Below are 72,089 nucleotides of genomic sequence, written 5' to 3'. Positions count from 1 at the left end.
CTAGCTTGAACGACATGCTAGAAACGAACAAACAGATCCATGGTCACTTCTGGTGATGCCCTCCTTAAGAAAGTTCATTAGCATGTGTACTAATTTCAAAATCCTGCTTTGTCTAGCTGGCAAAGCCTATGCCTTCCACATCTGCAAAACCCAAACTTACTTAACTGGGGTGAAAAACAAAGGGAATGCGATGCTTGGAGTGTACTACCAATCACACAGTCAGGGACACGATGTGGATAAAAACATGGTTGTATGTTCAGGCCTTCCCTCCTGTCAATATTTAATTCTTTCTTTATTTTTTTCTTTCATTTATTTGTTTTATTATTGTATGTGTTATGGACTGTTTGTAAAATTCTTATGTTTTATCGTATACACCTTATTGGAAGCCGCCCAGAGTGGTCGACAAGACCATATGGGTGGGATATAAATAAATAAATAAATAAATAAATAAATAAATAAATAAAAACTTTGCTGATCCAGTGGATAGGGGGTCCTGCCATACTTGAAAGATAGTAATATAGAGGGAGGGCAGGATCTGTTCCCAATCATCTTAATTATCGGTTCAAGTTACAGTAAGCCAGATTTCGGTTGAATATCTGCAAAAACGTCCTAACAGAGCAGTGTAACAATGGAAGCAATGATCTCAGGAAGTAAAGAGTGTTCCAATGCTGGAAGCATTCAAGAGAAAATTGGACAACCATCTCTCAGGTTTACTTTGATTAGATTCTTGTACTGAGCAGGAGGTTGGACTTGATGGCCTTAAGATCCTTACCAACTTGATTATTGTATGATTCACAGACACATAACTTAATTTAATGTACAGTATATATTCAGAATGGTCAAAATCTGGCATCTGTAAACAGACGAGCAGTTGATGCCAAAACCCAGTTATTTATATTTGTAGTGCAAGCAGCTTTGTAAAACATTCTCAAACTCATCTGCTTCATGTAAACACTGTCATTAATTAGCAATTAGAACACAGATGAGAGCACAACTTAGATACTTCCTAGAACAAGCCATTATTCCATCCATTATTACAGTGACGTGACCGAAATCCCCAACAAATCTAAAATAATTGAAAACTATAGTGTTGCGTGCCATCAAATCAGAATAGACTTATAGCAACCCTAATGGGGCTTTCAGGATAAGTGAGATATTTAAGAAGTGAGTTTACCACTTCTACCTCCTCAGTAAGTTTTCAAAGCTGAGTGAGGATTTGAACTCAAGTCTCTTGAGTCCTAGTCCATGCTATATCCACTACATCACACTGGGTATCCCAAAACTATGACAGGAATATTTTCATAATTACATGTGCACCTGAAAGTGTCACTAACAGATCAAAATTAATAGAGGGAGATTCAGAAATTTTAGTGAATGAACAGGGGATTCCTGTTGAATTACCCTCATTACTAACAGAAAATAGAGGGCTATCATATGGGATATCATTCATAAGGGATATCAGGAATTCTCCAATAAAACCATGAACTCAAACAAGATTGCATATGCTGTATTAGACCATGAGCTTTGAGGCTACAGATGGGCACAAATTAAAAAATTAATCACCAAATTCATTCAAAAATCACCATATTGATACCGAGGAAAGCTGAAACTATATTTTAAGGTTGATCAATGAATTGGTAACTGACAGTACATTTGGAGGAAACCAGGCTTCGGGAGAATTCGACCCTGAAATATCCACACATAGCTCAAATTAACCAGAGAAACATTCACAGATAACACTTAGCAGAGAAACTAGGCCCAGGAAGACAGCACATAGACATATCAATAGATAAGGGGAAATAGATACTCTATGCCCCAGACTTTTAGGCACATCCCTGGCGCATCATGGGCATGGGTCAGGTAAAGATGGGGCATAATATATTTTCTTACATTTAACCATTAGATTAGTAGTTGACATCATTACCGAATGAGGAACTGGATCCAAAGTTGGAGTACAAATGACCAATAGAATTGTAAGACTTTTATGACTCTTTGTCTGATATAAAACATATGTACACTGTATTCTCGGGATCTTCTTTGCTTTTAAGGGAAGTCCCAGTTGACCTTTCTCACTCTTTACTCAATAAAATAAATCAGACCTTGGATACAGCTGTCACATCTCTGCCTGATTCCTTGTCAGAAAAACCAAAACCCAAAATTGGCTGGTAACACCATGAGTCACTGCCCCCAGTGAATATGAATCGATTAATTTTTGTGATTTTGGATTTGTTGATTCATTTGGCTATAAAATGGTTCCCCAGACACCCAGACATACCTGAATTGCAGGGAATCCTCCTCTGATTCTTCTCTTCAATTTCTCCATGTTTGGTGAAGATTGGGGCTTGGATGTCTGAGTTATACACCCACAAAGAGTGCCCCCCACAAAAGTTTTTTCCAGACACCAAAATCACAGATAAGCTTCTACTGACTCTCCTCTACAATCTTTCCAAGCTTGGTGAAGATTGGGTTTCCCCAAGCCAACTGCTAAAGGACATTTTCCTGGGGAAAATCATTAAATAAACATGTATGTCTGAAACCCAGTCTTCTCCAAACTTGGAGGGGCTGTAGAGGAGAGTCAGTAGAAGCTTATCTGTACTTTTGGTGTCTCTAGGTGCCTGGGGGGGGGGACATTTCTGAGGGGACCTCCTTGTGGGTATATAAACCAGATATCCAAAATCTAAACTTCACCAATCTTGCAGGGCTTGTAGAGAAGAGTCAAGGGAAGCTGTTTTGTGATTTTCGTGTCTCTAGTTGTTTTTTTGGGGGGGGTTATTATAGAGTTTTAAAATAAAAAATGAATTGACAAATTGATTCATTGATTTGTCAGAAAAACTGCAAATTTGTGATTCATGCTTCTTTGACCTTGATGAATCATGAATCAAAATGAATCACCATTTTTCTGATTTATGCCCATCTCTGTTTGAGACCCTCAGTGCTGCTATATTGATATGTAATCATTAAATAAAATTAATTCTTTTACATTCATTTAAGGTTAGTGTTCTAGAAGCTGGTTGGCTTAGAGTTCAATTCCCCACTGTGCCTCCTATGAATAGAGCCAGTCTAAGTGTCCTTGGGCAAGCTCCTTAATCCCAGGGCATCCACAGAAGAAGAAATGGTAAACCACTTCTGAGCATTCTTTATCTGGAAAACCCTGAAAAGGGTAATTAGAAATCAGAATTGACTTGAGGGCACATTGTTATAATTGCTGCTGTCAGTATTAGTAGTATTAGTAGTATCAACATTATTAGTATTAGTATCATCATCCTGTGCAACGGCATAAGGTTTCCCCAGAGAATGGGAGATGCATTTTTCAGATTTTCTGCTCAGATGCCAAAATAACTTTGCTGGACTTGGGTATGATACATCTTGACATGGGGTGAGCATAGTTGTTACAGTACTTCAGGCAGCAACATGTCAAGGGCTAGGAAATTGTGTCTGGACACCAAAGTTGGTTAGATCTGGACAGACAGCTTACTGAAGCCCAAAGCTAGGCACATTGCCAAAAAGGAATGTAGAGGTTCAGAAGCCTGTCCAGAAAAGCCAGGGGGCAAAAGACATTAGGTGTGGGGGAGTCCTTCTAATCTACCAATAGATAACATTAGGAAATGTCACCATAAGTCAGAATTGACTTGATGGCACGCAATTATTATTGTTATTATTAAAAGAAAATAGCAGGCACAGTCAATCAAAATTACAAAGACAGTGACTGGTATTATATAACAGATACAAGTTTTAACCAAAAACCTAAGTATCTGTTAAATATTGGCGCAGTATGTATGCTGTTCCTAATATTGCTTTTTTTTTTTTTGTAGCTCTCATTGTGTGATTTCTTGGACCTGTAACTACTTATAGTACTGTGTGAAGTTTCTTGATATTGTTCCCAAAGCCCCAATGACTAGGGGGACCACTGAAGTGTGTTTCTTCCAGAGATGAGATGTTTCAATTGTTAGGTTTGTGTACTTCGTTAGTTTTTGCAATTCTTTATTTTCAACCCTGGCATCCCCTGGAATTGCAATGTCAATGATTCAGACATTTCTTCATTCTATTACTACTATGTCTGGTGTGCTATGTTCAAGGTGTCTATCCGTTTGGATCCAGAAATCCCACAAGATATTGACTTACTCTGTCTGACACCCTGGAGAGGTGCAGGTGGTCCTGAACCAACCTAGACAATTATTTGTTCAGCAAAGGGATTGGCTGGCCGAAGGTGTTCCTATACCTTGGAAATGTTAGCTGACCCTGGTGGCTGGAGAACTGAAGGCAAGTAATCACAAATTCACAATCATAATCACAATATTTCCAAGCAGCACTCACACTAACCTTATGATGAGTAGATAATGGGGGAATGGCTAGTACCATGTGCAAAGAAAGAATCAATTAGGAGTCTGCTGCTGACATCCAGTGATATCACATGTGAATTGAGCCCTCAGGAAAGCAATCAAATGTTCTCGGCATAGTGCTCAATTTGCACCTGATTAACTTTTCTGAAGTACACGCTGTGTCTAATCCTAAGTAAAATCTGTGGGTCCCAAATTTGTCTTCCCTAATCCAAATGAATGGACCATTATAGCATTAAATATGGGGGGGGGATGAGTCTGTAATCTTAGCAATAAAACAGAAGAATTTGAGAACTCCTGAGTGTGAGAAATATACTTAGTATATACAGTATACTTACTTAAAACCAGCAAAAGGCTTAAATTCCAGAATAAATTGTTTCCCACTAAAAATGCCAGATACCATCAAACTATTCGTCAAGCTGGTATAGGAACCTGCCTCCAGCCATGGCCACTACTACATATTTCAGAGCTAAGAAATCTAATCCTTATCTGTCTCTTCATACCACGTAGCAAAATATCTTAACTAATTTTAAGATACCTAAGAGTGAGACAAGATCATTTGATTATTTTGGCAGACAATGTTGACTTGAAGTTTGGAAAAAACTGATTTCAGACTTCTTAAACTAGGATTTTTTTTTTTAATGAAAATGGTTGGTGCTGCTATGAAAACTTCCAGTCTTCATGTCAAAGTTTATACGCTTTATGTTTGCTAATGCTTACAGATCTTCATTACCTTATCAACAGCAATATGTGTGTGGGGAAAATCATTATTTAGTTAGTTAGTTAGTTAATGGACTGATATACTACTGCCCAAACACTTTCCTCTGAGGTAGTTTACTCAGTGTCGTTGAAACAATTTTGAAAATACATTTAAGTGATTGAAATTTATTTTCATTAACTTTCAAGGACAATGCAAAAAATGGGTGACTGAAAAAATAGCCCACCTAAGGTGGTGCTTTTGAATTGTGGTGCTGGAGGAGACTCTTGAGGGTCCCCTGGACAGCAAAGAGAACAAACGTATCCATTCTAAAGGAAATCAACTCTGAGTGCTCACTGGAAGGACAGATCCTGAAGCTGAGGCTCCAATACTTTGGCCATCTCATGAAAAGAGAAGACTCCCTGGAAAAGACCCTGATGTTGGGAAAGTGTGAGGGCAATAGGAGAAGGGGACGACAGAGGATGAGATGGTTGGACAGTGTCATCGAAGCTACCAACATGAATTTGACCCAACTCCGGGAGGCAGTAGAAGACAGGAGGGCCTGGCGTGCTCTGGTCCATGGGGTCACGAAGCGTCAGACATGACTTAACGACTAAACAGTGAAAAAGGTGGTGTATGGGCTCCTATTTTGTTCAACATTTACACTAACAACCAGCCACTTTCTCAATGCATCAAATGTTTTATGTATGCTGATGAACATGTATTTGCTACTCGGTCAGGTGGTGGAGCATTAGAAGAACTTGCCCCATATTATGATAAACTTAATTGACTTAAGCCCAACCCTACAAAGACTCAAATATGTGCCTTCCTTCTGAGAAACAAGCAAGTATTTGAGAAACGTCCAGGATGTACACCCTTTGGGGAAGGCTTATAGAGATAACCAAAAGAAGTCAAACTCTGCAGTTCATCTCTACCCGTGCCTGTTGTCACTTGCTTCTCCAGGGCTGTAGCCTCGTCCAAGCAGGAGTCCCTGTTGTCTGACTCCTGTCGCAAGCAAGCAAACCTAAGCTAGACAACTTCTAGCATTGTCTGCACTGGTAAACTCTAAGGCAGCTCAAGATCTGAGGAGTGAAGAATTTCAAGGAGGGCACGTTCTTGTTCCAGGAACAAGCGATCTATGCTATATGCTAATACTGAGCCTGGCGAAGATCCATTCCCTAAGCATGATACTTGAACTGTGAAACCCAGGGCTGGTCCCATCAATGGTTTTTGGATTCTGCCTGATGCGCTACTGCATCCAGTAGCAGACAAAGAGAGGCAGCACTGACAGTCTTCCAGCTGTTCCCTCAGCCATTCTAATCTTGGAGAGCTGAGTTCTATACGTTAGTTTCAGCACTCTTTAAATTAACCTGCTATTCTTTGGCCTGGTGGAAGATCCTGTCATTCTAATGCTGAGGTAAGGGTGCAGTCGGACAGTAAAATAGGTCATGACATGGCATCGTCCAGTTCGATCTTTCTTGCCATGACCAGACAATGTATAGGAAATTGTGAACCAGCCCAACCCTGTTCCATGCCCAGTCCAAACCTTGATCAATGGGTCTATTTTTTGGGCTGGAACAACTGGGACTGGATTGTGTGTGTATGGAAATACCACATTAAAGGAGAATGCACTCTGCAAAGCAACCCTTTTGGAAGTACTATGGTTTCCACGTCCAGGTATGCCCTTCATTTCAACAGTTAGGCCAGTTGGCTTTGGCGTATACAACAGAGGGCGGTGAAGGGGTGAGGTGGCATTTGCTCACAAGGTCCTTGGGCTGGGCCTAGTGACCCTTTTTATGTTTCTGGCAACCTCCATGCCCCGGTGGTACCAGGCAGAATCTTCCAAAGCTGACAAAGCCCTTTCCTGATTTTGTCCCACCAATCCAGATATGGGAAGAGTTGCCTTCTGGAACTACCAGAATTCCCTAGCCAGCATTCATAAAATTTCAAGAATTCAGTGCATCATCATCATCACTATCACCACCACCACCATCATCATTTGTCACATCTCTAAAACTAGTGTGACTCTCTCCCTCTCTCTCTCCCTCTCTCTCTCTCTCTCTCTCTCTCTCTCTCATATATATATATATATATATATACTCACAGAGTGCTTTATTGCTGTCGCATATAAGACATGCATGTTACTTCTTTACTAAAGCCTGCCTGTGCCATTAAGCTCACATTAAGCGCAGTGATTCACACTGGGGTTTTGCCGTGAGGAGCTTAGGACGGCAGGTCCAAATGGCCCCATTTTTTTTTTTTTTTTGGTAAACTTAGAATTATCATTTGCCTCCTGGCTTTAATGGGAGACACTTCTCATAAATGATTGCTTTAATTTCTTTCACAAACATGTCAGTTATCAATTTCCACTAAACTCAGAATGGAAATGATACTCTGTGCAGGTTTTGATAAGTGAATTTAGGGCTTTTGAGGACCATGAGGCATTACCCTGCCAAACAAATGGCATTAGTATAAGCTTTTCTCTGTAAAATATACTCTCTTGTATCCCGGGCAGCCTAACCCTTTGGCTAAGTTTGACTTGCAATGACAATAGGAAGAATAACTGAAGAGAAATCCTGCTGGTGTGTTCTGAGTACAGGGCTGCACAGAAATGATGCCTTGGAATTTTCTGCTCTATTTCTGAGCAGAGTAATTAGGAGGAACATTTTTCCAATAGGTTTTTGGGTGTGGGGCTCATGCTCAGCAATGACCATGGCACAGCTTCTTGCTTTCGTCCTTCTTGTGTCATAATATTTGGCACTGCTTTTCCAAATGGATGCAACCAATATGTTGCCAACCTGCCTTCATTTTTCATTGTCCTCAATGCTCTGAGCTTGCTATTATTCCTAGTCATTGTGAGAACAATATACAGTGGTGCCTCGCTTAACGAGCGCACCGTTTAAAGACGAATCCGCATAGCAATGCATTTTTTGCTATTGCTAATGCGATCGCATTGCGATGTTTAGATAGGCTAAACATCGCATTTCGATGATCGGTAAGCGTTTCACTTACCAATCTTCGCATTGCGATCTTTAGAAAACAGCTGATCAGCAGTTCCAAAATGGCCGCCAGGTGTAAAAAATGGCCGCTTGCAGCATTTTTGTGCCCTGCCCTCGCTTACCGGGCAGCGAAAATGGCAGCCAGATGGGGGAATCTTTGCTTATTGGTGAGTTTTTCCCCAATATGAACTCCGTTTAATGCGTTACTATGGGTTTTCCCCCCGCATAGCGACGAATCCGGATAGCGACGTTAATCCTGGAATGGATTAACGTCGCTGTGCGGGGCACCACTGTATAGACCATCCCCTGCCCTCAGAAGAATATATCAAGACATATTTTATTTATCTCTTTATTTAAATTAGGGGACCCAAGGCAGCTTCCAACAGATAAAGCAAGATTTAAAAATACTATATAAATATATTTTACAAAAACAAATTAAATTTATTTAAAATTAAAAATCAAGTTTAAAAACAATTCAGAAACCTGTAAGTTAAAAACCAGCATTCCTGAGATAACTTACTTATTAGAAGCCTGCCTGAAAAGAAAGGTCTTTGCCTGATGTTGGAGGGACGAGAGGGAAGGGGCTAATATGTCTTCCCAAAGCCTGGGAGCAGCCACTAAGAAGGCTCTCTCTCATGCCGTCACCAAACAAGTTTGGAAAGGTGGTGGGACAGGGAGAAGGGGCTCTCCAGAAGATCTTAAAAGCTGAGAAAGGTTTTTTCCTTTTCTTTTTTGGGAAGTGTGTGTGTGAGAGAACTATCTCACAATGTTTTTTTCTCAGAAAAACTTGTTTTCTGAGAGATTTTGACTCAGATCTAATGATATCCCTATTCCTCCCATAAGTAGATAGTATGTAGTTGCTATTAATCTCTGAAGTTCATACAGACCACATTCTTTCATATAATTGATAATAATTATATAAGGCAGTGGTTGCCAGCCTTGGATCCTTGGGTGTTCTTAGACTTCAACTCCCAGAAATCTTGGCCAGCACAGCTAACGGTGAAGTCTTCTGGGAGTTTTAGTCCAAAGAACACCTGGGGACCCAAGGCTGGGAACCACTGATGAAATTCAAGGGATCTTGGGGTAATTACACAAAAATATGGAGGCTATTGCCTGAGCAGGGAGCAGCTTTGGACATCAGAGTTCACTTGTTAAAATATCTGACTAAAAAATAAAATATAAATTCAACTTTCTTGTTTACAAAGCACACTATAGGTCATTTACATTCATGTAAGAGAAATGACATAAATCTTGGTGGCAAATTGACAGTTATTAACAAGGTGCTGTTTCCTTTTCTGGCTATGTGCCTGATCCCACAGCTGGGTATGCAACCAGGAACACGGCTAATACCTTATTTGTTTTATTTGTAAGCTGCTTTTCTCCCAAGTAGCAAATTGCTAACAAGTAACAAATTGCTATCCTGACTGGTGTGATTTTCCTTATGCAAATGTAAATTGTCAATAGGGTTCTGGCCAGTGAGCAAACCAGTGAAATAAAGAAGGCAAGACATGGGGCTCATGATGTTAAATGTAGTCTTTCTGTGTGTCCCAATCCAGAGCTTTATCGATCACAGAAAGAAGGTGACGATCTCATGGGGATGAGGCTGAATAAAGAGGCTGTGTTCAAGAGTGAGATCAGGACACTGGAAAGATCTGATGGTACTGAATCTAGACTCAGAGCTTCAGGACCACAGAGAGCAAATCTACGGACAACAGATTGCCTTTGTACTGGCTTGCTACTACTGCTAAAGCTTTGGAGTCCAGCAGATAAAAGGTCCTTCTAACAAAATGTCCTCCTATGAGACTCTTTGCTCCTTCTAGGAAGTGGGCCTGGAGCTATGCCAAGTTAGACCATGGACCATTAGCCAGACTTTCTTGCTTCTCAGGAGAGTCAGCAGTCAAATTCTCCATAGCGAAGATGTATCCTCAGGTTTTAGGGGTCTAGGTGTGGTACTTGGTACCATTGAGTCTATCAGACTGGACTTAGGACTGGGTCTATATCCTTCTCATGGCTGTTGCTAATTATGTGCTCATGGCACCATGCTTTCTCTCCTCCTCTGCATTTAAAATGTGTGGGGAAGCAATGAAAACAGTGGTGCACAATTAGATCTTTGATTTAAAGCTGTTTATGTGAGATATATATGTACAAACAACAAGCTTCCAAAAGCTTCTTTAGATTTCTGTTTCATGTTTGGCCACACATGCCTCACCTCCAGGTCTTGTAATGAATATGACTATAATTACTCATCTTCTGGTTGAGGATAGAAAAAGAAATTTGCACTAACCATTTTTTTTCCTGCAAGTATATCATATGAACAGTCTGCAAGACTTTCGATGAAAGCACACACATATCTTTTGACTTCCTATCATTAGGAGAAAGCTGAAAGTACCAGAGGTTTTTTTTTTCTTATTGAACTATATGCAAGAAAAAAAACATGTATAGGGCAAATAAACTTGCCAGATTCTGAGAAATGTGGCAAAGCTGCAATGGAAAAACAGGCAGTAAGTTGCACAACTTGCTGTGGAGCAAGAGGTTGTGATCTCTCCTGGGAGAATAGACAGCTTGTGTAGCCTTGGGCAAGCTGGACAATCCCAAAACCCATGCCCGCTATCACCCAAGAAGAAGAAAAAATGGTAAACCAGTTCTGAGTACTCTAAACCAGTGGTCCCCAACCTGGGGCCTCCAGATGTTCTTGGACAACTCCCAGAAGCCTTTACCATCACCTCTGCTGCCCAGAATCTCTGGGAGTTGAAGTCCAGGAACATCTGGAGGCCCAAGGTTGGGGACCAACCTAGAAACATCTTCAAAGGATTGCCATAAGTTGGAACTGACCTGACAGCACATAATTATTGCTTCTAATGCAGCAAGTGGATTAAAAATCAACAGCAAACATTAGGTGACTGTCATATAAGTGACAACAAAGCCCATGCTTTGATATTACTCTCTCCTCAAACAAAACCAATATGACACATTTTAAAGAGCCCAATAAAGACAGTGCATTGTATTCGATTTTGTAGTTTTGAGTTTTATTATCACTAAACCTATGATCCGTATGAAGAAGTTTGCAGTATCATTCTCCATACATATCTAAAATCTCTCATTTAAAGTTCTCCCAAACAACACATAAACCAGACTTTTATCTTGAATATTTAATCCCCTAATCCATTTTTGTTTTGTGCCCCTCTTCATATTGGTATTGGGACTAGAACAATTCAACCCAAAACAAAAGCATTTCATCAGCACTATTAATAGGATCAACATCCCAAATTCTAAGGATATTTGGAGGTGAGTTAACTGAACATGAAGGGAGTTATTGGAAGCATCTAGGATAGTAGACAAATTGTATGAATTATTTTGTTACAGAATCAGTTACAGAAAAATATATCCAGGTATCTGGCATTTGGTGACATCGGTGAACTACAATGGCTGAAATCCTGTTGCTCAACTATGCAAAGAGTGTAACCTTTGAAAGTGAATTCCCATAAATTATGAAATCTCCATAGACATTATCTGTCACATTCTGAGCTGTGTGGCTTGGCATGGAATAATTAATGTCTACAGAGATGTCTTGAGATGTCCTTCAAATGTTACACCTGTGCAACAGGACTTCAGCCAACATGCAAAATGTACATATATGCATGTTATGTTCATCCTTGGTTAATCATTCAAGTTCTTCACACAGAACAGGTTTACGCAACAACAAGGCTACATTTAACTCCATGCCAGGGCTCCTAGTGCATGCCTGCAGCAAATTTTCTCCCCATTATGAGGGATGAAGTGGGGTGTTGGGGCTAGACAGTGGAATGAACCATGTACATTTCATTTCCAGTCATCTCTTCAGACACAGTGAATGAACATACTTCTTCTGTAACAGTGGGTGAAATATGTTGCCTTTTTCAGAGCTAGGGAGGCCCTGGTGAAAGTCAAAACAGTGCCCAAACTTACTGAGCTGATGCAACAGAGGTTATGCATGCACAAAACATCATTAAGTTGACTTCTGCTGTGGCTGAGGTCTGATGGGGAGGCAGGTCTCCATATTACACTGGTAATATGTTGGACAAGAGACAAAAGGAGGACTGGAGCTGACCTATCTCTTTTCCAAAGGAGATGGTACATTCTGTGCACAGCAAGGAAATGCTTCAATTTAGAGCTATGCGCAAGCAGCTTTCGATAATCCTTCACCCAGTGTGTGAGAAAAGAAATGGGAAGGGGTATATCACAATTTATTTTCCATGAGAAGGAAAATTTGGGGTGAGTGGTGCTCACAACTACGGAGTCAGCACAAACTGTTATCATGGGAAGCAGACTTGGACTTGCATTTTATTGCACATTCTGGCAAATGGATGGCAATATTCCACTGAAAGTGGAGGTCACAGGCTAGCCAAGAGGATGCAGGACATGCGACATATTATTTATTTTATTTAAAATATTTTTACCCTGCCTTTATCCTAAAGAAGGACCCAAGGTGGCTTAAATCATTAAAAACACAATATTAAAGGTAAGAACCGTAAATTATTCAAATATTTAAAAAGTATTAATAACATTATATTTAAAATCTGAGGTAAAAACAAATTTAGAAGCAATAAAACATAAACTACCCTGTTTATTGCCTCCTGGACTGTCACTAAGGAAAAGCCTGCCTGAAGAGAAATATCTTTGTCTGCTTGCAGAAGGATAGCAAAGATGGGGCCAGCCTGGCTTCCAGTGGGAGGGGGTTCCAGAGTCTGGGAGAAGACAGAGAAGGCCTTCTCCCATGTCCCCATCAAGTGCACCTGTGATGGTGGTGGAACCAAGGGAAATACTGTACCTCCCCCTGATTGTCTTAATAGCCAGGCTGGCTCATAAAGGAAACTCACAGTTTTATCCTTCCAAACGTTTCCCTGCTGTTCTGTGTTCCTTGGTACCTGCTGCCTGAGGTAGCCATTTCCTTCTATTTGGGGTGGGGGATTCAACCAAATGGCCTTCTTTTTCTATGGGAATGAGAAAAAGACATCTAAGAATTTTCCGTTCAGCTCTACTTCAATCAATCTTAATAAGCGCATCAATTTCAAACAGCAACAAATCCAGAGGCAATTGAATTTCTACTGTCTGATTCAATGGGGATTACTGTATGTTTTCTACTGTCTGATTCAACGGGGATTATTGTATGTTTTGAGGGACGTGGTGGCGCTGCGGGCTAAACCACAGAAGCCTGTGCTGCAGGGTCAGAAGATCCGGCAGTCGTAAGATCGAATCCACACAACGGAATGAGCACCCGTCGCTTGTCCCAGCTCCCGCCAACCTAGCGGTTCGAAAGCATGCAAATGCGAGTAGATAAATAGGGACCACCTCGGTGGGAAGGTAAACAGCGTTCCGTGTCTAAATCACACTGGCCATGTGACCACGGATTGTCTTCGGACAAAACGCTGGCTCTATGGCTTGAAAAGCGGGATGAGCGCTGCCCCCTAGAGTCGGACACGAGTGGACAAAAATTGTCAAGGGGAACCTTTACCTTTTTATTTTATGTTTTAGTCATAGAACAAGGTATACTTTGACCAAATTCCTTTGTTGTCTATATTAGCAATGTTGGAGGCCAACTTTGAAACATACTCCTCTTCCCCCTTAATCCACACATTTTGTTTCTTTATTTTGGTTTCTCTAGGTGTTTTTGAGATAGTTCGCTTCCCTATACATGTTTTCCCCAGTATCTTACATTAGCTCTCACTTTAGACAAAATCTGATAGTATCTCATACCCGCATAGTAATGAAATAATTAGGGATGTGCATTCAAATTTGGAAACATTCTAAATCCAGAAAATAATGTCTTATTTGGATAGTACAGAATATATCTGAATCTGGATTTGATAGATGATATCTTTTATCTGTAATAATAATTCCTATAATTCAGAGCCCCATGTACTCCTACGGAATAGAGAGCAAAAGGCTAGATTTTCACTTGCTAGAGGAAGAAATGAAAGTGAAACCTCAGGCTTCCTAGCTTGACTTTTTGAGAAATGAAACTTAAAGACACTCTGGCACCAAGGGCAGAGGTAGAGGAACTCAGTGAATGTGCTCACTTAACTCAACTGGGCTGAGCGCTATGCTGTTGGCACAGTTCCCACCCACCACAGTTTCTCTGCCACTACAATCTGTCTGCCAGTGCTGCACAGCTCCCCACTGCAACCTATCCTCTGTTTCCCAAGTGCTGCTGACATTTCCTGCAGGCATTCCTACTGCTCAGGGTTCAATGAGTATCCCCATTTCTCTGATATGAATAAAGAAACAAGTCAAGTCGTAATACCTGGGCCCTGATGGCTGTTGGTGTGCACTCTTTTTGTTTGGCAGAGTCACTGGGGAGGTGTTAGAGGACACCAGGAAATCCTTTAAATATGTTTTTCTTGTCCATGTGTTTTTTTAAGGGGGAACATAATGACTATATGGTATTCCTATTGACTGCAATGGAATCCTAGATATCCAGAAATTCTGAATGTTCTAAATTCTGAATCTGAATGGCTGTAAATTTGCATTCTGAATAGAAATCCTGAATATAAATTTTGGTGTAAGTGCACATTCCTAGAAATAATCCAGATCTAACTTTATAGTGTTACTTAATATTTGGAAAGTTTAGTATCAAAAGTATCTTCAGAGCACATGACAACACAGTTGCCAATTGATTTCCACTGGTAGAGTGAGGTATAATAATAAGAACTGCAGAGGTGAAAGGGACCTCATAGATCATCAAGTTCAGCTCCTGTCAAGAAGGCACAGCGGCCCAACCTCTTGCTCCGCAGACATATTCAGCAGTATTGGGACCTCCCTGTGCACTGAAGCTTCCTGTACAGAAGATGAATTCTTGAGCTGAGAAAATATCCTCCTAAATATGGAAACTTTAGTTTATAGATGGATATCCAGATAGCCTATACTACTAGATTAAAAAGAAAATACATTATTCTGGCTATGAAGAATTTATCTCAATGGTGGGAATTCCAGCCATGGAATACTTCTCTCTCAAATAACAACATGTTGCAGAATTGTCAATGCTTCATCTCAAAAATGATGGCCTCTAATTGCCACACTTAATGTTTATAATTGCATCCCAATGTTCTACTGAGTAGCAGACATGGCTGTTTGCAATTTATCCTTGAGCATTTGGTTGTGCATTGTATGCCTTCTGCAGTAACATATTGCCATTTAGCGTGATGGAATCTAACCTCTTAGAGAGCAGATGTCTGTCTGGTAAAACGGCGACGTGAAAAGATTATGGATATGGTTGTTGTAGGTTTTTCAAGCTGTTTGGCTGTGTTCTTAAGATTTTTCTTCCTAACGTTTTGCCAGTCTCTGTGGTCGGCATCTTCAGAGGACAGGAGTCAGTATTCTGTCCGTGCTGTGGTGCAGTTTGTGGGATAGCTGAGTATTTATAGCTGTGGGATCACAGCTCAGATGCTCAACTATCCCACAAACTGCACCAGAGCACAGACAGAGTTCTGACTCCCGTCCTCTGAAGAAAAACCTTAAGAACACGGCCAAACAGCCCGGAAAACCCACATCCACCATCAGATCCCAGCCGTGAAAGCCGTCAAGAATACATTATGGATATGGTTGAACTAAACTAAACTAATTATACATATTATCAGAAGCAATTTAGTATTCTGTCTATCAGTCCATCCACCATTTGTCTCCACCTTACTGGGCTGCCAATTAATTGGGAAATCTGCACAATTCCCTCTATTCAGCTGACAGGATGATTTTGTACTTCTGGGTGGATTTAGATTTGTGCCAAAGTGATCCCAACACCATCCGATTCAACTTGTGAAACAAAACCCACATATAAATTCAGATTGCCAGCTTCTTTGCATTAGAAAACCAAAAGAACTACGTATAACTTTGCTTCTGATGTAAATGAACAATAAGGTCTAAAGAAGGAAATAAATCCTCCAAGTCTCAAACAAGTAACCTAAGGGATTTTAGTAGCTATAAAGTATGAATGTTTCAACAAAACACATTTCTTAGGATGGATGTACAGTAGTCAGTTGAGTCCTCAGTGTTGCCCATAGCCCAGCGACATTTTAAAGGAGAAGAGGGCAGGAAAAAGGAGGAGGGATAATTTATACACTTTAATTGAAGTCTATGATTGCATGTAAATCATTGATTTACATTTTTGAATCCCATAGCCTGATTTGGAAGAGGAAATCCACCCTGGAGAGGTTGCTTCCCTCAGAATCTGGACTTTTTACCCCAAATTTACTTGGAGTAACAATATGGTCACTCTAGTGACCATATTGTGACCACCCCACAACTCCGGGAAACAGTGGAAGATAGGAGGGCCTGGCGTGCTCTGGTTCATAGGGTCACGAAGAGTCAGACATGACTAAATGACTAAACGACAACGATTGGTCCATAAATGAATTAAATTAATTAATGTACTTTATTTTGGTCTTAAAACTATGAAAGAATGGACACGGAGCACATCAATAGTCAACAGGGACCTCACAAGCAGGAAATAAGGAAAACAGCACACACCTATGGAATGATTATGACATTTGGTACTAGAATTTCAACTCACTTCTGGGTAACATGTACAATGGTTGTTGTGGGTTTTTCGGGCTTCTTGGCCATGTTCTGAAGGTGGTTCTTCCTAACGTTTCACCAGTCTCTGTGGCCGGCATCTTCAGAGGACAGCAAACTGTGCTGTCCTCAGAGCACAGTTTGCTGTCCTCTGAAGATGCCAGCCACAGAGACTGGCGAAACGTTAGGAAGAACCACCTTCAGAACACGGCCAAGAAGCCCGAAAAACCCACAACAACCATTAGATCCCGGCCGTGAAAGCCTTCGCAAATACAACATGTACAATGTTTTGCCAGGGTGTTGGACTCAGTGATTCTTGTAGTTTCTTCCAGTTCCATGTTCCTATAATTCTATGTTCTGTTAGCTGGGTTGTCACTCCCCCTCCCCTTTTGCCTTTGCTTTTATACCTTCTCTAATATCTGACAATCATACAAATCCAGTCAGACTCTTTAATGTGAGGAAGCTGCAGTCCTTTAGATGTGAGGGAGATGGAGGTCTCTGTTTCTCTAGCAACTGTGCCTGAAGTGATTTTCCCTGTGTGCCTCTCCTGCTTTTAGAGATCAAGTTGTCCTCTGTTTTTTAGGATGCAGAAATATAGTATTTGACACAGCAGAACTTTTGAGAAGGAGAAGCGCATAACCCTCATTATGCTGGGAGACTGGAGAGCGGATATTAAGGCATTTCCTTTTCCCCCAATTCCATCTCTAGGGAAAGTGAGAGGGTGTGTGTGTGGAGAACAGAAGGCAGAAAATGTAGAGAGAGAGAGAGAGATTGAGAGAGAGAGAGAGAGAGTATTAGGGCATGTCAGGCATCTCTTCTGATACATTGATTATGTCTCATGTTCTGAGAGAAAAATTGGGGAAATAGGCTTGGGGAACAAATAGGAGGGGAGAAGTGCAACAGGACTGGGAAGAAGGGTGTGGCAGGAGATTGAAGTTTCTTTGTTTGGTCAAGGAGGGAGAGGGCCAATCCTCATCTTTGGCTGAATTATTTTGGGCCCCAAAGAAATACCCAAGATAGTGTTTCAATTAGTAGCTTGGAATTTGGTCTGTGCCCATCTGACTTTTTTGACAAAGGATGAAACCAGACTAGGTTGTTAGGGATTAGCAATGTACATCCTCTCTTGTCTCACCCTTAGAGGCCAAGATTTTGTTTGGTCACAATGTCCCATCACAAGATGGATTTTTGCACAGTTGACTACAATTTAAAACAGTGTCTACAGTTGCCCTTGTTATGCTACAATTTAAAACAGTGTCTACAGTTGCCCTTGTTATGTGCAATTTCAAAAAGTGGAAAATTTAGATGAGTTGTTTGCATCCTTGTGAACAATTATCCTACTCTTTTACGCTTCCTATTCACACGTGTGTGGGACACACAGAGAGAGATAGAGACTAAGAAATGGAAAAGAGACATTTCGTTCAGATTCTGCAAACTACAATGGCGGGGGGGAGTGCAGGCAGGGAAGCACTTGGTGGCTCAATCTTGCGCCAGAGGCAATAACTCTGGTAATGACTGGGAATCCTCAACAGGCTGCCCTGCTCCGAAAAGACAACTTGTTTCAATCATAAATGAGATCTCAATGGAATTTCTCCACATCCCTGAATGCTACTTACTTCACTGAAGACCTGAAAAGAATCCTCCATTTGAAGTATCCCCAGGACAAAGTAGCTACAACATGGGTTGCAGCTCCAGAAATATCTCCATGACTATGCACACGTGCAGCGTTGTACACTGACTCAGCAACTTCCAGCATCCTTGCCACCCTAGTCAATGCCAGGGAATGATGGGAACTGTATTCTGACAACACCAGGAGAACACATTCCCCATTTCTGTTTTAGACACTTATCAAAAGGTAAGCCCCACTCAGGGGTAAGTTCAACTTGACCTAACGTAATTTACTTCTGAGTAGATGTACAGACCATAGCACGATATATCATAGCATAGTTACAGAACGTAGTTTTAGCATTTAGACTGAATGAATAAGGCAAATGAAAGAGATAGGGAGGAATATGTTAGGGTTTCTCCACTGGATAGCTCAGTGGTTTAGGTATCAGGCTGGAAGTTCGATTCCCCACTGCACCTCCCTGACAAGAGCTGGACTTAATGATTCATAAGGTCTCTTCTAGCTCTGCAGTTCTAGATGATGATGATGATGCTTCCTCCTTGATATTAGGTAAGTGGCTATGATTCATTAAGACACCATGTCAAGAAATTGCTGATGAAATTCCTTTCAGCAAAAAATGAAAAAGTAGCTCTTTCTTTTTTCTTTCTTTTGGAAATAAAATGTGTCTTCAAAAAATTAGCATCTTTTCCTTTTCTGAAGTGAAGCACACAGCGCAAGCTTGGCTGAATTATCCAAAAGATGCAAAGAACCCATCTGATGCTTGTAATTAGAGATGGGCATGAACTGCACTGCCACGAAGTGGCTGTCCGTTGGAGGGGGTGGAGTGCTGAACCATGGAATAACTGTGTGGCTGGCAAGCTGCTCAGTCCCAGAAGAAGGAAATAGTAAACCACTTCTGAGTAATCTCTACCTGGAAATCCCTGAAAAAGGTCACCATAAGTCAGAATTGACTTGAGAGCACAGTGATGATGATGATGACGATAATGAACAAGATGATGATGAACATGATGAGCATGTACTATATCTTTGTCAGTATTGTATCTCTGTCAGTCTGGTGTATGTTTAATCTTGGCAAGCATTTTCTTGCTCCAGCATGTGAGCAAATGAAGCCGAAGCTAATTTACATTACTTCTTGGTTTTACAGGTGTTGAGCAGATTTAATATATCTGTAAGCTGTCCAAATGCCCTCCACTATAAGCAAGCAGCTGCAACTACTTCAAGCTATTTTATCTCTGCACCATCTGATTCCATCCTACATCACTGAAGAAAACAAACATTAGTTTTGTATAGTTTTCCCTCCCTACGATTATCGAGGACAATCGTATTCTAACATCTTTGTCTGTCAGTCTATCTTTCTTGCATCTGTTCTCTTCCCACACCTTAAAAAAAAGTATACCACTGTTAACAGAAAACATATTGTTGACAGATGGGGAAATGGTATAACAAAAAAGGCAAGAGCAATTAATGCCTCCATTAAGCAAAGCGCAGCTTTCCAAGGGTTACAAAGCACCAGTTTCTCTCGCTTTGTAGTGACGACCTTCAAGATAACGAACCAAGGTTTTATGAACATTTTGGCACAGCGTATAAGAAAGACTAGAATGTTTTTTCTCCTTGTTATGCTCTGTCTTGGATATTCTATACCGTTTTCACCAAAGAAGAATTTCATCATTGTTACTGATTTTAGAAAAGATAATGTGTTTGCTTTGCCGGATTTCAAGGTCTCAACAATTATTATTTCTTTCTTTTGTTGTTTAATGTAACAGAACTCTCAGTAAAAAAATTGCAGCTGTTGTTTGGATTTTTTTAAACTTAGGTTTTAGAAAAATACTTGTTGATTTCTTTCTATTAAGGCCATATAGGTTTCTTTCTCTTTGTGTCTATATCTCTCTCAATCCTCCCCTCAGTGTAGACCTACAGATATGTGGGCCATAGATCCTACTTTAGAGAACCCTATTACCTGAAGAGCTAGTTGTCTGCTTAAAGTCCAGTTTAAAAAGAAATAAGTACAAGATCTGACAGCAGGGACCTTGATGCTTCACATCAAGCGTTAGTTAGCTCACAAAGGGCTAACTAGCACCTAGCAGCAGACTGAGGTAGGGTTGCCAGACGTCCAGCAAAAGGAGGACATGTCCTCCTTTTTAGCCTAATGCCCTTTGTCCGGCAGGCAAAGCTAAAAACCTTTAAAATGTCCAGCTTTTGTAATATTTTATGTTATAATTTTGGATAGGAGGGAGAGAGGTGAGAAATGGAAAGCATCCTCTGATGGAGCCACAATCTGACACCACTTCGGGCTGTAAATCAGCCATGCCCACGTGGAGCCTTTGCTTCTGGAGGTGACTTCCTGCTTCATTTTGAGCAAGCTGTGCATAAAGATTAGCAAGGAAAGGAGAGCAAGATATAGATACAGTCGTGCCCTGCTTAACGATTACCCCGTATAATGACAAATCCGCTTCATGACAATGTTTTTGCGATAGCAATTGTGATCGCAAAACAATGTTTTAATGGGGCTTTTTCACTTTGCGACGATCTGTTCCCTGCTTCGGGAACCGATTCTTCGCATTACGACGATCAAAACAGTTGATTGTCGGGTTTTCAAAATGGCTGCTGGCTGCTCAAAATGGCTCCCCACTGTTTTTAGGAGGCATTTTTCACAAGACAGGCACCCGAAAATGGCCGCCGTATGGAGGATCTTCGCTGGACGAGCAGGTATTCAGCCCATTGGAATGCATTGAACGGTTTTCAATGCATTTCAATGGGCTTTTTTTTATTTCGCTTGACGTTTTTGCTCTACAGTGATATCGCTGGAACGAATTAATGTCGTCAAGCGAGGCACCACTGTATAGATATAGATATAGATACACAGAGAGAGAGAGAGAGAGAGAGAGAGAGAGACAAAACGAGTGAGAGGGAACAGGCAAAACAAAAGGAGAGAGTCAAGAGAGAGCGGCAGCAGGAGAAGGGCAGGATCTCTTTTTTTAAGGGGAAAAAGTGTGTGGGTTTGCCCTGAGGTATTTGAGCGAGCAGCAGGAGTAGAGATGGCAGCAGCTAGAAAAGATTGAGGAAGGCTGGCGGAGAAGAAGTGAAGCTGCAGGGTATGGGAGCCAGAGCAAGAGCGGGGCTCCGTGCCATGTGCCTACCAGAGAAACAGGGAGAGGAATAAGAGGTGGCCACCGCTGCAGCAGCAGCAAAAGGAGGCGGGAAAGAAAGGGGAACCTTCTCACTGAGCTCGCCTTGGTGCAAGTGAAGGAGCAACAGCAGCAGGCTCCGGGATATGTCGTGTACTTAATAAAGATTATAAGGTAATAATTATACAATTGGCTGTTTAAATTATGTTTTTTGGTATTTTGGGGGGGGGGGAAGCCTCCATTGAATTTATTTTTATTTTTTAACATGACAGTTTCTTGGTTGATTCACTAAGAGGCATTTATTGGCAGCTATTGTAATAAATTTGTATTAATTGTGGGTTTAATCTGGAATGATTCATTTAATACATCCTCCTCTGTCCTTTTTTTTGTCCTTTCTATGTCCTCCTTTTGGTACCCATGTATCTGGCAACCCTAGACTGAGGGCACATCTACATTGATCATTTGCATCACTGTCTTCAGCGAATCACAAATGAGAGTGATTCAAAACCACGTCACAGCCATGTGATTTTGAATCACTGAATGAGTTCCCATCTGCCGGACCAACCATCAGCTGTTTGGCGCTGCCTGGGAAGCCCTGAGAAGCAGCAGAACTTAATCCCGTACAGCTTCTCACTGATTCCCAGGCAGCACTGAACAGTTGATGGCTGGCCCTGGGGCTGCTTGAGGCTGCTTGGAAGAAGCGGCGGCAGGGAATCCCCCAGCTGGCAGGAGGCCCCTCCGCCACTACCACCACCTGCCAAAACAAGGTTAGTTACAGGTAGTGGGCGATCAGGAGGGAGGGGGCAGGGAGAATGGAGGGGGAAGAGGGAAAGGGAAATAGGCAGCATGGGGCAGGGGTGGGAGGGCATGGGGACAGGTGACTGGGAGACTGGGAGGTTAGACAAGTCAGCAATCAAGTAAGCAGTGAGGGAGTGGTGCTTTTTATTTTATTTTTCAATTCTTGGAATAGAGGTGTATCAGGTAGCAGAATTTTTTAAATAAAAAAAACAGCAGGGGCATTTACATATGAATTGATTCTTTGGCATTCCAAATGATTGATTCCGCATCTACCACAATAATAAACAGATCTCTGCCAGAGGAACGAAAAAAACTTGGTCCCCTGGCATAGTAGTCCACACATGCACATGCCTTGTGTGTACACTTAAATTTGTGTTGTGTATTTTTAAGGAGAACTACATGTGATTCACCTGGAGAAAAGGCCTAGCTATGAAAGTTTGGAGGCCTAATATAGGCCCAGCTCCTAGCTTCCTTGTACAGAAAGGGAATTTCTCCACTGCTAGCTTATCTAAGTAAGTTTACTAAATAGTTTCCTATATGAGTGCATGTCTGTCTGTGACACTCAGGTGCAATTTCTCTAGACTTTGCATCACCTGATAGGACTGGTGTGAAATGAGATGGATTGGGTCAATGTCCATGTTTGGAGGAAGGCTACAGAGATTCACAACTCAGACACTGTGATTGTTCAGCTGGGTGAGAATGATTTGTTGGCGCAAAAAGACTGTGACAACCTGTGCATGACCAAGAAGGACCTGCCAGAGTTGAAGATATTTTCCCCTAAGACTATTACCTCTTTCGGTCTGACTGGCTCAAGAGGGGGTAGTGGCAGGGTCCTTTAGAATCAGCTAGGATTGATGTCACAATGAAAAAAATAACCCATAAGTTGGGGCAATTTGTATTGGTACTCGGGGTGCGTGGGGTGTGTGTGGGTGTTGCATCTTGTGTTATGCTCTTGAGTAGTTTTGTTGGGATGGAATATGTCTTTGATTGGGAGCAGGACATTAGGTTGCATGACATTCAGGGTGAACAGTGTAACTGGTTGCAGCTGAGATAGCTCTGATGAGAGGCGTAGGTTGGAACCAGGTGGAAATCCGCACAGTGGGGGACTCAGATGCCCCCCTCCCATTCAAGGATGGTGATGGAGAGACCATGTGCATGATCTCCACAGGGGCTGCTGTGCACTGTTATATGCTTTACACTTCCTTATGACAGACAGAGCTTATATCCAACTCTGTCCGATGGTTACTATAAGCCAGTAATCAGGGTGGCTGATGTGAGATCCCTCCTCTATACATATAACAATTAAGCTCAACCAACAATATGTGAAGATGTCTTCCTTTCTAGAGCTTTTCCTTCTCATGTTTTCCCCAAACCTATATTATCCTATAATGCTTCTTTCTCTGTCTTCCATTGCCTTGGCGCTCCTGTCTTTTTTTCACCTGGAATTCTCACAGAAACAGGTAGACCTTCCCTACCTGCTCCTTTCCTAAAGCTTCCTGCCCTTCTTCCCTAAACACTTCTCTATGCTCTAATATATTTAGAAAAAAGATTAACCCAGTAAGTGGAGACCATCTGACTGTCTTGTCCCATGATGTTAGGAGAGCTCCAAACCTTTCAAGAGGCTCCAGAACAACATCCACGAAAGTCATTGTAGCATGATACTGATGATGGACATGAGGAGAATGGGAGGGATGATGATTTATTTCTCTGTCTGTCTTATCCCTCCTAAGCTTCTTAGGTAATATTGGTGACAGAATGCAAACTGGAACAAAACAAAAACAAAAAACCCAACAACTCTCTAGTTAGATGTTTGACTGATTAATTCAAATCACTACATTAAATTCACCTTTCCTCTCTCATTAGTGGTTTACATTTCTGTTTCTTGCTACCTCTGACTTCTTGCTCTGCTTTGTCTCCTTTTTACTTGGCTTTCTGTTTCCTAGTCTTGTTCCTTTCTCTGCACCTTCCTTCATCCAATTAGTCTCTGGGTTCCCTGCCCTTTAGCCTGCCCGTCTCTTCGCATCTCTTTCTAACACCCTTAGTCTGCCCCCACAAAGTTCTCTTGTTAGTTTCTGCATGAGGTTTCAATTCTAGCCACACTGACACCTTCCTTAACCTTCACAAAAACTTGACAGCAAATGCTGGTTCTTCCATTTTTCCCTCACTGCTCACAATGTTCATGATAATCAGCTAATCATGGTCAAAACCTTCAATGACATATTTTCACCTTGACATAAAAAGAGCTCATCATTTGCTATTAGAGATCTTCATGAACCTCACTGTGCTTACATCCAAAAATGAACCTTGGGAGTCTATCTCAAATGAAAAGCAGCTGTGGGAGGGACTTTAGGCAGACGTCTCCAAACTCTCCCCCGACTCAGCCAAGATCTGAACAAGTGAATTATTCCAGGCTCCCATCATTGCTTTTGCCATTTCCTCCAGTCATTCCTGCTACCCCTTAACACATTGCCGTGAGGCCCCTTATCGGGAGGAATATGACCTATAAATAAGACTAATTAATTAATTAACACACACACTTTTCCTTTTCCTTCTATACCAAGTGTCAGTCAAAAGGTGCAGCAGAGCACAGGGGGTTTTTCTATGCAACATGCCGTTCAGATCATGTTGCGGTGCATAGCAGCTCTAATGGGCTCAAACCACAGGAAGCCAGATTTAGGCTGAATATCAGGGGAAAAATGTCTTTACTGTTAGAGCAGTACAACAATAGAACCAATTACTTCGGGAGTTGGTGAGTGCTCTCAAGAGAATATTGGACACTCATCTGTCAGATCTACTTTGGGTTGGATTCCTGAAGGGGGTTGGACTCAATGGTCTTATAGGTCCCTTCCAACTCAGTTATTTTATGATTGTGTGACAGTCTGGTGACTAATGTAACATGGAATTTTCTTTAAAGCTCCTGCAGTGGCATCTCAATACAGGGGAGTCATCTGTCATTAGCTATTGTGCTTGTATGCAAAGGAAAGGGTGAAAATAGATCTAAATTCTATACCTGATTGTATTTCAGTCTGCCACTGAAGGTCAAATCAGACAATAATGGGATGTGTATTCCTTGCACTAAACATGGTTGCTTGCCAGCAATGATATTTCCTGAAAGATGCATCAGACTTTCAAAGCAAGCTTGTGTTTATGATGCAGTGGCTCTTAACAAAGCAAAGCACAGGTAAAGAAATGAGAACAATAACATGACAGAGACAACTTTCACCACTTGAAGGAGCAGTGATTCTTAATACACCAAAAGAATCTAACCTAATTGGCCCCTTAGAAGGCAGTAGAACGGGAGTAGGTTTGACATAGGCAGAGAAGACTGGCAGAGATTAAGATGGTTGTTTTTTCTGAAGACTTAGAGCTGGAGAAATTAACTTGAACTTTCCCAGCTTTGGAAAGGTGGGGGACACAGCTTGTATCAGGTGAGCATCAGGGATCTCACCTATCGCTATCTGTTTCCTCATCTTGTCATGCTATCATATGACAGCAGACAAAATCAAGCATTAAGCCAAGTACTCAAGCTTGACTGGTTTGTAGATCACACTTAATGCTGCATTGGGTGTCAGTTCGGGTTTGGCGTTTGTTTTGTGATAGATCTGCATACATACAGAGAACTGCCACATAGAATGTCAGATCTACTCGAGTGTGTGAACTCATGTTCTCCTCCACTGGCTTCTGCCTACAGGGGACATAATCAGTAATGCAGCTCGACAAGTATGGACTTTAGCACTATTTAGCTCAAACAGCTGTTTTGCATCATTGGAACAGAAAGAAATAAGACCTGAGACTGAACACCTGCATTCTGAGTTCTTTGGGGGAAAAAAGGAGGTAGCAAGGAAGCTTATGTCACAGACATCCTCTGATAAAATCCAGAGAAGGCAATTGTAACAGGCAGCCTTGACCTCACCTGTCCGTCACAACTGGGCAGTGAGTCATCAGCCAATGGTGTGATGGAGGGTGGAACTGAAGGGGAGGAGCTGGTATAAAAAGGGGGGTGAAGAGTGTGTGAGGCAGATTGAGAGGGGGATTGAGTTCTAGAAGGAGATCTAGAGAGATCTGGTGTGAGAGTTGTCAGTGAGGGAAAGTCTATGTGTTATTGGTTAAATAAGAAAGTGATTTACACCTTGATTATCTTTCTGTGATTTATCCATTTTATTTTGTAATCAATAAACCAGTTTTATTTTTGAAAGAAACCCTTGTCCTTTTTATTTAAAGGAAAGGTTGGTGGCAGCAAGAGTGTATAGTGGCGTGGTGACCATTCTGAGAGGCCTTGAGTAGGCAGAGATGTCAGAGTGGCCCGCAGCCACGTTACAGCAATGATGAGGGAAATCATAATAGAATTTACACAAATCTTAATGAGCATTTGTGTAAGATATTTTAACCCAAAATTAGTTTTAAAACAATTTAAAAGATCAGAGTCTAAGGGAGATGTCTTTTTTTTCTGAATAGGAAGAAATCAAAAATTAAATCAATGAACCAAATGGAAGTTTCCAGGAATGGCTGCATTATATCACATAGGTAGGCAGAGACTGCACCATATCAGAAAATCTCCATGCAAAGTAATACAATGTTTTATCCTTTTATATGAAACAAAGTGACTTCAGCACCTTGTTTGAGGGGGGGAATAAGGAGCTTTCTACTGCCCAAATCTCTCATCCTGCAGTCCACAAAATGTCATGGGTAATGGGCAAATCATAAAATAATTGCAAAGCCATGTTGTAGTTTTACTTGTCATGGATGGAAACCACTGGGATCTAATAAGGTTACTCATTAATCCTGTCTTTCTAAAGTGGCAATATTTTGGAAAGCACGGCAAGGAGAAAAGAGGGGGCAAACAGGGGTATGTGGGGATTAAGCAAGCTTGGTATCATTCTAAGAACAGTACATTGTTAAATCTTAGTGGGGCAGTTTGAGAACAGAAACATCAAGGAAAGCAGAGGTTTCACAAGAAGGAAAGTCTTGAGGTAATCTTCCTTTATGTATAAGGCAGGTATGGTGAACATTATGCATGAAGCTGAGAGGAGCAAAGGCTCTTGGCATAGACATTATAAGTATTCCATTCAGGTAGTGATGTTTCTTATTCAGTTGGCCTTGAGCCAGAGCTTGCATAACCTTTGTATAATTTCTTCCTCTCTTTTACAAGGAATTACTTTAAGGGCGAAGCGCATGGGAGAGGGCATGTGGAAGGAACTACCCTTTGTTCTGTTCAGATCATGAAATAAATACCAAGTGAATCTATTTGTAAAACAGTTTGACATATTAGCCGGGGGGGGGGGAATGTAAAATATCCAAACTAGTTGAACAAGAGGCGGATTTTTCTGGAATTGATAAACATTTGTTTCCATCACTAAGTTAATTTGGGGGCACATTTGCTAAAAAGAATATGCAATTAAAATTCATGTCTTGTATGGATGAATAATCTCTACATGGACATATGAAATGATTCTATCCTGAACTAGATCATTGGACTCACCTACTCCTAGTCTATGTAAGATAGTGATGGGCAATATGTGACCCATTTCTTACTTTGTGTAGACTGACACAAAGTCCATTGGCACTAACTACTGCAGCCAATGGAAGCTGCAGGCTTCAGTTTACAAGAGCTAATCGGGCCAGTTGAGGACAGGGCATTTTGGAGAGCTCATTCATGGGATCATCATGAGTTGGATGGAACGTAACAACAACAAACCACAGCCAATGGTGAGGTGGCATGGAAGATGCAATGTAGCAATGAGTATTGATCTGAGTATTGAGTACTGAGGACCGCCCTCAGAGAGTACAGCTTGGGGAGAGTGTATTGGCCTTGTGGAGCCTCAATTGTGGGGTCCCGCAGGGCTCGATTATCTCCCCAACACTGTTTAACATCTATATGAGGCCGCTGGGTGGGGTCATCAGGGGGTGTGAGGCCTTGTGCCATCAGTATGCTGATGACACACATCTCCTTTTCACCTATTTCAGTGGATGCTGTTCTGTCCCTTCAGCGTTGCCTGGAGGCCATACTGCAGTGGATGCAGGGGAATGGGTTGAGGCTGAACCTGGACAAGATGGAGGTCCTGAGGGTGGGCGGCCGCTCCATTGGCGGCTTGGGAAGCTCCCTCTCCTTCGGGGGGGGGGGGACTCTCGCCACAGTGAGGTTCGCAGCTTGGGAGTATAACTGGATCCGGCGCTAACCATGGAAACCCAGGTGGCATCAGTGGTCCGCTCTGCCGATTACCATCTGTGGTGGATTGCCCACGTGCTTGTAATCTCAAGATTAGACCATTATAATGCACTCTATCTTTGAGATTGATGCGGAAGCTTCAAATGTGCAGAATGCAGTAGCCAGACTACTTAGTGGAACAAGAAAACTCCAGCATATCTCTCCCACTCTGGCTGCCTTGCATCGGCTGCCCATTTGTTTCCACATTGATTTTAAAGCGTTAATGATGACACATAAAGCCCTAAATGGTTTAGGACCTTGATAACTAGCATAACGCCTTCTCCCTCCTAGATCTGCTCAAGTCACTCACTATAGCCAGGAAAGACGGCTGAGGGGCCTAACGCCGAGAGAGGCCTGGAAAGAAAGAACAAGAAACCGGGCCTTCTCGGCAGTGGCCCCTCGGCTCTGGAATAACCTCCCATAAGTGATCTGCCTGGTTCCCATGCTGAGTGTTTTTAAGAGACAATTAAAAACTTGGCTCTTTAGGCAGGCCTTCCCTCCTGTCAATACTTGACTTTTACAGTGGTGCCCTGCTTGACGATGACCCTGCTTGACGACGAAATCACTTTACGATGACTTTTTTGCAATCGCTATAGCGATCACGAAACAACGTTTCTATGGGGTTTTTTCACTTTACGATGCTTCGGGAACCGTTTTTTTGCTAGACGCCGATTAGAAACAGCTGATCGGCAGTTCGCAAAATGGCTCCCTGCTGTTTTCTGGACCAATTGTTCGCAAGACAGGGATCCCAAAATGGCCGCCCTATGGAAGATCTTCGCTGGACGGTGAGGTATTTCCCCCACTGGACTGCATTGACCGGTTTTCAATGCATTCCAAAGGGTTTTTTTTTCGCTTGATGACGATTTCGTTTAACAGCGATTTTCCTGGAACGCCTTATCGTCGTCAAGCAGAGAACCAATGTACTTTTACTTATTTTTTTGTTTATTTTCCCATCTTGATCAACACTAATATGTCAATTTAATTTATTCTTTTAACTGTTTTTATGAATGATTTTATTGTGACCCGCCCTGAGTAGACATCGTCTAGAAGGGCGGGATAAAAGTCTAATAAGTAAGTAAGTAAGTAAGTAAGTAAGTAAGTAAGTAAGTAAGTAAGTAAGTAAGTAAGTAAGTAAGTAAGTAAGTAAGTAAGTAAGTAAGTTCAGGAGGTTTCCTACTTCTTCCTCAGCAATTTTTGGATAGCCTATCTTTGTTATGGGTTCATGGAAAGCATTCCACCTACTCATGGTCCAGCTGGGCCTTTACACTCAAATATTTGAGGAATGACTGAGCACATGATCAGCAATGAATGACAGAGGCTTTTGATTGCTTGACTATGGCAAGTCTCAAGCAGAATTTAAATCTGGATCACCATGAATGGGGATATCTAAGTAATCTTAGATTTATCTCAATACCATCATCATTTTTCTGCTTCAGGAAATGGAAATACATTTCTAGGAATAATTACCCACAGAATTGGCTCTTATTCCTTACCAAATTGTGAGGATTTTCTGCTCTCTATTTATTTATTTGATTCATCTCCCACATTTCTCCAAAGCTGGGACTCAAACCACCTCTTTAAAAAAGACCATGTAATGCCAACCTGAAAGATCCTTTTTTTATATACAGACTACTAAATGAAATATATTTATAACTCACCCTTAACATTAATACATGAGCTACTTTAGAGTCAGTGGACGGAGTTAACAACTTGTTGTTGCTTAATTCATTGTGGAGAAGAATCAAAGAATTCCAATAGGGAGAACAGATTCCATGATATGGTATTTGACAACAAAGAGTTGTAATTCACAGAAGAATTTAACAGAGAAGCTTGAAAACACAACAAATGCATGCAGTTTGCCAACAACAGGAAAAGGATGCTTTTGTCTACTGGTCCCCCAAGAGCAAAAGCTGCAGTCCTTGAACTGCGAAGCATTCTACTGGAGGTAACAGCGGACTGTTAGGTATTTAACAGAGATTTTCACAAATCCACTCTGGAGTTGTTAATATTAGCAGTATGAAATATTTATGATGTCAGGATATTTGGCTCCCACGTCAGGCATTTTTCTAGTTATTGCCTGGCCCAATGATTCTAGGGAGGAGCTGTAAGCACACTTTAAATGGGTAAAGACGACTCAAGAATGCTTTTATGACTCCCTTTTCGCTAACTCTTTAAAAAACAGGAAACATTAATTGATCACTTAACTGTATTTAGCACAGAATGCACTTCAAGTTGTTCTCTCCCCCCACTCACCCACCCACCCGGTGTATTTTATGCTTTCAAAAGGTTAAGAATAAAAATGCTGGGGAGGGGAAACAGCCCTAACATGTATTTTCACATTGTCGCAAGACAATCTGCAGCTAGATTCAAACCCTACTAGTCATTTTATTATCTATTGATAGGATGAATGGTGGTTCAGATTACGAATGGACCACAGTGATCTTTATACAGTATCTCTTTTCAAAATGCACAGCTTTTTTTTTCTGTATTTCAGTGAGTTTTAATCAGCCAGTTACTTATCTATGTGAGACCATCACTGTCCATGGTACTAGGGAAGAAGAGAATACTTGCTAAAATTCTTGTTCTCATACATTGAGATCATTGGTTTTCAATCTTGGATCTCCAGATGTGATTGATGTTTTATGGCTATCTTGATACAATGAAACAATCTGTTGAGGTTTCCCTGGTGCCCATGAGAAGTCTCACCTTCAGTGCAGGAATAAAACATCAAACTTTTTTTTTGATGGTTGTTGTGGTTTTTTCGGGCTCTTTGGCCGTGTTCTGAAGGTTGTTCTTTCTGATGTTTCGCCAGTCTCTGTGGCCAGCATCTTCAGAGGACTGAGCATGCACAGAGTTCCTACTCCAGTCCTCTGAAGATGCCGGCCACAGAGACTGGCGAAACGTTAGGAAGAACAACCTTCAGAACACGGCCAAAGAGCCCGAAAAACCCACAACAGTCATCAGATCCCGGCTGTGAAAGCCTTCGAGAGAAACTTTTTTTCTTTTTTCTTTGTACAACTTACACAAAATTAATTTCATTTCATTTCAGTCCTATTTAGGCCAGTCCCCCCCCCCCCAATTTCCATGTGTGCATGTTGACAACCATCCCAAGTCCTTTTAAATATCTGCCAAATGCAGAGTTTGAGGCGCATCAGATACATACATTGGCAGCGAACAGGGTTTTCAGTACATCAGAGAGCTCCTATGGAGGCACCTTCAAGCATGGCAGTGGGGAATGGACAGGAAATAAAGCGCCATTTGCGGCTCACGTTTCTCCTGAGAAGCTCAAAGGATCCTTTTAGCATTAGAGCTGGTTAGATTAAGACAGTGGTTCTTAACCTTTGTTACTCAGATGTTTTTGAACTGCAACTCCCAGAAACCTCAGCCAGCAGAGATGATGGTGAAGGCTTCTGGGAGTTGCAGTCCAAAAAAAATCTGAGTAACAAAGGTTAAGAACCAGTGGATTAAGACATAGTGGCAAATTCAAGGCCATTTCTTGAGGTTCCCAACTGAAAAGTATCAGACCCTGAATTTTCTATAGGTGAAGTCCAATTATTGAGACACTGAACGAGCCTGTCTACCAATGTCCTGAGGCATCAAGGTCGTACATAACTCAGAGAGCTCCTAATTCCCTGGCAGCAAGCAAAATAGATTCACTGATGCCTGCAAAGAGGTACATTTTGGTACCAGAGAGAGGAATTCAAAATGATATCCCCAAGATTGATGGAGACATCATCAAAATGTCTGAGAGTTGTCTGCCTATGATACCACCTGAGACAGACTACCTCAGCCTACGTAATCACAAAGCTAGCTCTCAACACATAGCCATCTTATTTGCTTTTTCATCATAATTCATATTAGGGATGTGAAGCCTCCCCAAGACATCTCAAAGGTCTTCCACTTTTCCCAAATTTTCTCAGCAGTGGGGACAATCCACTGTGGGACTTCTAGCAGATGTTATCTCTCCTTTGTCAACTCTCTCCCAAAGAAACCAACTACAACATTGCCCTTGAAAAGAGAAGGGATAGCCAACAATAAAACTAAGTAATGCCATTGAGGTTTTCAGTTTGGAGAAGCAGCTAGTAATGAATGAATGAGAAACAGGCAAGCATCTCCCCCAACAAACATCCCAAAGCAGGATGTTTTCTTGTGAATGAGGTACAAACATCTGGGAGTCAGGGCAGCCATCTAGATCCCATTCACAAAACAAATCCAAATTTGGAAGTCTGACTCCAGGTCAGGTCTAGCCTGAACATTTTGCTGCCTGTGGCTAAAGATAAGACAGCATCCACCTCCACTTCAGGTACAGTCACTGGATGGACCAGCTTCCATGAGACATATGGGATAAGGTCTACCGTCTACCACCACACCTGAAGGCAGCAGGCTAGATTAGGGACTGCAGGCTTTTCCATGTGACACATACTGTCTTTCAAGAGAGGGTAATGTCTGGGGAACTTCTTAGTGAAATAATTGCATTGGTGGGGGAGGGGAGCTACCAATGCTACTACAGTGGACATTCGACTTACAGAATTAATCTGTATTGGAATGGTGGCTGCAGATTGAAAAGTCTGTAGATCGAGTCTCCATTGACCTACAATGCATTGAAAACAGATTAATCCGTAAACGGCTGTTTTTGTTCCATTTGGAGTTTTTTTCCGGTCTGTAGGTCGATTCTCCGGCTGCACGTCGAACCTAAATTTTGCGGCCAACGAAGTCTGTAACTCGAAAAGTCTGTAAGCAGCTGGCTTGACGTAGCGACAAGTCAGCAGCAGGAGGACAGAGCTCTGTCCCCTGGGCTGAATTCTGACCCGTTTTGGGACACAGTAGGGTGTCGGAACCACCCTGGAGGGGTGGTGAACTGGGGGAGAAAGCCTGTTGATCACGGGGGGGGGCGGCCACCCTGGTTTGATCCAGGAAACTCCCTAATCAGCCAATGGGCAGAAATAAGCAGCTTCGGCTAGCTTCCAAGTCGCTGGCAGCCATCTGAGAGAAGCAAGGAACAGCACCTGGCATCGCTGTTTTTCCATCGGGTGAGAATTCTTTTGCAACTAATTGCCTACGTACCCCTACATATGGAAAAAAAAGAATTGCTATCTTATCTCAGTAACTTTTTAAAGCGGCAGAAAATCTGGTGAGAGGGATAACTGAAGAAAGTAACTTTTTTAAACTATACTTTAAGAATATTTACAACCTGGCGTTATAAGCTTAAGAGACCTTCCTGTAAATTAAGTGTGGACATTGTTTTGTCTATCTAAAGTGTTTGGAATGATTCCCAGAAGAGGCAGCCTTGGACATTCTGTTGTTGCTTAAGGCTGAAAAACTGTTTATCTCCTTGTGAGCTTCTCTTTGCATTTGGCCGGAATTAACCCTAAAGTGGACTTTTCAAAAACTGTTCCTTAGGTCGAATTTGGTTCAACTCTACATAGCCAAAGCGGAACTCCTGAAATGACTCTGGAAATTTGGAATATCTGTTTATAAGCATCTAGGCAGCAGAAACAGAATGGCACAACAAGGACAATTTTGGAATGAAGTAAAATTTATGCTTCAACAAATATTAACGACCGTGACATCTCATTATGAAGAGGCAAAATAATCCAATCAACATCAGAAGGACTATAGTCCACAAGCAACTGAAAAGAACAAGGAAGGAAATGGGAGTATCACAGATGATGTATGCCAAACCAAGCAGCAGCTTGAGAAAGTTAATCTAAGAGAAACATCAGTCTTGGACCAGAGGAGAGTACCAAGGGAAGACAAAGGGAAAAAAACCAGCAAAATTAACCAAAAAAAAGCCTGGAAGACTCATTGAAGATAGACCAAGTACAAAAAATGGACATAAATCAGATCTACAAAATGGTTTTAGAGGACATGAAAGATGACAGCATGTTTAGAGATATAGCAGGGAATGAAAAAAGAGGAACCAGAGAGGGAATTACCTAGAAAGATGAAAAAAGGGAAAACAAGGAAGGGCCCCTTAATATTGGAAACATGTTTATATTTATCATTTGGATCTGTAAAAGGGTATATTCTATATATTAAAAGGAGAACTAAATTGAAATAAGGGAGCCCGAATCAGGGTAAAGATGTAATATGGTGACTTTTTATTTTAGGCAGACTAAACTAGATATAAAGCTGGGTCATGGATCTGGAACCACTTTCAATAAGAATGTTATTAGAAGATCTTGAGAACTTTATATAATATGAGAGTAATATTATGATAGTAGCTATACTATATACTAAAATTTGTATATGAATGGCTTGAAAGAAGGTCGGAATTTGGGGGGGGGGATAATGGAGAAGACACTGAGATGTAAAAAACAAATAATTGTAAGCAAGTATGTAACACGATGTCTGATAAGCACAAACAATGTAGATAGATTGGAAAATTAATAAAAAAATGTTTAAAAAAGAAAAGTCTGTAAGCAGAGCCGTCTGTAAGTCGAGGGTCCACTGTACTCAGCAACTGCCAGTTGACTTGAAGTAACTGACTCCTTATGTCTAATTGTAGGATAGCTCTAGTATGTTTCTTAATATCATGAGGCTTTTGTTATTACAAATGTGGAATCATCACCCTCATGTGCCATCAAACTGATTCTGATTTATGATCACCCTTTCCAGGGTTTTCTCAGTATATACTGAAGTGGTTTACATCTTCTAGATGTGTTCTGGAACTGTGCAGCTTGCCCAGGTTTACAAAGGCTGGCTTTTCTCCTACAAGGTACTGTATAGTGGGGAATTGAACTTACAAACTTCAGCCAGGTGTTCCATGTCACTGAGTTATCCAGCCACTATACTGGATGGAAATGGTCCAATGGAAAGGCAAGAGCCAATACAACTGGTTCCAGCAACGTTGCAGGAGTTGGCAGAATGACAAGAACTGCCTTCGGGACTCCAGCTCCGGATTTTGCCTCTAGGTTAACTCCTGAAGCCTTTTCCATGAATGGATATAGCCACAAGGCAGTGGAGGTTTGAAATCAGAGTTTTCCTTCTCCTAGATGGGCTGCCTTCCATGGCTGACGAGCCCCACCTACCCGGCCTGCTCTTTAATAGTGCAGAAGTATGATCCAACCTGTACAACTTTCCTGCCTCCCAGGTGTATGCAACTCTAATTGGATTTCCTATTTACCATATTAGGGCCTGAGATGCAGAAAGTCCCACCCCCTAGGCCCCACCCCCAGGCCATGCGGTGGGGGAGACAAAAAGAAAACCCAGGGAAAAAACTCAGCAAATTCTCCATGCAAACATACCTGGCCTTCAGCCTCAGCCCAGCAACGTGGAGAGGGGGGATCTGCTGCTTGGGTAACAGCCTATCCTCCATATTACTTTACCCAGGCTTCATGCTCTGGAGGGGACACTCCTCAATTCAGAGCATGTTACCATAGACTTTCAAGACTGAAGGATGCCTATGAAGATACTGGATGGACAAATAGAGAAATGAGACAGTTGAAACCAGAGTATTAGTTAATACCAAAGGTAGTAACAGGCAAGCTTCTCTATTGAGGACATTCTAAGACTTTTACTGCCTGACACCACATGGCACATCCCAATATGCCGGTGAGAGCATCTGATCAAATAAGTTCAAAGACAATCTCAGTGGCCAGGTGGATTGGTACATGAGAAGACTGTCCAGGAGATACCTAGATTTCAAGAGTTGAAGAAATGTCTAATGCTTAGAAGATGTATATAAAGAGTAATATTTTCAGGCTAAGCGGGTCCGTGCCTTCTGGTCTGTGCTAGATTAAAAGCATTGTATCAAAAGTTGAGGGACATCAACTTAGAGAACGTTGGTCTTTCTAACTTCTATCAAAGATACTTGAGGTATCCAAAGTACCCCACAGAGAGATAATTCCCATGAAGTTCATGCCAAAAATTAGGTTTCATTCTCTTTGTTCTCTGCAATATAAACATACCCCTTAAATCGCCCTCCACAGAAGCAAAGGTTTAAAACTCTTACAGTGTGCCATCAGAGGTAATTACTGAATGCTTGCTGACACCTGCAGTCTTCACCAATTGGGCAGAAGCCAAGTAGCTGCATAGTTAATTACCATAGCAGTTTATCCTCATTACCATGTCCATGACACAGTAAATAATTAAAACCTTCCCCTGCAACAAATACACAGCTTTTTTTTTTGTTTCTGCTCTTGAGAAAGATGTCAAAGATATTGCTTCCTAGAAGTGACAATGGTAAAGAACCCGGTGGGGTAGTGGGATTGAAGTCAACGTCTGCCGCCTTTTTTTCAGGAGCATTAAGAGTCAACATGCGAAAGAAAAATCAAACAGCAAAATTGAAAGCAGGAATACTTTTACTGAATCCACACGACCAAAGGTTCTGTAAAGGTTCTAGTAAAAACAAAATATGTCTTCAGGATTAGAGGTGGGCACAAACTGAAACAACAAACTGAAAAAAAAAATGAACTGGGCAAGTTCATGGTTAGTAGGTTCATGCAAGCCATTTTGCCAAAATAAAACAAATCACTGAACTTTTTTCCACTTGGTACCTTGTTTTCTTTTGGCAAAATGGACGCCTCCTTCCTGTTGCTCTCGCCTCTTTCCTGCTGCCCCCATTGCCTCCTTACCTGGTCCTGCCACCACTGCCTCTTCCTCCTCTGCCACTGCCATCTTCCAGGAGCAGGGCTGCTGTCTCTGAAGATGGCAGCAGTGGAGGGGAAAAAAAGAGGAAGAGGCAGTAGAGGAGGTGGCAGGACCAGGTCGGTGTTGGAGTACGCAGATCAATTGTGTCCCAATATGCAGTGGGTGATTCTGTCAATCATTCAGTTCTACCCTGCTATTAGAGCGCTATTGTGCATTGGTCACTTCCTGCCCCGCCTCTCTGTGTGTGCCTTCTTCCTTGAAGAAGGGCCTTTTCCAAGATGGAGATTGCCTGAGGGCACGCTATCTGATGGCTCTCTCTCCATCCACACTTGCATCCATGCCATCCAGCTTTAGGGGGTGGTTAGCCGGTTTAGAAACATTCTTTAAAGCTAGCTTACCTGGAATATCTAAGACAAATACTTTCTTTATTTTTCACTCAAATGCTATCTTTTGACCTTTCCTACTGAAACTAAAGTCTGTCGTTAATAAAGCTTTTTCTAAAGTTATTACAAGTTAACTCCATGTTTTTGACTCTGTACTTAATTTAGCTCATTGAAGATAATTGGTCAGAAAACACGATGATCTCTAACAGTAGGGAGGGACGGAGGAAGTGGGAAGAGGGTGGGTGAGCAGCAGAGGGGAAGGGGGCGTTAGGTTTTTCCCACCCCTGCCCAGGTTTGGGGGTGGTGTATGGGTAGCCAAGGATCACAACCACCCCGATTCATCATTTTCCCAGTTTATGCCCATCTCTATTCAGGATCCTTGGAGTAGTGGCACCTACTGCTTATGTGCTGGATCCTCCTGGCTGATAAGATCAGGAGTGTGAGGCCATTCAGTCCTTGAATCGTGCCCCCCCCCCCCCCAGATTACCAGCCAGTCTCTAGTATTCTGTTGTGGGATAAGATGTTGTAGCATGTGGTGAATTATCAATACCAGGGCTTCCCAGATGAAACAGATCCTCTAGATCCATTTCAATCTGGTTCCTAGCCTAAAGATGGAAGTTTTTCCCCCCCTTCAACTCCTGAGGTCAGGTCCCAAGCCAATTCCTCAAACCACAGTGAAAGAGAATTCAACTAAACATTAGGCAGAACCTTCTGATGGTAGGATCTGTTCAGCAATGGAAAGCACAAATTCAGATGGTGCTTCCATTGAAGATTTTCAAAGATAAGTGGATGACCATCTGTGAGGAATGCTTTATCTGAGGATTTCTTCCTTTGACAGGGTGTTATATTCAATGACCCTTGGAGGACCTTCCAACTAGGAACAATTCTTGATTTTATGGTTCTTCTTGGCTTTGCAACTCTGCCTCTGCTACCCCCCTGGTGAAACAGCATGATCTCTGCTAGCATTTCTAACAGCCAATACAGACAATTTAGGTATTCAAAGCTAGGGGTAGGTATTTGGATTAAAAGGCCTCCTTTGTTCCCCCTTTATCTAGTCCCACCGTTTATTCATCTCTCTGTTCAAAAGTGTAGTCATTAGAGATGAAAACAGAGTTGGGAAATATGCTTTTTGATAAATGTAATTTTAAAAAAACCAACAAAAAGCACCTAGCGACTTAAGCCACGCCAAACTTTCAAAAGAGGGCCATTCAAGATCATTATGGCTATTACGAAATGGCAATGTGCTCAGGGGATTTTTTGCATATGGAAGAATGAGATCAAGGCTGCTTTGACATTTCATCTGCACTTATTGTCAATACCAATTATTCTCATCTTCAATTCATGTTGGAAGGGATTTAAAGAAAATGACAACAATACTTCTAAATCTTTTTGCTTATGCTGGAGTGATAAATTAAGTGGAGGTATTAGAAGGATATTAAATGATGATCCCTTTTGAATTTCAGGCTGTAATCCATGAAAAGGTATAATTCCACACATTCTTTTTTGGTTGCAGTGCATCTGATAATACTTCTGTCCATTTATTTGAATGCAGTACTAGAGGAAGCTGGAATGCAGCTAAAACTAGCGTTCTAATGTCTCCTCATTGAGTGTTCATCTTTAGGTAGGTGGGAGTTTGATGCCCCACTGTACTTCCTTGACAGGAGCTGGTCTCAGTGATGATGACGATCTTTGCATCCCTCAGCCCACTGCAGTTCAGTGGTGAAGCGTATGCAGTTCATTCTTTCATTCTCCTTTACCTTGTTTGTTTCCCAGTTCTCTAAGATTTGATCACAATTGCAATGACTGGAACTATTTTATGGCCTGTTATAGGCCAAGTATAGAGTCAGATGAAGATTCACTAGAACAATAAGATTTTGTCTCCTCTTTCTAGGTGGCTGGATAGCTCAGAGAGTTAGTTTTTCAGGCTGAAGAGCCAGAGGCTATGAATTTGGTTCTCCACTGTACCTCTTAGGGAAAAAGCCAGTTTGTGTAACTGGCTTGAGCAAGCTGCATAATCTCAGGGCACCCCCAGAAGAAGAGAATGGTAATCCACCTCTGAGTCCTCTGTAGTATTGTTTTGATGGTGCACTATCCTAATCACCATCATTCCCTTTCTAGAACATAGATGGAGGGATGTAACCTGGTTATCTAGACATCATGGATGTACAATAAATTTTACAATAAATTGTTATTCAAAGATTATGTAATATTTTCGTGTTATTTTATTAGTTGTCTATGCTATATTGGAAGCCACCTAGAGTGATCATATAGACCAGATGGGCGGGATACAAATCAAATCAAATCAAATCAAATCAAATCAAATGAATGAATGAATGAATAAAAGTACATTTCAGTCTTTCTGACCTGTGTAAAAGAGTACAGGGGCCAGGATTTCTATATTTTCTAGTTCTATTCTTACCTGTACTTCACCAGCAGAGTGAAATGGCTTGATCGAAGACCAGAGGGTGCTAATGTGGACAATTAGTGCCAATGTGGACAATTCCAGAATATGTTTGAGAACTTCCCAACACATCCAGCAGGCCAGTCGGTGGTCATCTTCTCTCAAATTCGGTAGAGGGAGAAGGTATCCATCATAACTTCATATCCTAATGTCAAAATGGTTATTTTTTTAATTGTGTCCCTTCATTTTATTCATCTCTCTTTACCCTGGCCCAGGTCAGCTCTGGAAAGTTTCAAGTGTGTGAGTGAATGTGACATGGAAATCAAGAGATAGGGAAATAAAATTTCTGATAAGGATCCTTTTTTCCCTGCAAGACAGTATACCAAACGTTTCTTAGCTTCATGTCCCATTGTATCCTGAAACATTCTGTTTTTCATTTCCACAAAAACATAGACTTCTAATTCATTTGAAACGTTGTGTGTTCTTTTTAAAGATCAGTTCAAAATAACAAGAAAATTATTATTGAAATAATAATTGAAATTTAAAATAAATACTAACAAATTACAAATTTGGAAGCGACATATTTAAGTAACATTACCTTTTGCACATTAGTTTTTTGAGTGAAACGGATAGAAGCAGATTTATTTTTCAAAATTACTCTGCTTATATCCGTTTCACTCAAAAAACCTAATGTGCAAAAGATAATGTTGTTACTTAAATATGTCGCTTCCAAATTGTAATTTGTTAGTATTTATTTTAAATTGCTTTTCCCCATGTAACTCAGAGATGGACAAAGTATGTTGATGGATTACACTTCCCATTGTTCCTACCCATTGGTTATGCTAGTCTCAGAGGTACAACACTGGGGGGAGTGGCAGCACTGTCACCCACTGACAGTGGGAGCTACCCTTACAACCAGCCTCTTTCTTAGCCAGTCTTTACCCAGCTGTAGTAATAATGTCTTAAGCTCTAGAAGTCTTGGGGCAATGCTTTATGGGAAGAGGTGGTCAAAAATTCATCTGTATAAGGGTTTGTTTGTTTGTTTGTCCACCCGTCATCATAATGCCTCACCCAGAAGACCTTGCAGCTTAGGCATTGTTGCTAGGATTGGCTGAGGAGTGGCCCCATTATAAAAGTAAGCAAAGGTAAGTCACCCCTGCCACTTCATCCTCCAGTTAGCGTTGTAGGACTGGGATCGGTGCACATAGTGCTGGCAGGTGACACTTACCTTCCTGCCTAAGATCGTGGAAAAATTTGCATCAACATTGTGTTAAATAATTCATACTCAATTTTCTACTTAGCTGCCAGTTTGGTTACTGCAGCCCCTTGGAAGGGCATGACGGACATTACCATTTCCCATTGGTATCGCAAAATCTGGTACGTAGAGCTTACAGAAAAGCTAACTGCTCAAGTGTGTAGTGACGGCACAAAATTTTACAAAACTTGGTGACCATTTTTACATTTTATAAGCTCACTTCCTCTCCTGTATCACATGCTGATTTATAGATAAACACAATAGATCACAGTGAATTAATGCTGTTTTCAGTCATTTATTCCCATTCTGGTTTTATTTGATAATAATAAAAAGTGTAAAAAAAATTGCCATCAAAAGCTCACTTTCTGGACAGGTTTCTGGACCACCTCATCAGACTATCTAGTCCAGTATCTTGGTTCCCATAAAAACCCTGTTGCTAGAAGCCGCAAAAACCTTTTTATGGGCAGAACACACTTCACAGCTTTAAAACAAGTCCGGAGAGTTCTTCTCTGATACACAATGTATAATACCTCCCTCTGGTTGAAGTAAATTGTTCTGATTGGTTGGTCCGGCTGTAACCTCTAGGAGTGGCAGCAGGGGCTTGCTGGTTTCCACAACTACTCAGAGCCCAGAGAAGATGGTGGCTACTTTTTCATCCAGCAATTCCTGCTGTGAACAAACTGGGTCTGTGGTGACATGGCCAGTGACCATGCAGGTTTGAGTATTCTAGAGTTTACAGTTAAACTAACTAACAAACAAACTTTCATATCTTTGATTCTTCAGTAGGCCTCAGTCCATATTGATTACAAGTTCACAAAAGCTAGATTAGAGATGCTCATAATGAAAGAACAGGACTTTGGGGTCATTTTTTATTTTGGCATTTTTTTCTTCTTGAATCAAAGAAGAGTGTGAAAAACCAGGAGCCATGAAAAACCATCAACCAACACTTTTCATGCCTCTCCCATATTATCCTATTAATTGTTCCAGATAAATTGTTATGAAGATGCTTTGTCAAGGACATACTGCTGCAACACAACAAAAGGTACTAAAATGCACCATACTCAGAATTTGATCTTTAAGATAAAGATGTCCTTATTATAATAGGTACTTTAGATAGTATACAATGCTAACAAGTTATAAAACAGGTTATATTTATTACAACCTTAGTTGGGTCCACATAACATGACTGTCTTGAAACCTGGGTTACTGTAAAAGAGGCAAAAAATGATTGTGTAGAAATAATTATGTAGCATTATGACTATAAAACTGGCAATCTGTTTATATTCCAAAGTTTATATTTTCATTTGACATTGAAAATGAACATAAAGTATTTACATATTTATGGTTGTAAGTTTTCCAGGCTGTTTGGCTGTGTTATGGAGGTTTTTCTTCCTAACGTTTCACCAGTCTCTGTGGCCGGCATCTTCAGAGAAAAGGAGTTAGAACTCTGTCTGTGTTCTGGTGTAGTGTGTGGGATAGTTGAGTATTTGTAGCTGTGGGATCAGCTTTTTGTTCTTTTCAGGAGATTGGGTGATTATGGGGATCAGGGTATTTTTTTTTGTTATGGGTGTACTTGTGATAAGGGGGAGATGATCTATCACTGTGATAGATAGGTGTTGTTAGCTAGTCTTTTGTGTGCAGTGATCAACAGTCCTTGTGGCTGGGTAGAGCTTGTTGACTTTTTTGCAGACTATATTTTTCAGTGCTGGGAGCCAGGCTTTGTTGAGTTTACATAATGATTGCTGGTATTGTCCAGTACTTCTGTGTTTTGAAATAGGATTTCATGACCAGCTTGTTTCAAGGCATGTTCAGCTACTGCCGATTTTTCCACAGCCACAGAGATTGGTGAAATGCTAGGAAGAAAAACATGCCCAAAAAGCCCGAAAAACCTACAACAGCCATAGGATCCCAGCTGTGAAAGCCTTCAAGAATACATATTTACATTTATGTTTATGCTATTGACCTCAGAGTTTATCTCAGCATTCCCTGGAATGTGAAAGAGAAATGTTTGATGCACCTTTTTTCCAAGCAGATTCCCTTATGATTCCAGGGTTAACTTTTGAAACTTTCAATGCTCAGTCCACACACCCATCTCAGCCTGGGACATGGAAGTAAGTATAACGTTCACCTATCCAAAGCTACACAGGAAAACATTAAAGGAGTAGTTCAGGTTCAAAATATTTGGAAAGCATTACCATAGATTTTACAGCTTTCTTTTTTCCTCTTTTAAACTCCTGGTTCTCCAGGATGAGATGGTCTTTTGATAGATAGATAGATAGATAGATAGATAGATAGATAGATAGATAGATAGATAGATAGATAGATAGATAGATAGATAGATAGATAGATAGATAGATAGATAGATAGATAGATAGATAGATAGAGGGATAGAGGGATAGACAGACAGACAGACAGACAGACAGACAGACAGATAGACAGATAGATAGATAGATAGATAGATAGATAGATAGATAGATAGATAGATAGATAGATAGATAGATAGATAGATAGATAGATAGATAGATAGATAGATAGATAGATAGATAGATAGATAGATGCCAGAACAAGCTGTTTTTTTTCCTTTATTCAGTATGTGGCTTTATTCTGTCAGTAGACATAACTCATTCAGTGGTGGTTCATTAGGATGGATATAACAAATACCAAAAGTCTACTTTCACATGTAACATCAGCAGATTGCTAACGTGCCTTATAAATGGATTGTCACTTGACTCTGGACTCTTCCTAGATTTGTTTGTATGAGGAACTTGGAAGAATTTACAGAGTTCTTCATAAATGAGAAGGACTGTTTTTTTTTTTTCCTTTTTTAACCAAGCATGGAAGAAACTGATGCATTATATGCACCTAAGGCTTGGAGTGCTGAACTCATAAAAGTCTGGGTTTGAATCTTGAGCATTCAACCGTGTAGTGCTGAATTAGAGTTGCTGTTTTAAAAAGATAGCTACAAGCTGGGAATGACTGTACCTATTAACCTTCATCCAGGTAGATGAAACCTTTTAGTTTCTCTGTGTCATATTTTGCTGTAGGATTCAAACAAAACTAGACCTACAAAACTAGCCTTTTGCAGCCTTATTACTTGAAGAAGTGTCCCCAAATTTCAGCCATTTGCTGTATATGGTTTCGCTTTATCTAGGAAGAAAACAAATGGGACAACAGCATGCTTGGCATCTCAGTGGCTGGGTTTTTTTTAAAGGAGATCTTGGGTTTTATTGGTGGGGTTCAGCTGTCCCTTGGCTTCTCCTATGGCACAAGCAGCTCAGCCTATTGTATTACTTTTGATTTTGCCTTTCCTGAGTTCAAATCACTGATCATCTTTTTAATACTATGAATCATCAACTGGGATACAAAATATCTGTTATGGTGTCACTCCATCCCAGGAGTGAGCAGCTGCTCCTTGCTTAATTTTGTAGTTATTTCAGAATATCAGAAATACTGGATTCAGTCCATTTCTACACATTTGTCTTTAAATGCAGTGTGCATACCTAATATATGTAGACTGAAATCCTGTTGCTTAGTGTACCAAATTGCACTATAGTAGGCCTAATAAACCAGTGTAGATTTGGTGTGTAAACTCCTTTAAAAGTTCCATTGATTCAAGTGGGCCTACTCTAGTTGTGAATTGGTGTGTTAAAAATTACAACTAGAGTCGGCAAATTTGAGTCAATGGAACTTATGGAGGAACTGACTCACCAAAATCCATCAATTCTTTTGATGGGCCTACTATAGTGCAACTTACTAAACCAAACAACATGATTTCACCCATAATGTCTGTATGCATATACAGTGGTGCCTTGCTTGATGACGTTGATTCGTTCCAGTGAAATCACTGTAGAAAACGTCGTCAAACAAAATAAAAAAACCCATTGAAACGCACTGAAAACCGTTCAATGCGTTCCAATGGGCTGAATACTTGCTCGTCCAGCGAAGATCCTCCATACGGCGGCCATCTTCAGTGCCTGTAAAGCGAGGAATCCATCCTAAAAAATGGGGGGGGGGCATTTTCTTTAGCCGGTGGCCAGTTTGAAACCCAACGATCAGCTGTTTGCTGATTGTCGTAAAGCGAAAATCGGTTCCCGAACCAGGGAACTGATCATTGCACGGCGAAAAACCCCCATTTAAAACAGCATTTTGCAATTGCAAAAGCGATTGTAAAACATCACCGTAAAGCGGATTCGTCGTAGGGCAGGGTAATCGTCCAGCGGGGCACGACTGTATAATACAAATGCTTTTATTTGTGCATAGTACGTATGTAATTCTATGAGTGTTTGAATTTATATATTTACTACAGTGATTAATAAAACATAACAATTTAAGTATTTTAGCAAGGTAGTTCAGCTTTTATCTTCTTCAGTTGTCTGAATAAAAATGTGCTCTCCAGCTATTCAATCCTGCATGGATGCATGATGTTACATGTAGAGATGGGATACTTATATTCGTAAATAAATAAGAATATCGCTGACCCAGGTGGCCAGGACTCCCAAGCCCACCTCCCAGAACTGACCCACCTACTTAAGGGTCTTGCTTGTTGCACCAAACTGCAAAGAAGCCTGGCTGGTGCTGCTCCACCTTCTTGCTCTTCAAGCCACTCAGCAGCTGAGTGGGGAGACATCCTCCTGCTCTCTGACTGAAGTGGCCAGAAGACCAGGAAGGTAGAAGTGAATATCTCATCACGAGTTATATGTTGTCTTCTTGCCTCAGACCATGAGATTCTATAGATTCCACCAGATGCACCTGTGAAGATGGTGGGACCAAGAGAAAGGCCTCTCCTGATGATCTTAACACCTGAGCCAGCTCATAATGGGAAATAAGGTCTTTGAGAAAGCTTGGACCCAGGCCATTTATAGGTTAAGACCAGCACTTTGAATTGTGCCCAGAAACTGATTGGCAGCCAATGGGGTTGCTGTAACAGGGGACGGTGTCATCCCTATAACCAGCCAGGAAGCAGCTAAGGTGTGTAGGACAGTGGCCAGATCAGATCTCTCAAGACACAGATGTAGCTGGCACACTAGCTTTAATTGTGCAAATGCACTCCTGGCTACTGCCAAGACCTAAGCATCTAGGTTCGGGAATAAAACCAAGAGCACCCCCAAGCTGCACACCTGGTTTTTAAGTCTGAGTGTAATCCCATCCAGTACAGGATGCATCCCAATTCCTTTATATCCCTTTTGGCTTACCAGAAGCACCTCTGCCTTATCTGGATTAAGTTTCAATTTATTATTGATATCAAACACTGATCTGAAACAGCGTCATGAGATTTAGGTAGCAAGGAGAGGTAGGTGTCACTGGCATACTGGTGACATGGTACCCCAAAACTCCAAATAATCTCTTCCGGTGGTTTCATGTAGATCAGTGGTTCTTAACGTGGGCAATAATGCCCCCCAGGGGGCGATTTCATTTTTCAGGGGGGCGGTAGAACGAAAAGGGGCGGTGTGGGGGCGCTGAAGCAGAAGGGGGGCAGTAGGGGGGCGGTGGAGCAAACCAAACCTGTGAAGATGGCTGCAGCCTTTTTACAGTGTGCATGAATATATATTTTCCTCCAATTTTAATTTAGTTTCAGACTTTTTGTCTTGAAATTTTTAGTTCCTGCATTTGTTTTTATGCCCTTTTTATATTTCATCTTGCGTCTTAAAATTCACTTGCAACTAAATCATTAAATGTTACTTTTTGGGGGGCATTTCATTTTCTTGGAATTTAATTTTGTTTTCAGGGGTCATTGGATTCAAGCGTCTTAAATAAATAAATAAATAAATAAATAAATAAATAAATAAATAAATAAATAAATAAATAAATAAATAAATAAAAGATATCATCACCGCGGGGAGGGGGCGATGATAACTTCCTCAATGGCTCAAGGGGGCGTTTCTTTCAAAAAGGTTAAGAACCACTGATGTAGATGTTAAATAACATAGGAGACAAAACAGAACCCTGGGGACCCCACAGGTCAGCAGCCAGGATATCCAACATGAATCCCTCCAGAACCAAATTCTGAGTTCTGTCTTTCAGGAAGGACTTCGTAAGACAGTGTCCCCAAGTCCCATTCCAGAGAGATGGGTCAAGGGGATACTGTGGTTGATAGTATAGAAAGTCACTGAGAGGTCCAGCAAAACCAACAGGGACACAGATCCCCTATCCAGTTCCCGACTTAGGTCATCCACTAATACAGCCAAAGCTATCTCTGTCCCATAACCAAGCCCGAAGCCAGATTGAAATAGATCTAGATAAGCTGTCTCATCCAGAAACCTCTGGAGCTGCCCACTCTAGAATCTTCCCCAAGAATGGGATATTAGATACTGGTCAGTAACTATTCAGTATTGTGGGGTACAAAGAGGGCTTTTTTTAAACAATGAACTTAGTATTGTCTCCTTTAAACATGATGGGATCCTGCCCTGTTGCAAGGAGGTGTTCGCCACTCCTCTTACCCCATTGACCACTCCCTTTCTGGTAACTTTTATGATCCAGGAAAGGCAAAGATCCAGCAGACACGTGGTAGCCCTCATGTCCCCAAGGGAGCAGAAGCTGAAACCCATCCATTAACAAAGGGCAAGCAGGAGCCACAGGATCTGAATCAACTACAGCATCCACGACAGAGCAGATCTGAGCAATTTTGCCTGCAAAGTGTTCTGCAAATTATTCACAACAAGCTACAGTGTGGTCTACATTATGTTCCTTGAGGCCCAGCATCTTTTTGGGCTCATCCCAAAGAGAAATGTTGCTGAGTGATGTGGGCTAGAACTCTGACACCCCCCCCCATAGATCCAGAATGGCAGCCATCCCTGTTTTAATTTTTTTCTTGAATGTAATCCAAGTTAAGTTTCCACATTAACACATCTGCTTTTTTCTTTTCCCTCTTCCCCTCCTTTGCTCCCATTCTCCATTCTGCTTCCTTCCCTTGGAAGGGATATGCACAAACCCATTTAGGGACAAGTGGGGAGGGAGAAATCCCTTCAGGACTCAAAGGCAAGGAAAAGTGCAGAAAACAAAGATCTTCTAACTATATACCTTTAAGCAAAGAGGCAGCTGTGCTGGGGAGGCATACTATTTAGTAAAATTATTATTATTATTGAAGAATACCTGGCAAATTTATAATCAAAATTATGAAAACATTAGTTGGTATTATATAATAGATACAGGTTTTAACCAATAACCTAAGTATATGTTAAATATTGATGTAATATTTATGATATTCCTAATATAGCTGGGGTTTTGTAGCTCCGATTATGTTATTTCTGAAATCTGCAACTGTTTATAATACTGTATGAAATGTATTGATATTGTTCCTAAAGCCCCAATGACTGGGGGGACCACTGAAGTGTGTTTTGATGGACAAGTCTCTGTATTTTGTTAATTTTTATTCTTTATCTTCAACTCTGTAATCTCCTGGAATTGCAATACCAATGATCCAGACATTTCTTTGATTTCTTACTACTATGTCTGGTGTGCTATGTTCAAGTTGTCTTATCAGTTTGGATCCAGAAATCCCACAAGATATTGACTTCGTCATTTTCCTACACCACCTTCTTGTTCTTGTTCTTGTTCTTGTTCTTGTTCTTGTTCTTGTTCTTGTTCTTGTTCTTCTTGTTCTTCTTCTTCTTCTTCTTCTTCTTCTTCTTCAACATAACACAATTTCTTAATTCAGAGTTAGACCTACTGTAGTTCTGGGCTTGTGGAAGAGATGGGCAATATATTGCACCATTAAATCTTCTTCCAGTCCACGTCTTCAGGCCCCTTTGTTTGCAGTCACAGACCTGCTGGATAGTTCAGTGGTTAGATATTTAGCTGTGGAGCCAGAGGTTGGGGGTTCAGATTCCTGCTTTCCCGGACAGGGGCTGGACTCAGTGATCCATAGGGTCCCTTCCATCTCTGCAGTTCTAAGATTAAGATAAAAAGCATGTCTGTTTTCATTTCTCTTCTTCCTTTCCGTCCCTGCCCCCAGCTACTTGTTATTATGTGTAATCCAACACAGTAATCCACAGGAGGTCTGTTGATTGCTTTCAGGAGTATAGCACAGAAATGCACTAAGGGCATGAATGAATAAGTTATCTCAATAAAATCACATCAGAATATGGTATGTGTCAGCCATGAGTTGCTGCATAGAATTTAAAGAGAGATGGCTCCTTAGAGCTCCTGTTTTATGGAACATATCTGTTATTTACCTTAAGTTCTGTTTAAATCATCCAGTCATGCTTCTCTTCCTCTCTCCCTCTTCCTCTCTCTCTCTGTGTTTGCCCTTTCCATTCTTAAAGTGGGAGCCGCACCACTATGATCCAGGAGCAAATTCATTTTCCTAAAGTCAACTTAGTAATGGGATGACATGCCAATATCTATCAGAAAAGATGGAGAGTGAATAGGTTGACTGGAAGAATTTGTACTGTTGTCTTGCTGCAACATTATTTCTGCTGCAGAGGTCAGAAAAAGTACTTTTTCAACTACAGCTCCCAGAATCCTCTTATAAGATGGTCACTGATAGAGATTGGGGTATTCATATTTGTATACGAATATTCCCACGCAGCTGGAGTTAACGAGGGTCCAGCCCCTGGGGTATCAATGAAGATAGTGGTGCAGCAATGTATTATGGTTCTGTGGAACCAAGATTCTGCAAAACTATAATAGATTTGCATCAATGTAACAGACTAAAATAAGGATGCTATCATAAAACTTTATGGTTAGTCATACCACTAAACTCACAATAGTCTCCTTCCTCCTTAATATATCTTATATTATAAAGATGAGAGAGATAGTGGTGGCAACATAAGAGCCAGTGTGGGAACCATTCTGGTGTTACGCATTATAAGGTTGAACACCGACTAAACTACCCTTCAGCTGGGCTTGGTCCTTCACTATCCCACTGCAGCTCTAGAACGCCTGTGCCTGTTGTCACCCTCCATTTTTCTTTTGACTTAAAAAAAGTCCTTCATGCTCTCTATAGAATCAGGTGGGAATCTGTCATATGTTTGTATTTCTGGCCTGTTTTAGGTCATAATGATGATTTTTCAAATGGGTGTGATCTCTGGTTACAACCAGTTTTTGTAAAAAGGGCTAAATTTGCCCCTTATGCTCCTCAGAGGGGATGATGGCCTTTTTAAGGCCCTTATGCTGGTGTGGTATAAGAGCAGGCCCTACTTCCCAACATCTGCAACCTGTCCACTCCTGAAATAGAATGTGATCTAGGTTTATACTCCTCTCATACATACAGCTTTCTTGCTGGTCACAAACTCAACCTAATCACCCCCTAGAGTCATAAGGACAAAAGATGCATGCATTTGTTCTAGTTTCTAAAGCTGCTTTGTGGAAGATAAAATAACAAAGCAAATTATTAAATGGTTGTTGTGGGTTTTTTGGGCTCTTTGGCCGTGTTCTGAAGGTTGTTCTTCCTGAGATTTCACCAGTCTCTGTGGCCGTCATCTTCAGAGGACTGGATTAGGAACTCTGTCCATGCTCAGTCCTCTGAAGATGCTGGCCACAGAGACTGGTGAAATGTAAGGAAGAACAACCTTCAGAACACAGCCAAAGAGCCCAAAAAACCCACAACAACCATTAGATCCCGGCCGTGAAAGCCTTCGCAAATTTATTTTATTTTATTTATTTATTCGATTCATATCCCGCCTATCTAGTCGGTTAGGACCACTCTAGGCGGCTTACAACCAAAAATTATTAAATGTTTTTTGACAAGCCATAAGACATCCAAATCATTAAAAACTGGTATACGAATCCCCCAATTCAGTATGGAGGCAATTCAGGGCTTTGGAATGTACAGTGGTGCCTTGAGTTGCAAATTTAATTCGTTCTGGGATGATGATTGTAACTCAAGTTGGTTGTAACTCAAAGCACCATTTCCCATAGGAATACACTGAAACATGATTAAGCCACCTAGAGTGGTCATATTGACTAGATAGGCGGGGTATAAATAGAATAAATAAATATATAAAAAATAAAAAATCAGTTCCTTTCATTTTTAAAGGTTAAAAAAGGGCAGGAAAGGAGGGAGGGAGGGAACAAGGGGGAAAAGAGGAAAGAAAGAAGGTCACTACTGGGGTGCACAGAATCCTAAGACAAAGGTTTGTGCTTTTAGATACAAAAAGAGAAAAGATAGAGAAGACAATGGGAGGGGGAGAGTTTGGAGTCTAAAAGATACATACAAACAAAAACTATTCCAGCAGGGACTGAAAATAGGGACTAATGCAAAAGCGGTGAATTCGTCCACAAGGGAGAGACTTAAAAAAAAACACCTAAGATAACCTCTAAGGTTAAAAAAACAGGCAGGAAAGGAGGGAGAGAGGGAGGGAACAATGGGGAAAAGAGGCTGTTTTTTTGGTTATATCTCAAAGTGCCGGTTGTAAGTCAAAGCAAAATGTTGCTACTGGTTGTAACTCGAATTGGTTGCAAGTCGAGACGGTTATGAGTCGAAGCACCACTGTATTCTGATTCAGTTACCAGAACGGTACGTGTCCCACCTCATTTAATCTGTGATCTGGATCTAAATCAATTTATTAAGTGATAAAGTCAAAGCACTTGGAGGGTGGGGGCTATAACATTCCTCATTTTGCACAGATGTACATGAAATTAGGAAATATGATATACCCCAAACAGCAAAAGGAAACTTGCCAAATTTCAGTCACCTAATTCCATGGATTTGCTAATACAGATCTTTTGCTTTTTATGTATATTTTACGGAAACATTAAAGGTGTTTGGTAGGCTGAAGTGATCTGTGTTGTTTTTCTTTTTTTTTCTTTTTGTGCCCTGGACACAAACCAATTTGTACACTGACTTTGCTTCATCTCAGTCTAGAAATTGGTTAGTATATTTGATTCAGACCTAATACAAATCAGTCCAATTCAGCCTAAATACAATGGACCACCCTATCTAGTTAGTACCTATCCCTAATTCACTGATCCCTTATGTGAAACTGTGCATAACATTTGTGATGCAGTGCTTGAATTACTGAGGTGGGAAAACAGCTGCCTTATCCCCTGTGCTGCACATTTAGAAAACTAAACCATTTTCAGACCACTGTGGAGTACCGCAGCCATCATCCCGGTGAATTTCCATGGCCGAACGTGGATTTCAACCAAAGCTTCCTGAGTCCGCCGTCCAAAGCTCTCTCTACTCCACTCCACTTGAATTCTGAGACCCAATACTGTCCTCTAATGTCTAGCTTTAATTTACATGCCTGTTACTAGGCACGGTGATATGGAAACACATTTTTTAAACACAGAGGTTTTGCCAAAGAGCACAAACAAAATAGGCCGAGAAACAGGACTCCGACGTCTGAGCTGATTAATGAATCATAGTGGCAATATATATAGCGTATGTTTTCTAGGATAAGCCCAGGAGGTGGGCTTGTTACCTGCCTTTGTAAAATTTAAATATCTAGGCAGCCTGCACGTCGTATATAAGCACAACACTCATTTATCAGTGTTTGGCTGATACCTCCCTAAGCAGGGGGACATTATTCTTCACAACAGCTCAGGCCTGCCTGTTGCATTATGTCTCTTGTTAGTCCTCTCAGTTTTTTTAAAAAAAGAATAGTTTCCTTCCCATTCATTAAGAGCTCAAAAGTTCTATATTGAAAGGTTACAAATGACAGAATTGAGGTTAGGAAACTTTCAACCCTCTTCCCGACATCAGAGAAACAGTGCTGAAGACTGAAGTATTCATTCTGGAGTAGGTTACCATTTCTATGCACCTTTTTAGGCAAGGTCCCTTAGATGCCTTGGTGGAGACAGTGGTTTCACAAAAAGAAGCTGCTCTCCATTGTTCTCACAAACAGTAGCTGTGGAAAAAGCTGTTAGCTCCCAAAAACCTAGACTACTGTAGCAGGGGTTTTAAATAAAGTTTTCTCTGCTAAGAGTTGCTAGGCAACAGTCACTGAACTTGACTCTCTAGCAGGGAGTCCGTGAAAGGAGCAAGAACTGAGACGTACCCTGCTATAATAGGGCTGAATGAAATTTTTTGTGGTTTTGTGTTGAAATTTGTGTTTCGGGGAGAAAGGGAAGACTTTGTGTCAAAGCGGTAGGGATATGATGTGAATATTAAACATTTTCTGTACAGTATTACATATTCAAAATATTAACGAAATTCTTAAGGTTGTGGAGTTCTACAATAAACCTTTAAAAAGTATTTTGTGAAATATGGAGGATTTGAAAGATGCTTGGATGAAACTTGTTATGTGGAGTGGAAGGCAGAAAGCAGAATTGTACGTCGTTAAGAGGCTGTGAGTGCCAGGGCATTAATTATATGGGTAACTTATGTGCATGCAATTTATGCCCCACCAAATATACAAAAGAAAATCTAGCAAATGGCCAAGATAATGCTATCAAAGTAGCCCGCCTCTGGTCAAAAACGGTCTAAGTATCTTAACATTTTAATTTGCTTTCAATTTTACTTATATTTTATATATCGTATGTCCGTAATTTTAAATTGTGCAATGCTCAGATACAGAAAGAAAGAAAGAAAGAAAGAAAGAAAGAAAGAAAGAAAGAAAGAAAGGAAGGAAGGAAGGAAGGAAGGAAGGAAGGAAGGAAGGAAGGAAGAAAGAAAGAAAGAAAGAAAGAAAGAAAGAAAGAAAGAAAGAAAGAAAGAAAGAAAGAAAGAAAGAAAGAAAGAAAGAAAGAAAGAAAGAAAGAAAGAAAGAAAGAAAGAAAGAAAGAGATAGATCTCTGAATTTTGTTCCAGGTGAGTGCTGTGGACAAAGTTACATTCTAGCCTCAGATGGTACTATCCAGCTGTCACTAATGCTCAAAATTGCCTCCCCTTCTAATAATTCATTCACATAGCCATACCCTATTCTCCAGCTTCCTCCCTCTCTGAATTACTGAACCAGTCCATATGCCCCAGAATTGAATCTAAGCTTTATTTTGATCTGGTCCTTGTACAAATTGGTTTATACCAGGCTGATTCGACTTGGGATTATGAACTGGACAATGAGGCAAATGAAGGCATTAATAATGTAAGATTGGCACTGTTTTATTAAAAAATAATGAAATTAATTTCTTAAAAAGAAATGGGCATTATTTTTTGGCCAAACTCCTGCTTTCTTACTCCAGTTTGGCATAATTTTCAGTGTTGAATTGCCACAAATTAAGAAGTTGCCATAGGCATTTCCTGTTGCACCACAATCACACAACCTGGGAAGCAACTGGAAATGCCTTTGCTGACTATGTAAATTGCAGCGATTCACCCCTGAAAGTTACATGGATGGTGTTACACCAGCAGATATAAACAATGGGATTTTGATCTTTGTAAATGAAAACTTCACTTCCCACAAAATGTCATACCTTCAGTAGCACAAAATGAATATTGTGGATTTATAACTGATAGTTTTATATTTATACACAATTTTATTTTATTTTATTTTTCTCATGCTGTGCCAATGTGCTATAATGTGGCAAAATCAGAAGCTTTTTAGAAAATATTCTTGTATCTTACAAAATGCCATTTTTCTCATGCCTGTGAATATCGCCATTAGTCTTACATAGTATGAGATGCTGAAGTCTTGGGTGACATTTTCAAGTGTTTATCTTGCATACACAAGTCTCCGTTCTTTGTACTTCAGAGGCTACCCTTTGGGGTTTTTTTGGCTCTGAAGTGGACTGAAGAGTCAAAACACAGCTTTGCTTTGGAATCCCTATTAACTAGTAAAAAGAGGAAATGTCACAATGCCATGGTTTTTATCGTCTTCTTTTTGCATTAAATGTTAAGATGCTGTTGATGGTTTTGTATGATTGGTAGCTAGATTAAACCAATAAGCACAACCCAGGGTGAAATATCATGACACTCTCAAGACAGCAAAAAGCTTTCTGTCTTAAGAGGCAGAAGGCAGGATCTGTCATACTCGACAGACTTTGGGCACATCCGAATGAGCATATAGCTCACTATTTGGATTGCTTTTGCTGCTCTTTGACTTGAATCAAATTACAGGATCCACATGTTTTTTGACTTAGAGTGATCCATCCTTCCCTTTTTAGAGGTGTCTCACTCCTTTCTGGCACAGTGGTAGGGCTACAAGGATTTGGCATGCTTCGAAGCACTCCTAATCAGCCTGTTCTCTAGCCCATGCAAATAGTTTACACCACATTCCGGAAATGGCAATCCAAAAATGTATGTTTACCCTGGATATTTCCTTCGCACCGTAACAAATGAGAGATGCAGAGTGCAGCCATGTTGGTTACTGAGTGAATGCCATTGAATCTTCTGTTGATGCCATAGAGTGAGTCACTCTCATGGAATTTCTCTGTTATCTCTCAGACACTTTTAAGCCTACCATAACTGAAACATTTTACTTCTTAAGCAGGGACAGGAGAAATGGCTGTCACATCACTTTCACTTTCTGTCATGGTGGACTAAAGGTCACTCTATGATTTCTCCTTGTTGTTGTTTAGTCGTTTAGTCGTGTCTTCCACTGCCTCCCAGAGTTGGGTCAAATTCATGTTGGTAGCGTGATTGGTAACATGATTTCTCCTAGTAAGTAGTAATCATGATAACCTTCCTCCAGTTTCCTGGTAAGTTCACCACCTGAACTTACCAGGAAAGTTGGATTGATTTGCCTTCAGGAAGACCAATGGGTCTTTTCTGGTAGATAAGACTTTGCCCCAATTAGAAACAACTTGATTTTCTCTGAGCGCACTGCACAGAATAAGCTCACAGGCATCCAGATCATGCACTGGATGATACTCAAATACCTGAAGGCCATAGATCAACATAGTTTGTCCCCTCATTTGTTTTCTATTTTAGTTGAGCAATTGGTAGCAGTGGGAGGACCATTATCAGCCTGGAGTGATTGCATTAATAATTATACATGTGACTACAAGAGTGGAAAGGAGACTGAGAGAAAGGTAACAAGATGGAAGTAGGTGGCCTGTTGTCCAAGATTCGGGAGCCATATTCTGCTGGAGAGAGAAGCGGAACAAAGTATAACCTTTTCTGTTGCATGGGAAGGTAGAACAAGTTACTGAGTACATGTGTGTAATCAGCCATCTATCTGTCCTTGTGAACTGTTTTTCTGTTTGTGAGTATGGCGGAGTCAGGAGGAAAGAGCCTGAATTCAGAAAATAGGCATAGCGTGTTCTAGAGTCAGTGGAGGGGAAGGGAGTTCTGTAGGATACGAGAGAGGGCCTTCTCTGTGGTTGCTCCCAGGCTTTGGAATCTCTGCCCTGAAAAAGCCAGGTTGCCCCTCTCCCTCTTGACCTTCTGTTGCCAGGCAAAGACCTTCCTTTTCAGACAGGCTTTTAAGCAGTAAGTTGTCTCAGGAATGCTGGTTTTTAATTTACAAATTTTAAAAAAATGTTTTAAATCTTGTTTTTAATCTAAATATAGGTTTCTGTTTTATATAGTATTTTGAAACTGTGTTTCTTTTAAAGTTTTATCTGTTGTGAGCTGCTTTGGGTCTCCTGTGGAGAAAGAGGCAGCCTATAAATCTACAGTGGTGCCCCGCATAGCAACGATAATCCATTCCGGAAAAATCGTCGCTATACAGGTTCGTCGCTATGCGGAACAAAAAAGCCAATAGGAATGCATTAAAACACGTTTAATGCGTTCCTATGGGCAAAAAACTCACTGTTATGCGAAAATCCTCCATATGGCCGCCATTTTTGCTGCCCAGTAAGCAAGGAAAGGGGGTGAAAACACGGCGGGTGGCCATTTTTTCTGGCGGCCATTTTGGAACCGCCGATCAGCTGTTAGAAAAAACATCGCTATGCAAAAATCGGTAAGCGAAACAGCTTACCGATCATCGCAAAGCGATTTTTTTGCCATTAAAAAGATCGCAATGCGATCGCAAAAAACAAATCGCTATGCGGATTCTTCATTAAATGGGATGCCCGTTATGTGAGGCACCAATGTAAATTAGTGCTGGTGTTACAGAAGTAAAGCAATATTGGACCAAGGTCTGTGCAAATATTTGGTGTTGTTGTGTGGGCAGGACCATGGAATTCAGCGCAAGCTGGAGGACTTGGGGGGGGGGGAAGAGTTCCAAACGTTACACCTCCACAATGTTGGATGCAGTCCAGTATATTTGCATTTAACTGTTATCAGAAAATGCATGCTATTGCACTCAAAATAAACACAGCATGCACTTGGTTATCTCTCATCCCAATTTTTTTAAAAAAATTATTTTAATCATAATATACTGGAGCTGGACTAAACACCTTCTTGCCATATGGTTGTTGTACTTGATAGGGGGAATTCGAGGAAATAGATTCCTTGCATATGTTCCTGTGATTGGTTTGGAGGCCAGGGCTTCTGAACATACACAGATTTGGTTTGGACCTATATGTTCCCCATCCAGTTTCATTTGCAAATAGAATATAAATACACTCAAAAACTAAATTTGCTGTAACCTTTTTTTGAGTTTTCACTGATATGCATGGAATCTGGAGATGTGAACTTACCAAATATCCAAAAGAATGGCTGCAGGGGTTTGCAGATACTTTTACATTTTTCTTTGGCCAAAAGGAAAAAGAAACCCATATCTTGTGATCTGATGTGATTGGTAAATTCACTTCACCCATCTGATTCGTTTTGTGCCTAGGATTTGAATGGACTGGTGAATTAACTCCACTTCAATGAAAATAGCCGATTCATTAAATATTCATCCCTTCATATTTGTGGATTCCAGAGACCCCCATGAATACAAAGTGATGAATATTTATCTGTTTTAACTTAAAACATTCTGCCTACCAGTTGCTGATCAGCTGATCGGCGGACTATAAGCAGTCACACCCACCCACAATCAGCTACCCCACAGCCTATCCCCCACCCCTTCCTCTCTCTACTTTAGCCCCCCCACCTGCCTTAAGGGAATTCAGGCTACTCTTCGAAAAGATGGAAGCCGCAGCTTCCCTACCCTAAATGAAGCCGCAGCTGCCATCTTTGCAAAGGGCAGCCAGATTCCCTTTTTACATGCTGTGGCTAGGAGGCCAGATAGAGACCTCAGCAGTGGCAATTAAGGTGGGGATGGGATGGGGGCTAAGGTAGGGAGAGGAAGGGGTGAGTGGTAGGCTGTGGGGCTGGCTGGCTGTGGGGATGGGTGGCTGCCTATTGGCCACCAATTAGCTAATCGGAGGCTGAATTTTTTTTAATAGGAAGGGGGGTTGGTGGGGGTGGAGGGGGATGGCGGTGTACCGGTGGGAGTGGCAGTGAGGGGGTGGTGTGGGGTTTTTTAAAATAACCCTCCATGATTCAACAAATAACTTCATTATTGATCGCTTCATGGGACAACTTCGTGCTTCGTGAGTAGTCAACTTTTGACAACTCACAAAGTGGGACAACTTGCCAGAATGGTGAGTCATCTCCATCTCTAATGACCACTAATGTTTTACATCACTGGATCATGTCCCTCTGCTTCCATGTTATAATTGAAGACAGTCATTTAATTACATCAGAAAAATGCACATATGTTCTTGTCACTTATGAGGTTTATCCATGTTGTGAAAAACACTGTAAAAAGCTCCTCTATGAGAATGGAAAGAGCAGCATTTTTATCAGCAGAAAACAAATACAAGGATTTGAACAAAAACACTTTTACATTTATTTTTCACATAAAAGTAGTAAAATGCAAAAAAGTCACAAAAGTACCTATAAGCTTGTTGAGTGGTGGAAAAAACTTATGAACTTTTTCATGCTCACTGTGAGAACAGAAGCAAATGTTTTCATGTCTGTGCTGAAAATAGCTGATTTAAGACTTTTTAAGATTGAGTAAATTGATTATTTAATTGTAACGACAGCAAAAAGTGTCTGTTAACATAATTTTGCTGTCTGGGTGGTACAAATAACATGTTATTTAAATGAAAACACATTTTGTCTTCCAAGATAAACACACACACACACACACACACACACACACACACACACACAGAGAGAGAGAGAGAGAGAGAGAGAGAGAGGTTTTCTGTAATAGTACTCCATTCTATTTTAATCAAGATAATTGCCTCGTGAATATGGATGATGTCATTTCTTCTTGGTCATTAACCCCTCCCACAATATGTATTCATTATCTCATGGAGGTGCCATAGACAAGGAGGAAGAGCTTAAGAGGTTAAAGCAATGCCAAAGATAGCTAATATTATGCTCTTGGCAATAGCCCAAGGCATTTTGTTCCAGAGTAAATAAAAGTATTATTTTGTCAGCTGAGGTCTCAATTTATTCCTCTCCTTTTTGAATTAGATGCTCATTAGAGATGGGCACAAAAATGAATCATGAAGTTCAAAAACCCCACGAATTTGGCTGTTTTGTGGTTCATTTGGGGGTACTTTGGGGAAACACACCTGCCAAGAATGAAACAAAATGTTGAACTATGACTGGTGTTGGTGATATGTGCCTCAGTTTTACTTGGGCTGACCCTTCTATGCACCCCCTCCAAGTTTGATAATGATTAGATTTGAGATATACAAATCTCCCCCCCTCCCCGAAGCAGGTTCCCCCTCAGGAAAGTGCCAGCTGCTTCCTTGAGGGCTCTGCTTTGGAGGGGGGGGTATAACTTGAATCAATCTCAAATTTAACCGTTGCCAAGTTTATAGGGGGTGGGGAGGAACGCAAGCTAAAGATCCGCTACAAGTTTGGCATCTCTAACTAATGTAGGAGCTGTTCTTCTACTCCCAGAAGTTCCAAATTACACGAACCACAAAACAATTCATTTTGTTGGAAAGTTTGTGAACGTTTGTGATAATTCATGAATAGCAATGAACCACAAACCACCATGAACTGCTGTTTTCCTGGTTCATGCCCATCTCTACTCCTTAACTAATATTTTGTGAATTCTTGGTGCCACCTCTGTAGGAGAGAAAGAATGGAATATTTTGAGAAACTGTTTTTCTCCTCTTTTTTTGGTGATCCATTTAACATCTTTTTAGCCAAACACTCTCTTTCTTGGAACGGGTGTTTCAATTGTTAATTTAAGCTAGCATTTCTTTATTTTGCATCTGGCATCATTCAGACTTTCTTCTTCTTGGAAACAAGATCCAACAAAGCGTTCTTGTTCCATCTGGAATGCAACCACAGTTTGTGCTGGCTGAGGAAGGGGTTTCTGAGTTGAGTATTTTTTTCCAAAGGAAAAGCAATTAAATGCTCTACCTGAGATAGACAGCTTTGCATTTCACAGATTATAGACGTAGTAGTGTGTAGTGATAAATTTTGAAGACCAAGCATTCATTGTGACAGTCCCAATAGCCATGCTCACAAGAACAGTAAGGGGGATTGCTAGGTTGATCCTAATCAACAAGCCAGTTTGAGAAGTTTTTATCTCAGGAGCAGATATTAACTAATTCACCCGATGTTCCCTCTAATTTTCAGTCCTGCTGAGCAGTGCCCATGACTCTGATCCCCCACTGTGTACATGACTCCACTCCCTGCTGATGGTTCCATCACAACCGGAACCAAAGGGGCTGGAAACTATTGCTGTTGGTACATGGACGAGGAGCCCTGTGTGGAGAGGGGCAGAGTCATGCACACTTATGCAGCTAAACGTCTTAGAGAAAACCTTGTGTGCACCACAAAATGCTTTGCATTGTAACAGGAACAAGTTATTATTTGGGCTGTGTACCAGCTTTGCCCAAAACCTGAATTGTTCACCAAACGGCCTGATTCAAACTGATTTGTATCATTTCAAGGCTGAGAATGGCTAAGTTCCATTGCCCACCCAGCCTGGAAATAACGAGACAAGACATAGGTGTTGGGTTTAAAACTTGGGCCACAACTTTATTATCTATTTAAAGTCATATCCCCTCAAATGCAAGTGGGCCTACCGTAGTGCAGTATTCTTCAATGTCCGGATAATCCTAGCTCTCCGGACATTTTCTATAGCAGGGTGAGCTCCTATTTCTGAAACGTGCTGTCTGCTGTACAGCATGCCTTTAGGTGCTCTGTGAATTGGTACCCCCAGCCGACTCCTCCTGCCAAGCCTCATGACCCTAAACAGTTGGCTGGGAGATCGTACCATGTAAAACCACCTCTCATCTGATAGCCGATAGTCACAACCTGACAGAGAGATGGCCAAATTTTTGGCAGCACGTGTCAATCCTGAACTCACCCAAGCTTTTTAATCACACTACCTGCCATGGCATGGAGCCATTTATATGCCCCACACCCACCACTCAAGCCGAAAACTTTGGCTCAGAGGCCCCCTTGCAGGTCCTTCAAAAAAAATGTCTGTCCCTAACTCAGACATATGATTGCCATCACTCCTGAATAATTCAGGCCTATGAATGGTTATGTCTGAATGTTGAATCCATGAACCCAATCTCGACCTCATTGCACGGCCGATCTCCCGATTTACTCCACGTCCGGAGCAATCTATCCGACTATGATCACAGTCAGCTTTCTAGACCAGCCTTGGAATAATGTTGCACCAGATTAACTTAATTGAAGGAAACCTATCCTTCAATGTGGGTAGGTCGTGGATAATTTGCCATTTCGGAGCGGTCATTCCAGAGCAAAACAAATTCAAATCCAGAGCACAAATCCAGTAAAATGGGCAATAAATCTCCGCAGATGCCTTCTTTTCTTTTCTTTATTTTTTCCAGTAGAGCCACTCTAGAATTTCTCAGGGGTATCACACCTGAGTTTGCTTCAGACCTTGCCTTTACTTCAGGAGGTCTGTTTTAGGTTTCTGACGTCTGAAATAAAGCTTGCGGCTTGCTGATTGCTGTTTCTTCTGTTCTTGAACAAGAATAAGATACAGTGTAATTTTTCTCCATTCCCCTGGGACAGAGAAATATTTCATTCCTGTCTCGGTAAGAATTCTGACAATTGCACAATTTTTCTCCAGAAACCATCCTCTTTTGTGCAGAGTTTGCAAACCACTGCTTTAATGTTTGGACTTTAAAAAATTAGAAGTGGGTGGGCTGCCTGTGCCTTTTTGATAAAGCACCAGATCCTTCTGTGCTTATTGGGTATATGTGACTACTTCACAAAGGGAAAAGATGCAAATTTTGCATTTAATTGTTGTAGCAGGCAAGGTTCCCTCTAAGGTGCATGGCAACTCGAGCACACACGAACCCGCTCCACTCCATGCAGCCTTCCTCTTCCATGCACCCACAGTGATCATTTCCAGCCCCTTTTCTGGTCACGATTGAACCCTGCATAGGGGGAGGAGTTGCCCGTGGGGGTAGAGCCACACGAGAGAGTGATGGAGCCCCACCCAGCGGTGCAGAAAATTAGAGGGAATATTGGTGGTAGGCAACATGTGGAATACCCTCTGTGATGTTCTCTCACCTAGACTGGGGTCATTAAAATTACCTGTTCCTCTTCTTGTATGTGGTTGCTTTTATTAATTAATATGGTGATAGCATGCTATCCACAATAGTGCTAATAACCTTTGATTAAGTATGTGCTCCAGCTTCAGGGGAAACTATCTTACAGGTAGCTACACTGAATTTTCATGGCATTTAGATGTGTGTCTGTGTGAATTTGGGACAGGTGACTGAATCTCCAGTGTGAGCTTTAACTGGATAAATAGAAGAGAATCTCCTACTCAGTCCTCCTCATTGGTTTCCACTTTATTTTTATTTTCTGTTTCAGGCTGATGCCAGGTGGGTTCATGGGAAGGCAAGATGTGGACAGGAAGTAGGCTGCTGGTGTGTATGTGTAAGGAACAAACAAAACTGTAACAGCTTTGTCTATGTACCAAAGATCCACCACATTCCCAAAATTTATTTTCCTATTTGCAGTCCCCACCTCCAATATATGGAAACATACAATTATCTGCATGAACCTGAAAGTAAATCAATTCAAGCTGTCTCCAAACCAACTTGGGGCAGATTGGTCCTGACTAGAGATGGGCAGGAACTACTGTTTTTTCAGTTGAACAGTTGTTTAGCATTTCCCAGCCCCACTTCCTCTGGTGGGTGCCCACTCCGAGGCAGCACACAGAGGAGGCAGTACAGAGAGGCTGTGGCACTGCCTCTGAATGGACGCCTACCAGAGGAGGTGGAGCTAGGAACCACAGAACACCTGTTTGGCCGAAAAGTAAACTCGCATGAACTGGGTTCATGCCCATCTCTAGTCCTGACCTTTACAGCAAATATTTGGTCACTAATCAGATTGGACAGTACTCATTAACCTCTGCCTTTAATCTTAAGGGGGTTCTTATATTTTGAAATGGACAAATAAACTGGGGAAATATCTGACACTCAAATAGTAATTTTATAATTAAAACACACCTTGAGGATTAAAGGGTTGTGGCTTCTCTATTTTTAAGCACAGAATGTACTACTCAAGAGGCAGAAGATTTCAAGACAATAACTCTCAAAGTGTTCAGACTTCTAACCCCAACTCTAGATTTTTGTCATGAAACATCTCACCAAAGCCACTCTTTTTCTAGAACCGGCATTCTGCTTTTTCTTTCACATCATCAGCAACACTAGCTCCATTTTAGTGCACTTTCCTTGACCTGAGAAAATTCTGAGATTAGCAGTGCCAGCCGAATTCCATCTGCCTTTATCTATACCTGGAATTTATCTGGCAATTAAATTGACATCTCCACCTTAGAAATCTACTCTATTCCCTTGGTTAATTGTTTTATTGGTAAAATGTGATTGGCAGGGATGCATTTGTAATTATTATCCTCTCTGAGTCTCTGTGTTTCTACTGTGTACCAAAAGGAATTTTATTAGAAATTCAAAACTCTGCAACAAATTCTAGACCATGTTTAGGAATGAGGAGAATAAGCTACAGTGAACCTTGGGCTGACATAATCTCTCTACTCCTCTGACATGACCACATGGTGTAGATAGAAAGTTTCAACATCCTCAGATGTTGGACTACAAGCTGGCTAGGACTCCTCAACAATACTTGGAGACTCAAGTTTAGGAACCATTAAGTTACATTAATCTCGATTCAGAAGCATATGTGAACACTAAACAGGTGTTAGGAGAGTTTAAAGTGTGGCTTCTTGAAACACTGAAGGCAAAAACCATAGAAAAGCCAAACAGAACCCTATGTCTGGAAGAGGCTTTTCTCAAGATGCTCTGAAGTGATGTGTACTTATTAAAATGGCTGCTCTGTTTCGAAGGCCAAATGAACAAATGTTTTTAGTGGTTTAATGAACTTCCTGGTTCATTTGCCCACTCCACCCCCACAGCCTTTGCCACCCCCTTCCCACTGCCTCTATTGACTTCCTACCTTTTGCTGCCTCCTCCTCCTCCTCTTCCACCATCTTCAGAGACAGTGGCCCAGCTTGCCTTCCAGAAACTGGGCATGCTGTTTCTACTCATGCGCCCACCTGTCAGCTGACAGGCTTGCGAGCATGCATAGAGACAGGAGACTGGCTTCTGTAAGCCAGGTCTTCTATCTCTGTGCATGCGCTGAGGTCCCAGTGGATCAGAGAGATCTGCTGGGACCAATGTTCTTTGTAAGCTGCACAGGCGCTGGATTGGGACTGCCCCTTTTCTTCTGGTCGCAGCCAGAATGACGATGGAGGAGGAGGTGGAGGGACCAGGTAAGGAGGCAACAAGGCCAGTGGGCAGGTGGGTGGCGGAGGAAGTGAGGGTTTTGTTCCCCTCCCTAAAGCCATGACCTTTTTTAAAAAAATGAACCAGTCTGCGGTTTGTTTGGTTTTTAAGTTCTGAAAGTTCATGGTTCCTGGGTAGACATGAACAATGAACCATCACAAACCACTATTTTTCTGGTTCATGCCCATTTCTAGTCTTAATTAGAGATAAGTGGAAAAAAAGATGCTGCAGTGGCTAGTGTATTCTGGGAAATGCCCTTCAGACAATTACCTTTTCCATTCTCTAGTCTTAATCTTGCCTTCATGGGATTTGAAAGTTTACAATATAAAAGGAGCAAACATGAGGAATTATCCCTTCACGTACCATCAAACAGATATGGAAAACTGGTAGAATGTTTCTCCCGCTAGGCATTTTATGAAAATATCCTTGTACTAAAATATCGACGATTTTACACTTTTTATATCTGTCCTTTGCAGTAGTAAGATAGAGGATTCGATAGGGTGGATGTTTCACAGAAGTAAAAAAAAGTAAGTACAAAGAATAACTCCCAGCTACACTTCTGTCAGAAACACAAAGAACAGAACCACTCCAAGTAAATGCAATAAATCTTGGAAAACTTCCTGTCAACATGGGATCTTCCCTGACCAAATTAGATAGTGTTCCTGTTTCTGTTTGGATGATTAATTTACCGAGTGAGCTCATACATTCACATAACACTAGGGTTCTGACACATCCTTACAAAAAGCCCAATATATCCTGCTTCATATAATGGCTCCTCCTCCCCTCTTTTAAACTTCCAAGAACAGAAAGTGGCACTTTGTTATTGTTGCATGCTATTAAGGCACTTCAGATTTATAAGTGACCGTATGAATTAATGATGTCCAAAAGGTCATGCTCTGTTCAGGTCTTGATTCCTTTACTGAGTCCTCCAACCTAATTCTTATTCAAGTCAGTGATGAGATTTTTGGGTTGTCAGTCCTTTGTGAAACTCCTATTCTCATGAATGAGGTAAACACAGATTGCTATGATTTTGCATATGGACACGACATAGCACCACCAACCTAGGAGAAGAGATAGCCAGGAAGATTTTCAGTTGCTCAAACACCAGCGGCGAGTGGGATTTGCAGCTTTAGAAAGAAGAAGAAAAAGTGGAGAAAAAGGAAATACAGATACTTGAATCATTTACTGATTTTTAGCTTTTAATATTGTGCTTTAAATCAGTGGTTCTTAACCTTGGGTAACCCAGGTGTTCTTGGACTGCAAATCCGAGAAGCCCCAACCAGCATAGTTGGTGGTGAAGGCTTCTGGGAATTACAGTCCAAGAACACCTGGGTTACCCAAGGTTAAGAACCACTGATTTAAATGATGTGAACTGCCTTGGGTTCTTTTTTTTTAGGAAAATGGCCGGGTAAAAATATTATAAATAAATAAATAAATAAATAAATAAATAAATAAATAAATAAATAAATAAATAAATAAATAAATAAATAAATAAATAAATAAATAAATAAATAAAGCTATTAAATTTGTCAAGTGCACTTCATTTCAATTCTCTCACATTTTTCACCTCACTTGCAAGGTGCTGAGATGTTTTCTCTCATTCTTTGTAAAGGTTCTCGCACACGGGGGGGGGGATGATTTTTCCATACATTTCTGCATTTTCTCATTGTCCCAGATTACAATAACTGCTATTTTGTTGCATGGATATTTAAAAGCATTAGATTAGGCTGTTTGTGTCTTTTGCAAAAACCAGATAGTCTTTCTCTGCTTCTTGTGTGTGTGTGTGTGTGTGTGTGTGTGTGTGTATGTTGCTTCCCAAAGGGAAACTATACTCATTTTACACAGAAACATTTTTGTGGAAATTGTGGAATGCTTATGAGATTTCATTTCCTGCCCTGTCTTATTTTTGCAGTGGCAGAGAGAAATCCCACACCTACCAAGTTCTCACCAGAATGTCTTAACATGTGAAGATACGACATGATATGAAGACTGAGTAATACAGTATTACGAAAATTCATCACAGCTATATTCAGAATCCAGGTGACACTGACATGCCCACAAAACATTTGCCTCCTATATAGGATGAACACAAATAGGTAATGTCACCGTTAAATATAGCACTTCTGTTCAGGTTTAGCTCCATAGAGTGGCTATGGAGAGTTGCCTTACACTATTACTTCAATCTCTTCCTCCCCATTGTTGTCTAGTCCCAGTTCACACCAGCACCCAGGAGGAAACTACAAAGGAAGCAGTGGGGGTGCCCCTAGTTGGACAAGAATAGTGGCAAAGCGAAGCAAGATCAGAGTACTTTGATGATTGGCTCTGGACTTCCAACTGGGCCTCAGCAAACTCTTGCTTATGGAGACCCTTGACATCTGTCCTGACCTTTCTGATTCCACTCATGAGCTGCTAAACAGGAATGGAAAGTCTATGTATCTAGTTATTTGATTTCTGTCTTCCCTCTTGTCCATACCTTAGAATCAAGATGGTTCACACACAAAAAAAAGATGAAGAATAAGCACAAATAAAAGATGAACAATCATACTGTTCAAGCACAACTAGGTATGTTATAATGTTCAAACACACAATTGTATCAAAAGCAGTTGAAAAAAAATATTTTCCAATGCCTCCTCCTCAGCAACCCGTCAATTACCAAAAAGCCTGCCTGAATAAAATGGCCTTTTTAAGACATGATTATGTGCATTGCAACCCTGAGGCAACTCTAGGTATTATGAATTATTTCTTTTCGTCAAATTTTTTTAAAAACATGGTTTTTACACCAGAGGTTCAACATGTTATCCTGATGTTTATAGTTGATTTTTCAACATGTCTTTCCAGGCTTACTTGATCTGCAGAACGGCCTTTTGATCTCTTGACATGAAGGTGTAATGTATTCCTCTTATGTTAGCACGACAAGACAGAATTAATCATGTTAGCACGTTTTAGGGATAAGAGATTCCCAAGAATAAATCCAGAAGGCTAATTTAAACCATATATCTAAAAATGATGAGCCCACTTCCAGTAATACCTTAATTTCAAACATATACTGATTTCAAACATAAATGCAAAAGTATGGAAAACCCAAAGAAGTAAGTTAATTCACAATCAATGCCTGTCTGCTCAGCATTTACCACATTGATTTCAATGGGACTTACTTTTACAACAGTTTGTCTAGAGTCATGGCCTCTGTGTTGTCAGACTCATTCTGAAGATGCATTATGTAACAGTACAATGCCCAAGAGAACAGCTATATTTATCTATTGCAGCAAAACCAACAATGAGACTTGCATTTGAAACAACGGACTGGAGTACAGAAACCACCACCACCAACAACAACAACAAAAAACCCCAAACAAACCCTGGCTGTTTTTTATGCTTACTTATCTGTAACCTGGACAATGAATGCTTTTAAATACATTGATAAACTGGAGACAAGGAGCTAAATCCAATTTTAATCCTACTTCCAGGGTATTTTCTAAAATTAATGACTTTATTACTCACAAGTAACCTCTTATTGACTTCAGGGAACATGAATGCTGGATTTAGCACTGGGTATCTGCAACTCCCATTATAATTTTTTTAAATTTGTTTTTCTCTTTCACTCCTTTTCGGAGTGAACAGAATTCTGTGTTTCTCCTATATGAGCAAAGTGAATGACCCAGGTTACCTCTGAACACTGCTTCTCCTAAACTCCACTATCACACTGTTGTGCTGTGGAGGGTGCCGCTCCAGGGAGTCTGTTTTGATCTTCACTTGCTGACCTTTCTCTCTGTCACAACTGTCCCTCTTCCCTGCTGCTGAAAGTAGAGATGCTGTGGTCACAGTATACCCTTTGATGATTTTGTCAAAGACTAAAGGCCAAGGTAAGGAAGCAGTAATAGGAGGTTTTGATTAGCAAGAGATGCGAAAAGCAACAAGAAAGCATTCCTCAGGTATATGCATAGCAAAAGACAAGAAAAAAGAAATAGCACCTCAGCTACTCAATGGGGATGGGAAAAATGGTAATAGCGCCCTCTTTTCCTAAAAGACAATATATGATTGTCAAGACAAATGTGAAGCACAAGCCTCTCTTGCAGTAGGTTGGTTTTGGGTATTTGTTTAGCCCAGTTGATTTGTTCTTTAACCATATCAATCTGAGAAATGTGTTTTGTGGAGCCTTGAGTTTGGAGTCTATTTTGTAATTCTGAGCAAAACTGTACCTGATAGATTTAGTGGTGTATTCAGGATAAAAGCTGAAGGCAGGTAGGTATATTATTCAGTGGGTTTTGATATACCCACTAAATGTCCGTGTTGTAGCTTCACAGTGATGTCAAGAAAATGCAGCTGTTGTGTAGACTGGTGAGGATGATTTTCAGGTGAAAGTTATTGGTATCCCAGTGGATTTTTTTTCTGGGGCTTCCTTTCCATGGGTCCAGATTTTTTAAAATGTCATCAGTGTAGTGTACCTCTAATAGAGGAGTGGTTTGGGGGTATAACAGTTACAAAAGCATTGTTCCAGATCGGCCATATTGTGGATCCATGCAGATACCCATGGCAGTTCAGTTGACATGGAGGTAAGTTTTGTTGTCAAAGCTGAAATAGTTGTGGGTGAGCATGAAGTCACAGAAAGTGGAGACTATGCAAAATTCATCCTTATTTTGAATAGTATTCCTGAAAACATGTAGTCTGTTTGTGTGTGGGATATTAGTATAGAGAGCTTCTACTGTACATCTATCATGCCTAAGATGGTATTGTTAGGGAGGTCATGAGGGGATTAAAGTTTCTTTAAAAAGTCTGTGGTATCTTTTATGTAGCTAGGGGTATTGATGGCATCTGATTTGAGGATGGGGTCCACAAATCCAGATACCTGAACAGTGGCTCGACACAATGGGTCTACTAGGGTTCCCTGTTTATTTACATTTTTGGTAGCAGGTAGATTGTGACTGTTTGGAGTTCTTGCAATGTAATAGTCAGGATTTGTTCACATACATTTTCAAGGAGGTTTTTCATAAGGTTTAGTAATTCATTTTGATATTTGGCAGTTGGATCTGTAGTTAGGAGCTGGTAAAATTCAGCGTTGGATAATTGTCTCTCAGCTTCCTGTGTGTAGCTTGATATATCCATGACAACCACAGAGCCACCCTTATCTCCCTCATGTTAGAGAGCAGTACGCTACGGAATCAATTACCTCAGGAGGTGGTGAGCACTCCCAACACTGGAGGCATTCAAAGGAAAATTAGACAGCTATCTCTTGGATGTACTTTGACTTGGATTACTGCATTGAGCAGGGGGTTGGACTTGATGGCCTTATAATGGAACCCTTCCAGCTCCATTATTCTATGATTCTAAGGTTCCTTTCTAAGGGAAACAGCATGGTCTCCTTCTCCTTTGCCACCAACTCAGCATCTTGCTGAGTCTTTCTTTTCCCTACTTTTAATCATGATGTGTGAACATTGGATTTAACATGAGGGATCAGCAAGTGTCCTGCTCCACTTCATTCTTATCTTTGCTCCACCCTATGGTTGCCCTTGAAGTGCACAATTACTCTTGATTCAGTTCATTTTTACAATTTATCCTAGGAGAATGCATATACCATTTTGAAGGCAAGGATTAGAAACTACCAGATTTTGTATTCTGAGCCAGCAGTTTAAACCTTTGAAAGAATTTCTCCTAAATTCACTTATTTAAAAGATTTTTTTTTTTGCTTACTTTCAGGGTGTGCTGCTCTCATAAGGCAGCTTACAGGGTTCTAAAACATTTGAACATGTGTTGAACTCTATTTAAAAATATAAACTTCAACTTGGATCCAAATGACCTTCGTCATCATGAAGGGTAAAGGTAAGATAAATATTTATTTTTTGGCATTTGAATGGTACCCACAAATCTTCAGTCTCAATGTCCCTACCTTAATAGTTTGATGAACTTCATCCACCATTAGAATGTCACCCAGTATCTGTGCTGTGTAAACAAAGGATATTTTCAGAGCTGCATGTCAGCTAAATGCATCTCTGTGTATTTGCAAGAGAGAGAATGGAGGAAACTGTTCCTTTATCTTACAGTGAATAATGAATTTCCCACACTATTTGATTTCATGCATCCAAGGGAACGCAGATATCTCCTGACAAACATTCGTCACTGGGGAGAAAGTGTCATAAAAATAAAAAAGTGGCAGAACCAATGCTGCTGCTTAATGCTGCAGCCCAAGAATAACCGTGTGCTTGTCATCCCCATTTTCACCACCATCCTGGTTTGGAACTACACAAATACCTAGAAGCATTTGAAAATAACAACAACTCAGATTGGGCCACATACAAATCAGCTCAGGGTGAGTCATCCCAAATTGTATGGCAAGTTATTCATATACAGATCAAATCAGATGGTATTTGCACACCACATGCAGTGACATGTATAGAATTGACTTTCATGTGGTCTCTTCTACATCAAGTGGTATTCAGCATGGTCACTGAAAAGGTTATGATTTTAGAGGATGACTTCACTCTAGGGCCTTGAGGATGGACTATGACTTACTGTGCAAAGTAATACGACAGTCTCGGGAGACAGCAGCCCTTTTCAGGCACTCTCGAGCTTAAGTCAATAAAATGCACTATATGGAGGAACCTGCTAGCCCTTCCCTTCCCCTTCCTCCCTAGGCCCATTTGCACTCTACATGTGAAGGCAGTGGTCTAAAAGTGTGAACCTCCTGTGCTTACATGGAGAGCCTACACTGATGCTTTCTTCTTGACATCATTGCCCTAGATGTAATGGAACCAATAATGGAGAGAATGAGGCTAGCGCACCTCCCCTCCTCAAGTAGTAAGAGGGGAAAGAATGTGAATGCCAAGGGGAGGCTTATGTTTCTCTCAATACATGGTTGTCAGAAAATGGGCAGTAGGGTAGGATGGGGGGGTGGGTGAGGCAGGGGATAGCCAGAGTTCATTGCAGCTATGAAGCCAAGGACACAATAAAAAATAATGATTTATCTGGGTTGCGTTCCCAGGCAGCTTTCCAGATCTTATACGCAAGTAATTATTTTCTTCTTGTTGTTGTTGTTTCAGGAATTGAAGATTTAGAATTATTGGGTTGGATTTAGATTTAAGCTCATGCAACTGGTGGATGAAGGTGATCCCATGCTCCCTCCTTCCTGAAATAGCCCTAGCATTCACCTGAAAATGCTACACAGAGCTGAAGGTTCTCTAAACTTCCTGTACAGGAACAGTTGTGATGTAGTAGGGAACACAGGACCCTCCCAAAATTAGCCCTTCTATGGGAATGTTTGTATGAGAATGAAGTGGGTTGTGGTTGTGGGGCTTTGCCTGTTTGTACAAAGTAGTGTGAATTCACTAACTGGGCAGTATATAAATACAATACAATACAATAATTCTACAAGCCGAATGTTTCTGTCATGGGTGGGACATCCTGGATCCACCCAGCGAATTTGGATTTGTTTGTGCCAAGCTTTCATTGGCATCGTACATTGTAGATTCTGTGAATGATCAATAGCAGTCTAAGGCCGCAACCCTACTCAAAATTCCCTAGAAACGAGCACACTTGAACTCCACAGGGGTTACTTCTGTGTAAGCACAAATAGGATCACACTGAAAGGGATTCTCTGCTGTCTAACATAAGGCTTTCATGCTGCAATAGAAATCTGGATTTGAGCTCCTTAAGCTGTAGAGGATGTTGAGTATAC

This window comes from Pogona vitticeps, chromosome 4 (genome assembly GCF_051106095.1).
Source record: "Pogona vitticeps strain Pit_001003342236 chromosome 4, PviZW2.1, whole genome shotgun sequence".
NCBI lineage: Eukaryota > Metazoa > Chordata > Lepidosauria > Squamata > Agamidae > Pogona > Pogona vitticeps.
This window is presented reverse-complemented; position numbering follows the sequence as displayed.